Below are 72,089 nucleotides of genomic sequence, written 5' to 3'. Positions count from 1 at the left end.
TTCAGAATGAACCAGGAGACTGAAGCACATTTAAAATATCAAATGTTTGTTGCCAGTATTGGGGAGGGAGGGGAGAAGACTTGCATGAGAATGCACATTAATGCAAGAGATTTATCTGTGAATTTCAGGTTTTGAGAGCCACAGAAATGGTGTAATCTGAAAAGTGATGTATTCTGAAAGTAAACCAGTTAAGAGTTCTTCTAACACAGCTGGCCAAGAAGAAGGAAGCAAGGATTACACACCCTTCAGTAAGATGTCTTTAATGGTAGTACTAAGGGTCATAATGAGGGGACGCGGTGGCGCTGCGGGTTAAACCGCTGAGCTGCCGATCGGAAGGTCGGCGGTTCGAAACCGCACGGCGGGGTGAGCTCCTGTTGCTCGTCCCAGCTCCTGCACACCAAGCAGTTCGAAAACATGCAAATGTGAGTAGATTAATTGGTACCGCTTCGGCGGGAAGGTAACGGCGTTCCGTGAGTCATGCCGGCCACATGACCACGGACGGGTCCTTAGGGACAACGCCGGCTCCAAGGCTTAGAAACGGAGATGAGCACCGCCCCCTAGAGTCGGACACGACTGGACTTTACATCAAGGGAAACCTTTACCTTTACCTAAGGGTCATAATAGAGTCTTGGAAACAGAAAGAGGAATTTCCAACTGTTATTTAAAACATCTGCTTTGGGACCAAATCCTAACTTGTTAATGTGCCTATAAATGCACTAAAGTTCATCAGGTTTCAGTGTCTTTACTCTAGATGGTCTCTAGAATCCAAGTTGGTTCCAGAGTATGTGAAATGCTTGCTTTGTGGACCCATAATATGCAATCATAGAATAATAGAAGCATAGGGGCAGAAGGGACCTTGAAAGTCTTCCTGTTCAAATCCCTTCCCAGGGCAGGAATCCTCAAACCATCTCACACAAATGGCTATCTAACCTTTGTTTGAAAACCTTGTGTGACTCCAGGAGAAAGGCTGTTCCACTGCTTAATAGGTTTCATGACCAGGAAATTCCTCCTTACTTCAAGTTTGGAACTCTTCATAAGGTTTCCCCTGATTGGTATTTGTCCTACTCCCACACACTATGGAGAATGAATTTATACCCCCTTCCTTGTATCAGCACTTCAAATATTGGAAGATTTATATCATGTCTCCTTTTAGCCTTCTTTAGGCTAAACATATCTAGTTCTTTTAACTGTTCTTCATAGAATTTAGCTTCCAAGCCTTTCACCAGCCTTTCTTTGTTGCTCTTTTCTGCACCCTTTCCAGGTCCTCAGACCCCTTTTTGCATTGTGGTGATTAAACTGGACACAGTATTCCAGGTGCAGTCTGACCAGATTGCTGCCACCACAACACTCAGTGTGACTCAGCTTTATGGTAGCAGGGTCTGGGAGATGGCTGGGCTAAGTGTGACAGGCCTTAGGTCACTAGCACCATAATGTAAATGGCAGATCTTTCAAAGATAGGAAGTTGTAGTGAGGAGAGGGGTTATCTTTAGGGGATAATCTCTGCCAAGCATGATCCTTTTGGGAAATTCTAGATTTCTCTTCTTGATAACTTTCTCCTTCAGAGGATGAATTGAAATACAAGGTGATCAACTTTCCTTGATTTAATACTACTCAGTAGCAAAGGCTTAGTCAAGGAGGTAGAAGTAGCAGGAACATGCAGAAAATAATAATGTAATCTTGGAATTATTGATCTTAAGCAAAGCTAAAACTGAATGTAGCCAACCTTATATCTCAAATTTGGATTTTAATGAACCATAAATAGGAATGATAAATAGAATTCCATGGCAGGAAAATAAATGGAGGTGCATAAAGGCAAGAAGGAAAATCCAGTGATAAAAGACCAGCATGATATCAATAGGATGGGGGATATCTGGCTTGGTAATAGTACTTGTGAAGAAGATTTTGGAAAAGTAGTTGATTACAACTGACATAAGTTAGCACTGTAACATCAATGTCATTCTATGCTGTAGAAGAGACAGGAGACAGGCCTTCTCTGCAGTGGCACCCGCCCTTTGGAATATCTTGCCCCTGGAGTTGAGATGGGTTTCCTCACTCCCAGCCTTCCGGAAGAAATTGAAGACCTGGTTCTGCCGCCTTGCTTGGGATGGGGAGGGTAATAGCTCCACCTGGGGGTGGTTGGCACCATAGCACCCCTTATTAATTTTATCTCCTCTTGGATTTTATATTTATTACCTTATTTATGTTTTTAGACTGTAATTTAGGTTTTTATGTTTTTATTATTATTTTTATAGTAAACCGCCCAGAGTCCCCCATTTGGGGGAGATGGGCAGTGATACAAATTTAAAAAAATAAAAAAATAAAATAAAAGGATCAGCCAGCAAGTGACAAGAAAGACCTCTCAGTGAGGAGTGGAGAAGCATCACCAGTCAGAACAGATAATGCTAAGCAAGATGCAGAAATAGCTTGACTTACTAGAAGATCATTGTTTTTGGTATGAATACATCAATATGCATGTGCATTTGTGCATGTAGATTTGCTGTGTTCCTTTAAAATGAATGCTTAGTGCTTAAAATAGATTCCAGTTTGCAAGCAGATAGCTAACGCTAACCATTCCAAGAAACAGCTTTTTTATCAATTCATTGGTTTGCTTGTCTGAGTATACAGGACAAGTTAATGGATTGTCATAGGGAATTATTGTCCTCGATCAGCAATGTGCCTTTAGAATATCAAGGCAATTGCTTCAGGTTTCCAAACTATCTCTTGATAATGTATGCTCAATTACATGCATGCATACATATTAATTAATCCTGGACCAAATAAAGACTGCTACCTTGAGCAAGAGTACAGGAGTGTCCTTGTAACAGCTATGAGTTACAGGAGAAAGGCAGAGGTGGTGAATATTTGTCTTTAAAGAAAGAAGATTCAATTACAGCTTTGGGCCACCTTTTATGGAGGTAATCTCTATATTGTACAGAAATATATTAGAATCTCAACATCATTTTATTTTGTGAGGCAAAATTAACAAAAAAAAAGTGATAGCAAGCTGAGAAGTGTTGAAGCTGTAAACAAATAATCTTTTATCTTCCTGTTATTTTATTCATCCTACTTATTCCCAAATAATCTTTTGGATGAGAAAACTGCTGCATTATAAAGTCTAAAAGGATTTATATCAGACCTGTTTTCCCATCTAGGGCAATGAATAGACCACATATGAAGACGTGAAGAATGTAGAAATAACCATTTCACAAATGCACATGTATGGCTGAGTGTGCATAACAATGGTCCACTTGGCTTGGCTATTATATGGTCCTCAAGATTCCCATTCCTAAACTTTGACCAAGGCAGTAATTAAGCTAATGGATGCTTTCAGCCAAAAAGAAATCAAGTTCTCTCTTCAGCATAAAAAAATAACCCCATCTGCCACTTTTTATCCTTAGACAAATGTAATGCATAATTATTATTATACAGGTTTCCCCCCCCCCCCTAAAACAATGTACTTAAACCTTATTCCTCATTTTCAGTTATGTGCATAGAATAAACCATGCTTCAGAAGGAAAATGAATCATTTAGTCTGATATTTTAATGATGAAAGAATTCTCTTGTTTGGTCTTTTGCCCATGTGAACACTCATAATTACGTACAAAATTAGATTTTTTTTTCTTTTAAATCTTATACATTCCTTCCTTGCACTGAACATTTCAAATTTTTATTTTTAGAATGCATACAAATGCCTCCAGACAGTTCAGTTTAGGAAATCTGCTTCTTACGCAGAGCTGCTTAACATCTGAGCAACATAGTTTGCTATCTGGAAATTCAGAGAGCGAGCGAGCGAGAGAACATTTTTAACAATACAGAGGCCTAGCTAACAAGATACTAGATTTCCTTAGGTATTAATGGTTTTCTTACCTGTAATTTCATTGCTCAGGATCTATTTTTAAAAGCATGGTGTAGTAATAATACTGAAGACAATTTCCTTTTTTAGTAAAATGAAGAAATTACTTAGAATGCTGCTGCAGAACGACACCATGTGCTGCCCTGAGGGAATTACAGAGTGTGGAAACTATGATAGCATATTTAAGTGGAAGAGAACAAATTAGAAAATGTAACTCTAATTCTAAGGCATTCCAGCGAAGTGTTGGTGGTGCCTCAAATTGGGGCTACTAGCAGCCAGGCTGTTGTAACTTACCTCCTGCACCACTACCACAGTTTTTCTCACAAGACTTGCAGATTTTGCTGTGGCCAGTTCTGGATCTCTGCAGCTGAGCTGACCCAGAAAGGATTCATGTAAACCCATCTAGGATTCACAGATTCAGATAGATGATCTAAACATATTAGGGTCACATCATGTGATGGAATGCGAGGGTGGCCTTGGAAGACAGGGGGAACAGATGCTGCCTAGGAAACAACCAGATAAAAGAGACAGAAGTCTGCAATAAGTAAGGGACAAAGAAAGAAACTTAGAAAGGGCCCAGCACTCTTTGAAAGGCCAGTAAACCTGTGACCAAAATTAGTCCAGATGACAATTTGGTAGCATGAGGAAGGGCTGTCCAGAGCAGGGGAACTGGGAGTGATTCCTGCCTTTTCATCCCATGTCCCTTCTCCATGTCTGTGACCTGTCAGTTGGGCAACCAGGCATGGAGGAAAGTTGTGGGGCAAAGCAGAAGGAAGTCCTGGCAACGAGTGCCTGGATAAGTCACCATTAAAGTAAGTAATTGTGGGAGTAAACAAAATGGTGGCAAACTCTCCCCAAAGTGACAGAAGCAATCATTGTGGCCACTGGCAGAACCCTAGATCATTTCTGTTTTAAATTAATCTTCTGGGCAGAGCCTCCACACAGTGGTGACCCAAAAGAGAGTACTATTTCTGTTCTTAAACACAGGTCTATTGCTCTTGCAACACTGTGGTAAAGCATCATTGATCATGCCCACAGGAAAACCTGTGCTGAGAAAAGAAGGAAAAGAATATTTTGGAAGTGAAACAGCTAAAGGGCAATTTAAGTTGCCTCTGCAGTGGACTGGGGATCAGATGAAGGCACCATCACGTAGACAGAACTTTTAAAACAGTTAGTGGGGCACCTTCTGGTCATGGTAGTGAGATAGGATTAACTCTAAATCAAACCTGCTATATTCAGGATGACAATTAAGGATGAAAAACTCCTGTGGGATTCAAAACCTTGCTTTTCCAGGTTTGTAAATATTGCAGGAAAGCCAGTTTGGTGTAGTGGTTAAGGCACCAAACCGGGAGACCATGAGTTCTAGTCCCGCCCGCCTTAGGCACAGAGCCAGCTGGGTGACCTTGGGCCAGTCACTCTCTCTCAGCCTGAGGAAGGAGGCAATGGCACACCACTTCTGAAAAACCTGCCAAGAAAACTGCAGGGACTTGTCCAGGCAGTCTCTGAGAATCGGACACGAACAGATTAAAAAAAAAATTGTAGAACATGCTGCGCAGAAAGGCATACTTTATGGTGGCTACATGTATCCTAGAGCTTTCTGTAGTACTAGTAATATTATTGGATCTTCCGTTATTTCTCAGCTCTGCCTCTTGGACTTTACCAGATCTGCTATCCAGTCTCTCATTCACAGCTCAGACTGCAGCTTATCAGCTCTGATGTGGCAATGTTCAGGCTGCTTGGGGAGGGGAGTAGTAGGAAAAACATTAAGTGGAGGAAGCAGGAAACTTAAGAACTAAGCTGTATTTAAGATTCTCTGCATGCAGACTGGAGGATGAGTGTAGCAGCTACTCTACCTCCCCTCTCGCCCTCAATGTATAGTAAAAGGAAAAAGTGTGTGCGTGCACACACATGTGCCTCATGATTATTAGAAGAGATCACTTTATTTTTATTTCCTTTATTTTTTTGCTTATTCATTTGTATGCAAACCCAAGGGACTTCTACCTTGGCATTCATGTGCAGCAAGTAAAACTGCTTGGTCCTGAATGCAAAATCAGTGAAAATGCAGAAAATGTAGATGCTCCTGAATAACCACCATTGGGATTCTTAAGAAATCTTTCTCTTTCTCTTTCTCTTTGTGTGTGTGTGTGTGTGTGTCCTATTGCCGTTCTCCCTAAATGTCAGAGTCATGTCCCAAAGTCAGTTGTTCAGGACCGCAAACCCGTTCTAGGTGGAACAGGGCAGCAACAGTAGCAAAGTACGCACCTGAGGAAGTGAGGAGATCAACATAATATCCCTTGAAGTTTCACACAAATAGGACCTGTTGCTATAACAACGCAGGAAGGTTTAAGCTTTTCCATATTCTCCTTCAGAGCTCAGATAAGATAAATATATCTGGCTGCAATGTCATCAGCAGAGTTTCTCTGTTCTGCTCACTTTACTGGAAGCTTTTTGGAACAAGAGACATTTCAGCTCTTGCCATTTTGAGACAGGCTGATTCTGGCTAATCCAGCGCTGAAAACACTGCTGACTAAATTTATGCTGCTGTAAATCTATGCACTGCCTGGCTCAGCCATTTCAAAATGGAGGCTTTGCTAGCTCTTGAATTTACAACAAATTAGTAAAAATAAAGCAAGTGCCATGAAAGAAAAAAAAAGTGATCACCCTGTGGTATAAATCAAATGGGGAAAAAGAGATTTCATGGGTTTGATGACTGGAAGTACTTAATCAGAAAATGAGGGAGAAAAAAACTTCACTGCACAAAAGATAAGAGTATATGGATGCCTTTAGAAAAGATTTAGCATTACTGAGGAACATATTTAGTACTTGCAGTGCTTAAAGGTAGATCTTGACTTATGACCAAAGTTTTATGACCAACCTGTTCAAAGTTACAAGCGCTGAAAAAAGTTACTTATAACTGGGCCTCACACTTATGACTGTTGCCGTGTGCCTGTGGTCACATGATCAAAATTCAGGCGCTTGAAACCAGCATGTATTTATGATGGTTGCAGCATCCCAGAGTCACATGATCTTCATTTGTGACCTTTCAAGCCAGCTTCCAACAAGCAAAGTCAATGGGGGAAGCCAGATTTGCTTAATGACCATGTGATTCACTTAATACTGTGGCAAAAAGGTAGTAAAATCGGGTGTGACCCACTTAACAACCACCTTGCTTAGCAATGGAAGTTCTGGTCCCAACGGTGGTTGCAAGTCGAGGACTACTTGTATATTATATCATTACATAGATTTACAGGGATTTGTTTGGCATGGGCATGGCTTGGTTGTATGGACATTGTTCTCCAATCACTGCCAGAAAGCAACTGTCTTGGGAAGCCAGCAACTAACTCCTTCCTTGCTGTGTTGTTTATGTAACATTTGGTTTCAAGGGGTATGAAGGAACCTTTTGGCAATCTGTGCATCTCAAACATCATTATCTAATACACTGCTGTCAAAACTGTCTGTCTCATGGCAACTCTCATTAAATCCCTGCAAGACTTACTGTCTGTTCCTGGAACCAGTACTAGTTGCTAGTCCAGCTATGTGGTACTCACTTTTCTTTTTTCAGATCTTGCCTCAAAACTGTATTTTTCTTGGCTGGAGGTACACAAGACACTTAACCAGGTCAATGAATGACCTACCAGCTGTGTTCACACAGCAAACTAAGCCCACTATTTGGTTAGTTTATGATTTATTGTATTGTGCAAAACCAGAAAAAAGTTAATTTATTAATCAAGTTAAGCATGGTATGTGAACCTTGCCATGCCAATGTTTAACACAGTTCACTATTACTCTTGCAATTATCTAGTGACTAGGCCTAAATATATGCAATCTAAGTGGGTAAATACTGAAAGAACTTCCAGATCCTCTTTTTCGCCTAGTTAATAGGATTGTGCAGTGCTTCATCTTTTATTCAGAAATGCTTTGATATGGGCAGAAGCAAGGAGGTTTCTGTTGCTGCCATGCAATCATGGAAAGGGATGTTGCTGCTTTAACGAGTAGCAGACAAGTGCTGCTGCAATCATAATTCCTTGAGTATCAAAGTACTTCTTTCAAAGCAATTCTTAATTATTAACACTCCTTTAAGCAATACATAATGGGTGTTATATGAGAAAAATATACTGATTACCAAGCAGTGATCCTTGTTTCAAAATACAGATAGTCCTCGGCTTACGTCCATTTGTTCAGGGACTGTTCAAACTTGTGATGGCACTGAACAAGGAGGACTTATGACCCACAAAAACCAACTAAGCAATGTCATCTTGTAAGGAATTGTGCCTTCTATTGCAGAGCCTGTCCTGTGGAACATGCCTCCCCTCCCCAAAGATCCAGATGGCCTTGACACTGTTGGACTTTTACAAGGCATTAAATACCTGATTGTTTCCTTGGCATTTGAACTAGGATGCTAAGCAAGCCCTGCTGATTTGGTTTTTTACTGATTGTGAATATGGCATGTTCTTAGATCTTGGGCTGTTATATTGATAGTTTTTGGTTGTTTATTTCAGTCAACTGTACTATGCTGATTTTTGGTTTTTTATCTTCTCTTCACCACTTAAAATCATTGTTGTGAGATGGATGGCTGTATAAAGTGTTTAAATAAATAATACTCCACAAGATGAGACTTTAATGCTGATACAAATTGCTTTATGGAATGGTAATGCATCATTTGTGAAGATCTATTACAAAAGTCAGACCTGCATTAAGATCCATGACATTTCCATATTCAACATAGTATCTCTCAGAACGTGGTGGTGCTGCGGGTTAAACTGCTGAGCTGCTGAGCTTGCCGATCGGAAGGTCGGCGGTTCAAATCCGTGTGACGGGGTGAGCTCCTGTTGCTAGTCCCAGCTCCTGCCAACCTAGCAGTTCGAAAGCATGCAAATGTGAGTAGATTAATAGGTACCACTTCAGCGGGCAGGTAACGGTGTTCCGTGTAGTCATGCTGGCCACATGACCACGGAAGTGTCTATGGACAACGCCCGGCTCTTCGGCTTTGAAATGGAGATGAGCACCGCCCCTTAGAGTCGGACATATGCTATGAATAAACAAGGGATTATTCAGGGTTCCATCACAGTTTTTTTGGAAAGCTTTTATCCAAATCATTATGCAACATTCAATCCAAGATTGTGCAAGAAATTTCTGCTCAGATAATGAAAATTCCCATTCTTCTGCTGCTGCTTACAAGCCCTTGCACCCTTTTAGAATGTTTTGGTGAAGCTTGAGTTTGAAGGAGCGGAGGGTATTTTTTCTGCTGATGGACATAGTATAGGATATAGACTCTCTAGCTGGATGCAGTTGGAATAGAGTATTTAAGAACTGTGGGTATTAAAACAAGAAAAGATTGGGTCATAAGAATAAATTATGAATATGTGATGAATGAATAAAATAAATACAACAATGCATTGGGTTGATTTGGTCATAGAGATTGAATTAGAATGAAATTGCAAAAGAAATATATAAAGAAGAATGAATGGGTCAAGAAGGGAAAGACTGAGAAAGTTACATTGAACGAAGTTAACAAGACCCTGAAAATGGGAGCAATGAGAAGAGGCAATATATGTAGTAGTATCTGGACTTGATGGAAGAAGAGTTTGAAAAAATATTAAGTTACGAAGCAGTAGAATGAATGGTGCTGCTGTGAACTAGATTTAGTTAAATACATTCATTCTTTTCCCTTATCTGTCTTTCGCTATTTTTTAATCTCTTTCAATGCTTTGTATATTATTTACCTCACACAAAAGCGTGATGCATTTTTATGAGAAATCTGGCTTGCCCAAATCCCTCTCAATAGATCCCACACTGTGAATGATCCACCTTTGACTTGGGAATAAAATCAGTTAAATAAATTCTTCTCTGGATCTATAACAATATGAAAAATAGGATTTTTCTGTTCCTACAGGAGTTGCAGGATTAATGAGAAAAATCTTCCTTCAAAGACACTGAATTTATTCATTGCTAAGCCATAACGTGTTTTGGCTTACCGTGATATATGACTTAAGCCAACTGGGCTTAGACAACAATCTCTACCCTGAACTAAACCATCCTTCTGCCCAAAGATGTACGACGACAGGAAGTGCAGATTCTGCCTAGTCATAATATTGCTAACTTGAAAACTTTTTGCCATTTTGTTGCATGTTTCCTGAGTAGCTTTCACCTTTGGGTCTCCTCCCAGTCAGTTTGGGTTTGATAAAACACTATAGCAGGGGCACAAAAGTTGCTCATCCATGATACCCCTCCAAAGCTTTGAGTGTGGTCTTCAGAGCTCCTGAAAGTTGTCTCCGTATGGCAATTTGTAATGTGACAGAAGTAGAAAGACGCCAAATACATGAAGTATAATTATATTAGTTATTTTAACATAAACCCAGTTCAGTATCTGATACCTCACCCTCTGCTTTGGAATATGCTTTGGAGTTCTCTTGAGAACAAGCAATTCTTCATCTGATTATAACATTAAACATTTTATAAGAGTGAAGTATGCTTCCTGTTTTCTCTATAGGTAGAAATTACCTTTCTCACTCATTATTCCGGCTTCCAGTCAGGAGCTTGGTGTCACGTTCACCGTTTCGATGTGCTTGGTACATCGCAACGTTTCGCATGTCATTTGCCTGATACGTGTTTGATCTCGGGAGAGAGGAGGATTCCTCGTCAGGGAGTTATCTGTTGGCCGCTGGGTTGGAATGTGTTTGGGTTATCTCATGTGTTCAAGGTTGCTTTCCCAGGATGTGTGGAAAATGGTTACCAGCACCTGGGAGGGGGGTGGTGGCTATGGTTGGTAGGGGGGAGGGATTACGTTTGGAGCCGAGGGTTTTTAGTTTGTATTTGGCGCGCTTTTAGTCATTCTCAGCTTTCTCTGTATCCGCCATAATTTCCCTAATAAATCAGATTTCATTTAAGTAACCCCTTGTGAGTCTGAGCGTTTGGGATAGGCAACCATTGCATAAAGCTGAGAATTCAAAACTTCAAATCCCACTGGCCCCTATCCAGGAAAAGACAGGTTCTTCCGCTCCTGTGAGGGAGAGTGCTGGCGATGACCGATCCAAATGTGCTACTCGTGGAGAGTGATGGGTCGAGTGAGGGAGAGCCCGACTCTACCGTGATGCGCCCTGACAGAACCCCCCTGGGAGAACTCTCAGGATTCAGGAGGAGGCGAGTTCAGGGTCGGAAGGCGAAGCTACGGGCATGAAGACCGCGCCAGAGACCACGGTCACGACCCCGGGCGAACTGGTCACCTGGGACGACAGTCGGGGGGACTTCTCAGAGGCGAGGGGCTCGTCCTGGAGGCAGAGATACCCGCTGTCCCCAACGGTGGTACAGGTGCCGCCGAGGGGGGACTCCCCCACTCCAGACCGAATTCGGGTGCTAGAGTCGAAGATGGACTCTCTGGAGCTCATTCTGCAGAAAATGAGCATGGACCTGAGTTCACTGAAAGAGGTGCGGGAGGGGTCAAGCCAGCGGCATTCGACCCCTTCCTCCCAGGCACAGTCCCCGGAACAGAGAAGGGGAGCTCGCCCGAGAGAGGGGGACCGGGCTGCCAGGGTGGAACTAGCGTCGCCGCCCGTCCCTGAGAGGAGGCGGGCGGGAGCTGTCAAAGCAGCTGAACCACCAGTGGGGGGGCGCAGCCCGCCGGGCGGAGGACTGAGGGACTTCTCTGTCAAGTTCGACGGAGACCCGACAAAACACTCGTTCTTCCTGATGAATGCCAAGGCGTACATGGAAGAGTTGGGGTTGCTTTTTCGATCGGAAAAAGCGAAAATCATCACCATTGCCACCAAGCTTAAGGGGAGGGCAGCGGACTGGTATGTACAGATGTGCCAGTTGGAAGCCCCTGAACTGGAGAAATTTGACGAATTCCTCTGGGCCCTACAGCACCATTTCGAAGATCCACTAGCGAAGGAGCGGGCGAAGCGTGCCTTGAAAGAACTCAAGCAGGGATCGAGAACCGTGGCTGACTACGCGCTGGAGTTTAAAGCGCTAGCGGGGAAGGTGGAAGATTGGTCGCAGGCAACTGTCATAGAGTTGTTCAAGGATGGTTTAAACACCGAAGTGCTGTGCTGGTCGCTGGGGCGAGATGACCCTGACAGCTTGTACGGGTGGATCCAGCTTGCTGGAAAGGCTGAGCATGCCCATGAGGTGTTTGCACAGAGACGGGCGATGAAGTCGGGGCGGGATGGAAAACCCACCCGCCCTTCAGGCTCCTTTGGAAGATCTGGACAACTTTCGTGGGAAGAGGAGAAGGAGCGCTGTTACGCGAAGGGACAGTGCCTGCGCTGCGGCGAGGGGCACCGCGCGGCGGCATGCCCGAGGGCAAAGGGCGAGGACCGGCAGGGAAAGCCGACTGCAAAGTCCCCCTCTCTACCAAGGAAAATGAAAGCAGCAGTGGCTGACAGCGAGCTGGAAAGCATGCCGTTCTACGGGGACGAGGGTGAACTGGAATTGCTGCAGCCGACGGGAAAAGCCAGCCACCTGCTCTAAAGGGCGCCACAGGGCAGGTGGTAGAGGAGGGGCACGAGCCTGTGTCGGTGAGTGGCAACTATCGCATTCTCACTGTGAAAGTAAAATTGGGATCCTGTTCGAAGACAATAGAAGTGTGGGCGATAATCAATTCTGGGTGCTCACGGTACTTAATGCATCCCGACGTGGTAGCTGCCTTGGAGTTGCCCACCTTTCCGTTGCAACGACCCATAGCTTTCACCCAATTGGACGGATCCATGGCAGGGGGCAAACCGGTCATGCATTTCACCGGTTTGGTAGCCTTGCAAATGGGTAGCCACCGGGAAGGGTTGTCATTTGTAGTGGCTCCGGTGGGGGGTCCTTTGGTGGTTTTGGGTGTCCCATGGTTGGTCCAACAAAATCCTCAGATAAATTGGGTCTATCGAACTGTAACCTTTAGGGACGGATTTTATCAAGCACCAGAGGGAAACGAAGCCCCAGAGGAGGTGGTGGGGGTAGCGGCAGCTGCGACTCCGCAGTACTCCACCCCTCCTCTTGAGGGTCTACTGGAGGAATACCAGGCATTTGCTGATGTGTTTGGGGCGAAAGAAGCGGATCAACTTCCCCCCCATCGGAAAACTGGCTGTGCCATTGAGCTGGTGCCTAACACCCAATTGCCTAAGCCAAAGATTTACTCAATGACTCAGAAGGAAATAACTTTGTTACGGGAGTTTGTGGACAAAAACTTGGCAAGAGGGTTCATTGAACCAGCTAGCTCGCCAGTGGGGGCACCGGTTCTCTTCCGCCCGAAGAAAGATGGGACGTTAAGACTCTGTACCGATTTCCATGGGCTCAATGCAGTCTCAATATCAAATAAATATCCCCTGCCTTTGATAAAAGATGTATCACATCTGGCTAAGGGGAAAATCTTCTCAAAACTGGATTTAAGGGAAGCCTATTACCGTGTGAGGATCCGGGAGGGGGATGAATGGAAAACGGCATTCAATTGCCCGTTGGGAGCTTTTCAATATAAGGTTTTACCGTTTGGTTTGGCTGGGGCTCCTGGGGTGTTTATGCAATTGATCAATGAAGTACTACATGAACATCTGTTTAAAGGGGTATTGGTCTACTTGGATGATGTATTGATTTATACTGAAACTCTGGAAGAACATGTACAGTTGGTTAAGCAGGTGCTTCGCAAGCTAAGGAAAGCTGAGTTGTATGCCAAACTGTCAAAATGTGCATTCCATCAAACACAAATTGATGATCTGGGGTACAGGATCTCAGATAAAGGCATAGAGATGGATCCTGCTAAAATCCAGGCCATCTTAGAATGGGAGAGACCCCGCACCCACAGGCAACTTCAGAGTTTCCTGGGGTTCAGCAATTACTACAGGTTGTTCATAAAGGGGTTCGCAGAAATAACTTTGCCCCTGACAGATTTGCTTCGGACAAAGGGGGTGGGAGAAACCCGCCGGGTAAAAAACCCAGGCGCGCTGCTTAGATGGACTCCGGCTTGTCAGGCGGCGTTCGATAACCTGAAGGAGTCTTTTACACAGGAGCCTATTTTACAACATCCTGACCCCTCCAAGCCTTTTGTTGTTCAGGTGGACGCCTCTGATTATTCTATTGGAGCCCTGTTGTTGCAAGCAGATGGGGCGGGTTGCTTAAAGCCATGTGCCTACCTGTCCCGCAAATTCTCTGAGACGGAGAGACGTTGGCATGTGTGGGAAAAGGAGGCTTTTGCAGTCAAAGCGGCTTTGGACTCTTGGCGCCACTTGCTGCAAGGGGCTAATCATCCATTTGAGGTGTGGACTGACCATAAGAACTTGGAAGCCCTTAGTACCCCTCGCAAGCTGAGCCCTAAACAAGTTCGCTGGGCTCAGTTCTTTAACCAGTTCAACTTCAAACTGAAGTTTATCCCAGGGAAAAAGAACTTTTTAGCAGACGCGCTGTCCAGGCAACCCCAGGACTCCAGCTCAGTGCCAGAGGTGGTCAGCATGCTGTGGACACAGCCACGACTGGGAATGCCGGCTGTGACCCGCAGCCAAGCCCGTGCGCAGCAGCCTGCCGGCAGTGATTCTGCCCCGCAAAGCACCTTGTCCATTTCACCTCAATTGCAACAAAAGTTTCTAAAGGAGCAAAAAACTGACACTTGGTTGCTAGCCAATAGAGACAATGTTACTTTTGACCGGGGATTCGCTTGGAAATCCAACCGTCTCTATGTCCCTGACAGCTTGCGAAAGGAGGTTTTACTCCGTTCGCACGATGATAAGGTTGCTGGGCATTTTGGCTTTGTAAAAACTTTGCACCTGGTTCGCAGACAGTTTTGGTGGCCCACATTGCGCAAAGATGTGAAGGATTATGTGACGTCTTGTTCTGTGTGTGCTATGTCTAAACGTAAGGTGGGAAAGCCTCAAGGCTTGTTACAACCAGTGGCCAGTCCCGCTTGCCCCTGGGAGGAGGTTTCCATGGATTTCATAGTGGAGTTGCCCCCCAGCCAACGAAAAACTGTTATTTGGGTAGTGAAAGACTATTTCTCCAAGCAAGCTCATTTTATCCCATGCGTCTCCATTCCTTCAGCACAATTGGCCCGCCTATTCCTTGTACACGTGTACAGGTTACACGGATGTCCCTCCCGCTTAATTTCTGACAGGGGCACACAATTCACCTCTCAATTTTGGTGGGCATTTTTAAAACTTTTGGGCACTAAACAGGCATTGTCCACGGCGTGGCATCCTGAGACTGACGGGGCCACGGAGGCGCTAAATTCAACACTGGAACAATATTTGCGTGCTTTCGTGAATTATCAACAAGACGACTGGGTTGACCTCCTTCCCTTTGCTGAGGTTGCCTACAACAACGCCGTTCATCAAAGCACCGGTCAAACCCCATTCACGGCAGGGATTTTGTCCCAATCCCTGACTTGCCGCAGCCATCTATCCCGCCTGCTTCACCATCTGAATGAGCAACACAGCTGGCAGACTCTTGGCCGGTCATCCAGCAGGCACTAGCGGATGCACAGTCTGCTTACAAACAGCACGCTGATAAAAAGCATGCCCCTCACCCTTCGTTTCAAGTGGGTGACATGGTGTACCTGTCTACCAAATTCATCAAGTCCTCTCAACCATCGAAGAAATTGGCTCCTAAATTTGTGGGTCCATTTCCTATTGTGGCACAAATTAACCCAGTGACTTTTAAACTTGATTTGCCACATAATTTGAAACGCTTATACCCTGTCTTTCATTGCAGTTTGCTCAAACCCCTTACTCGCTCTGACCGCTGGCATGATCAACCTCCGCCGCCTCCTCCCATCATGATTGACGGGCAACAACACTTTGAAGTAAAAGAAATTCTTGACTCTCGCCGGCTTCGCAACACACTGCAGTACCTAGTTCGCTGGAAACATTTCCCCCACCCGGAATGGGTGGCTGCTCACGATGTGGCTTCCCCTATGCTTGTTCGTTTCCATAATGCTTACCGCTCCAAACTGGGTCCGTAAATTTATTTTGGGGGGGGGCAGTATGTCAGGTTCACCATTTCAATGTGCTTGGTACATCGTAACGTTTCGCATGTCATTTGCCTGATACGTGTTTGATCTCGGGAGAGAGGAGGATTCCTCGTCAGGGAGTTATCTGTTGGCCGCTGGGTTGGAATGTGTTTGGGTTATCTCATGTGTTCAAGGTTGCTTTCCCAGGATGTGTGGAAAATGGTTACCAGCACCTGAGAGGGGGGTGGTTGCTATGGTTGGTAGGGGGGAGGGATTACGTTTGGAGCCGAGGGTTTTTAGTTTGTATTTGGCGCACTTTTAGTCATTCTCAGCTTTCTCTGTATCCGCCATAATTTCCCTAATAAATCAGATTTCATTTAAGTAACCCCTTGTGAGTCTGAGTGTTTGGGATAGGCAACCATTACACTTGGCCATGTTTAAAATCTAGAGGGCTTTCACAGGATTCTGTGCTGGTTTGAAATCTGCTACGTAGCTCAGTGTTCCCATGTGAGCAGTGTTAGAGCGCTACATTGATTTGTTTTTGTCGACTGTAGTAATGTTGTTTTTGAGGTGCTGTGAGTCCATTTCCCCACTGGAGGAATCCTTGCTTATTCTTCCTCAGGGCTCCAACTCCTGAAGGAAGGAGCTCAGACAAAAGTAACTGGGGATGAAACTGACAAGAGTTTCTCTCTCTGCTACCCAGGCTGTGGCAGATTAGTTGGAGGTGGGGCAACACTTTTAATTCCCTATTCATTGCATTTCAAACTGGCAGAAGATCAGACAATCATTTGTCCATCATGTGCCACTTAAGGTTTGGGATGTGAAAGCAGATGCAGTGTAGAAGTGCCTCAAGCATCAATTTGCAGCAACATATCCCGGCCTTTTTCATGATTAAAAGAAAAGTATTAACATTTGCAAACATAACTTTAGTATGTTTTTTTTAAAACACAAGTATGTATTTAACAAAGGCATCTCCACCCTACCCAGTTAATAACAATAATTACATCAATAGTGAAGACTGTAAAGAAGGAGCATTGCAGTACCATTTGCTTAAATCAGTCATAAATATACAAGTTGTTTTGCAAAACCAAGTAGAAACAAAACATTTGAATTTTTTCTCCCCTGCTCAGAACCCCATCTAGCAAGAATATCTTACAAGAATAAAAGTTTCAGTAGACCAATTTATACGAGAAAAAATGTACAATTGATGGTGTTTCCAAAAGGACCAACTAGCATAAGAAAGTGTGTTTAAAACAAGAATGTATAAAGAATGAGTTCATCAAAAATTGAGTTTATCATAATCTTGTCAGTTAAGATTATGAAAATCTATTAATTATCCATTAATTATTGATAATTTAAATTATTTACCAATTACATTATTTACCAATAATTTACCAATTATCAATAAGTAAACTTCAGCTTTACTTGGTTCTGTAGCTCTTGGCCTCATACCTTTTTCCTAGTGTCATGCAGGCATACTATCTGTTTACCTGAGCTAAGAAGGTGTTTAGGATAGAACATAATTGTTGGCCTTTGTTATTTCCAGTTTTGACCTCAGTCTTTGAATCAGGCAGGTTTAAAACAAAGTGTCTAACTTGACGAGAACAGAATCCCCTGCACATTCAGGAACCCTACCATAGAATCCTTTACTCAGATAAAGCAAATGTTAGAAGCCCCTTCCAACTTAACCTGGGAAACCTGGAGCTTGTGTGTTAAATTTTATGTTAGCAAGCCAACTATATGGAGTAGAGCTTATTTGGGCTTAATTTTCGTTCCAGTTACACCCCTCTGCTTTCCTTATCCTGGATAATTTCTACACCTGTCTAAGCCCCATTTCTCACTAATCTCCAATTTCACCCACCATTTATTCACAGATATCCTCCTGCCTGCCTTATCCCCAGCTCAGTACTAAGGCTTGAATCCTTGGAAAATGTGAGGAGCCTCTGATTTGGTTCTGCTGTTGGGCTTAGACTTGACAGTGGCAGTGCAATGCTTTATGTCCTGATGGGCTTATTTGACAATGGCAGTGCAGTGCTCCAATTAGCTGAGACTTGGAGAAATCATTTTAATTAAATACAGTAACTTGGTGTAATGCTACAACCAAGTTCTTGTGAAAAATTTAAATGGCAGTTTCAGTACCCAGTCACTTGGTTCTTATTGGCATCCTTTAAAAACTATTAAAGGGGAAAATTTTAACATTGGCCCTACGAAGATGCCAGGCTTCTAGCAAAACCAGTGCCAGAGTTTTCATTTCACACCATACTACAGTATAGATTTTAGGATTCCTCTACATTGCTGAAAGACTGTTGGCTTAAAATACTTAAGGAAAGCAGGAAGGGTATGGTTTGCAAAACAGTGGCATGTTGTGCAAAGCTTAATAAACATGTGAATGATTTCCAGCAGATTGCAAAAGAACAGCAAGAGAGAATACACACAAAGTCTTGCAAAGTAGTTTTAGTATAAATAAATGATCTATCCACTACTACAGAACTACCCACATTATAAATTTACATCAAAATTGTTAACACAGAACTTGACAATTTTGTATACAAGATGCATTTTTATAAACAGCTTTGATTCTAAAGTTGTTGTCAAGTTCAATTAGAAAATGCAAAGCAGCAACCAGTTCGTTACATCACACACCACCTGTTCACAGCTATCGAAACAAATGGTTCTCATTTATATTAGTGAGGTTTCCAAAGTAATGTATGATTTGTTTCCTTCTTTTAAAAATGAATTCATATAGTTTTATAAAACAAATGAATTAAGCTTGCAGTTGTTACCAGGGGTGTTTGAAGAAGGCAGTGACCAAGCCTCAGCTGGCAAGGGCAAAACTACTTCCGTATTGTTGCCAAAAGATACAAAGATTTGCCCATGAAGCCACCTGGTGTCAAGCTCAACTCAAGGAAGAATGTACTTTTACTGACTGCAAGCACCATGTAGCACAGTCAAAGAGGACACCATGATTTTAAAATGCTTATGAAAAATGGATCTGTCCAGGTTGAAATTAGACTTGGTATTGTAGAGATCAGAACTAGAATTAATGCATGGAAAATGCAGGGTAGATTTGGGTTAAGCTTCTTCATTGCATAAACTAAATAGACTGCATTAAAAAATGATGGATTATTCCTTACTAGAGGTATTTAAGCAGAAGTTAGATGGCTATTTATTAGGGCACTGTAGTACCAAGATTCTTGCACTGAGCTAGGGATTGCAAAAGATGGCATCCTTTTCATCTCCACTGTTCTGTGAGAATTAGATACGATAGCAATCTCATCACTATGATTTTAATATTAAAAATTGTGTTCTTCTTGAGCAAGAGTTGACACAAGAGATGCAATCATGTCTGCAGTAACAATTCTGGTCTCCTCACAGCAAAGTAGGCTCTATAACTATTTCTTACATGCTGTTATCTTTCTATTCTGTATTCTAGAATTATTTATGGACAATTACAAATTTATTAAAAAATTGACTGGTGGTAATTACCAGGTCAGCTTGGATTTCTCAAGAAAAAGTCATCAAACTTTCATTTCTTTAATCAGGAAACTTCCTTGATAAATCTACTCCTCTGCCTCAGTTCATCCCACCCAGCAAGATCCCACAACTCTCAGAGGGTGATGCTTTTGAGGAACCTGGACAGTCAGTGTGGTCAGGAAGAGAAGGGGTAAGAAAATCAGTTTCTACTCTCTTCTGCAAAAATGTTCAGACGTTTTTGGAGGAGCAACTAAAAATCACAGAATAATGAAAACCAGCAATTCTACCAGAGCATATGGGAAAGCCCATTATTGGCTACTGAGATTTAGAAATCTGAAATCCAACAATTATTGCAACCAATTTTCATGAGACCATGTGGAGATGGAAACTTGTTTTCTGGAATAATTGCATATGTTGTGTAAGATTGCTTTTTGTTCTTTCTAAAATATTGCCAATTCTATGCCAATACTCCCATTAGTTCTATAGTCTTTTCTTTATCCACTGAGGGTATTTCAAACTTGGACAGATCCTTTGAGAGACAAAAACAAAATACTGCTGACTGCACTTGGATAAAAAAGCCCTACACATTAATCTGACTGAAACATTACACTGGCAAAGTCACAAAGATGGACCAGCTGGGAGGAAATAGACAGTAATTTGCTGTATTCCATGCGGAAATGGTTTGCTGCTTCACTGTACATGCAAAAGTAGGACCGCACTGCAAGATATGGCAGAACTATGGACATCTTACAGAGCTGCTGGAAAGACAACAAATATCTAATTAATCTAATTATGAAGTTGGAAATGTTCTTAAAAACATTTATGGAATGTTTTTCCATAAATAAATGAAATTAATTTCAATTACTTTTCATTCATGTTTTAAAGTGAGGACATCGGGGAAATTCATTTTGCATGCCAGTAGCCAGAACTTGTTAAAATCCCTGGAAAAAATGGAGACATTATGATGACCACATGTCCTACTTTTGGAGGACCATCTTCTCTTTGAAGGACCATCCAGTCCAATCTCAGTTAAAAAAATAAATCAGAAGAGAGAGCAGAGCTCATGAATTTTCTCACTGATGGTTATCGCCTAGTGCACAAAAAGAATGTGCATTGTGAAATGACGTGGAAAAAAATTTTGAAACATCTGGGCCAAGCCTTCCATAGCAGAAGACTGCCTCATCACTTCAAGGAGGTGGCGATGAGCTTCACAAAGCATCCTTTCAAATACTTTGCACAATCTTAACAGACAATGACTATTTCTCAATATTTACATGTGATGTGAAATATGGGACTATATGAAGGGAAAGGGGAAAACTTCTGTACCTCAAATGATATGGTGACAGCCAGTGCCATATGGTGGTTAATGTGTTGGACTAGGACCAGGGACACCCAGCTTCAAGTCCTTCTTCAAAAGCAACTTATTAGGTAACTTTAGGCCAGTTGCTCATTCTCAGTTAACTTATCTCACAGGGCTGCTGTTGTGGTAAAAAATTGGAGAAGGGGGAACCCTTAAATTCCTGGAGGAAAGACAGGTTATAAATGTATTAAATAAACAAAAAAGACCCATTGTGTTATAAAGGAAACTCAAAATAATGCATAAATACATTGATCTAAAAATAGTTCCTTAAAAAGAACAAAAAAAAATCCATATTAAAATGCATCTCTATAAAATTGGCAAAAGAAGATACATATTTTATAGCACAGTTATAAAATACTTCCAATATTGTTCTTAGTCATAAGAAGGATTGGTGCACGCCAGTTTGCACCATAGCCTCTATGTGTCCGCAGGGGAGATGGCTTTAGGGGTTGCAACTGGTGGTCCCTAAACTTCTTTTCTCAAGCCCCCCAAGAACACTTCAATTGTGATAGTCAAAATTCCGTAGTTTGGTTTCTTACCATTTTAAAGTGGGAAACAACCACACTATGTAGGCTTAACATGCTTAAAAATACGTAGAAAAACTCCAACACTCCCAAAAGGAAACATTCTAACTCTATCCATTTTGCAAAATTGCTCCGCCAAATGACTTCTGACTCCTATGGTTGTTTTCCAACTCAGACATGTGGATGTTTTTAGGAATCATCACTATTTTCTTCCTCCCACAGAGGAAGCTTTGAAAAATTAAACCAGGCCTTCAACAGGAATCAAACCATCTGTGAAATTTCTGTGAATAATGTACATTTCACTTGCAAAGCTCTGCACTACTTAGCAGTAAACATGCTGACAATTTCTCCCCAGCAGGCTTCAGAACAGAAGTGAAATCTCATTTACTCTGTTCCTTTAGAGAGCAAGAGAATTAGACTGCCACAGAACGTTAAGAAGTGGGGTGCTTACACTAAAAAAAGAAAAGAAGTGGCCAATATCTAATCCAAAGGTTGTTTAGGTAACCTACAGATTCACAATAGAGCCCTTGATGAATAAATCTGCTTTTCCTTTTATGTGCATTGACCTTTCATGTTAGATTCATATTTAATTGGTTATGCTGTAAATTATGTTTCATCCCCATACAATTTACAAAAGTCTTTTTTGTAAAGGGTTTTTTGGTGGTTTTGTTTGCCACCTGCTCTTAACTGGGACCTTAGACAAGAAATTACCTCTACCTACCAGTATTTATAAAGACTTACATTTTTATATAGGTATGTGCATATAATCTACATACATACACACACACTTGCTCTTAGGAACGACGGCAAAGCAACTCTGTATCCCAGGGCTGTCCTCTTTTCTTCTCAGAATGTAAAGGCATACACAACTCCAACAACTACAATGTTCCCAATTGTAGCTATAATCGCAATCCATAACAAAATGGCATCATTTGAAGAACGGGGTGTCTCTTCTGGCTGGTTTGGGACGGAGGCGGCAGTGTATACATTGGCAGATGAATTAAACAAAGAATATTCCGTGCTAAATTCCTCATTGGGTGAGTCCATAAACACTCCTCCCATAACTGGAAGCTGCAGAAGAGAAGTTTAGAACATAAAGTTAATGTCCAGATGGAAGATGGCCATATACTGTAAACATATATTACGTACAGGAAGGTAGTTAAACTCCACTGGTCAGCACAGCTACAAAAATATGCTTTAGACGAGGTTATGTTTAAAAAATTAAGCTTTGTCTAAGCAGATGTACTGCATGAAATAAACATGTTTTATATTCATGTTACAGCAACATTTCCTTTCAGAGGACATCAAAACTTCATGAGCTCTACTCTTCCATGAAAACCAATGAACAATCAAGAAAGCTTTCCAGAGTGGGTTATGAAACTCAAAATGTCCCGCTTCAAGGCCCGTAAAAGTAGAATATCACCATATGGCCCCAAAAATAAGACAGCATTAAGGTGCACTCTTGGTATGGAAGCTTCAGATCACACAATGTTTTCACTGGAGGTGACAGACTGTAGTTAGGCAACACATTTCAGTTCCTCCAAAAGTGAGAGAAGTAGGCTATGATTTAGACACTCATCTCCTCCCTCTAATGGATTCATTTCCCTTCCAGACTTGAATAAACAGAGTTTACAATATTATTTATATCAAAAAAATTATGTTTAATGCTAGTCAAGAATTTCTTCCAAGCCACGCCGGCTGGGGATTTCTGGGAGTTGAAGACCACACATTTAAAGTTGCCAAGTTTGAAAAACACTGATTTAAAGGAAAACTTGTACTTGGAGATGTTGATTAGAGGTGGGAAAGGGAGAGTATTGACCAACAAATAAAGCCCATTAATTCTAACCTTCAGATGAAAGTATGGTTCAGAATATGAACATGGCTTGAAACCCAGATGTAAAATTAGCATTTTATTTTTTTTAAAAAATGTATTAGAAATTTTCAATTTAATAAAACATACAAACTAACAAGAACAAAGATAGAAAATACTGTACATCCACAATTCACTGTCACAAATCAGGTATCTCCATGTTTCTCTTTCCAATAGCATGCAATTCTTCATTAAGCCAGCCCACATGCCTAAAAAGTTCACAACTGAAGTCTTTATAATTTCAAATACTAGGAATATAGCCAAGTAGAACATAATCATTTTTAACACAAACAATCTTTTAAACAACTTGACTTGACTTTGGCAGTAACAAAATAAGCCCAAACAATGTTATGCAAAATATTCCCAACTTGCATATCCAATAACGTGGTGATTACAGCTACCTCTTATTAAACATTTTCTGAGGAGTCTAATATATACAAGCATTTTGTTGTTGTTGTACTAACCTCATTTTAAGATCACAGGACGTCACAGCACTGCCTTTTAAAATTATCAGAGAGCTTCAACTTGTCCAGAATATTCTATGACTCCTTTTGACATTGGTGAATGGTTGTTTTTCTTGCACAATTCATTAAAATGCTAATCGTCATATAAAAATATGAGATAGGGGCCACATAAATGGCTGTTGGTCCCCAAGTATAATTGCAGAAATCCCTGGCTGACCAATACAGTATAGGAAAAAGGGTGTCGAAGTAGTTCTTAAACCCAGCCTGCCACAAGTATAGGAAAGCTGGCTGATTGCAAATTATAGTACAGCCTATAAATCTTGAATGAACATTCAGGTACCTCTCTTTAAGGTGTTCAGCCAAGTCTCATCAGAGAAAGAGACTATTCTGTGAGAAATTCAGACACCATCCAATATTTCAGCATTCTGAAATATTGTTTCAGCATTTGTGTGTTATGGGAGAGTGCTAAGCAGCAGCTATAGAGACAGTTCAGTATATACAGTAGACTCTCAGTTAACCAGCACTCTCAAGCAACGGGCACAAAAATCAAACCAGAAAAAAACAGGCACTCTCAAGCAACCGGAAAAAAAAATCTGTATCTCTCCGCTGCCATCTAGTGGGTATTAGGGTTTAATAGTAACTCTCAAGCAACCAGAAACTACGTTTATCTGGCATCTACCAATCCCCCTGGGTGCCAGTTAACTGAGAGTCTACTGTATTCACTAAGCAGAATGAATTGTAGCAAATAGCAGAAATAACTTTTATTTTCAGCACCTGTTAGGTGGATACCAAGGGATACATTCTGAAACATGCCTACTTAGAAACAGGTTGGTGTTTGCAATTTACCACAACTCCTATGGCAATATTAGAATATAAATCATTCACAATTGCAGGCCTTCCAAGAAAAATAATGAGAAAAAAAATCTGTGGCTTTTTTCGTCAAGAGAAAGAAACTAATTGAAAAAGTAATTCTGGCCTCTTCAGAATTGTTAAGACCACTTTAAAGTTGAGAACTTTTATTCTCAAGGAAAAACAAAGACCTTAATAATTTGTGGTATATCAAAACATTAATAAACAAACAAAAACACAATTCTGTATGTTTCTGTATAATTTCTGCTATGGTACAATTGTACAGGTGCTTGCTCAGAAATAAATCCAATTTATTTCAGTTGGACTTCTTCCCAGTTAACTGTGAAGAAGACTGCAATTTAACTAATCTGTTTATTCCAATTATCACTACAAGGGCACAAACAGAGGCACACTAGTCTTTGCCACAAACCTGGTTATATGCCTCTTACCATTTTTGATTGGTGAATTAAGATGGATGAATTGTACTTCAGGGAAGGAACTATTAAAATCTGTCCAGTTAACATGCACAAATTCAATCATCTAGTGCCAAATGTCCAGAGGAGTTTTTTTTCAACTTCGTCAACTATGTAATTGTGTAAATATATTTACAAGTTTGATGCATCAAACTTTGTCCTATTAAATTCTCTCTAGAAAAACCCTAATTATTTTATTAAAATAAGCAGTATTCAGAGGCAAGGAATAATTTCTTATTGAAGTTATGGATGCTTCCTTTTGTAGATCTAAAAAAAATTAGGAAAGCTGTCTTATCAAAAAGTTGTTGTTTTCCGCACATGTACAGGTAGTCCTCGCTTAATGACAATTGGGACTGGAATTTTGGTTGCTAAGCAAAGCAGTCAATAAGTGAATCTGACCCAATTTTATGACCTTTCTGTGGTGGTTGTTAAGCGAATCACTGCTGGCATTAAGCAAACCATGTGCTTGTTAAGCAAATCACGTCATTCCCCATTGATTTTGCTTGCCAGAAGCTGGTTGGGAAGGTTGAAAATGGCGATCATGTGGCCACAGGATGCTTCAATGGTCATAAATACAAACTGGTTGCCAAGCACCCAAACCATAATCAACGGTCATAAGTGTGAGGACCTGTTGTAAGTCAGTTTCTTCAGCACCGTTGTAAGTCCAAACTATCACTAAATGAATAGTAGTTAAGCTAGGACTACCTGTAATTCTCTTCTGAAGTTGATAAAAAACAAAATGTATAACAATAGATTTATATTACCATATTATTTTCCCCACTCCTGAAAGTACAGGCTAAAAGAAAGTTTAAATCCATGAGACCAGCCTTCCCCAACCTGGCAACCTCCAGTCATATGGGAGTAGAACTCCCAGAATTTTTCACCACCTGCTGGCAAGTAATTTTGGGAATTGCAGTCCCAGTATCTTTAAAGGTCACCAGGCTATTGTTAGACACAGGGTTACTTTGGGAAGAAGCTATGAGCCAGACACCAAAAGTTGACACTTAATATTAAAAAGATGGCAAAACAGCATTTAAATTGCCTCTTGGGTGGAAAAGACAACATGAGCTAAGAAGCCTTTCTAGAGGGCAAGTGTCACGTTTTTAATGAGTGTTAAATAAGATTAGTGAAGATTAAAATTAGGTATATATGGTAGAGAGCAGATGACTAATAAGGAATAAAAATGCAGGACAGAGACAACTGGAATGAGACATTCTTCTCAGTATTTATGTAGAACGGTTATAACGTCATCATTCTGACCACTGACGATGGGAATTATAGTATAACAAGTGTAGGTGGCACCATGGTGGAGAAGGCTAGCTTAGATAAGTTACTATACATTGTGATGATAACTAAAGGCTCACATGAGTTTAACGGATATTGTGGCAAACTAATGGAGGGAGAGTCTAAGGTATCTGCGGATGTAAAATCACAAAAATTATGTTGCCCTGGGTGTGGAAACAGAAACATGTGGTTAGCCACTGCAGGCAACAAGATGTAGAACTAAGTGGACCTTTGATATGATTTGGCAGGGTTCTTCTCATGCCAGCATTATACTGGTACTCTGAGTGGGGAATGACTTAATTCAAGTTATAGGCAGTTATAAGTAGATGCCAAAAGAAGAGGAAGAAAATGTTGCTTTTATGGTAACAGCAGCAAGACCCTTATATGGTCAAAGATGGAAGGATGCACAAATTCCCTCAGTGGAGGACTGGATGATTAAGTTAATGGAATTGGCGCAAATGGCTAAACTGACAGCATTGATAAGAAAAAACACTAACTGGATTTGCTTCTATCTGGAAACCGCTTTTGGACTATTTGCCTGCAACACAAAAGAATGATGTCTTGAGTTTCGGTTTTGATGATTGAATGGTTTGATTTCAGAGAAATAATGTTGCTAAATGTTTAATTAATAGTAAGAGATTAACTTTTAAGTCCTTTTATATCTGTGCTGGAGAAGGTCAGAAGCCACTTGTCTGATAGGCTTTTCTGTTTATTCCTGCACCGTTTTAGTTTTCCTTGTTTCTTTTTTAGACTTGTGTTCTGTCTGTCTTACATTCTGCATTATGTGTTTTAATTATATCTTGAAAAATTAAAAAAATAATAAAAAAATAGAAGAGGAAGAAAATGTAGGAAATATGTGAAGGGGATGGAAGGCAGTGAGCAGAGACAGAAGACTTGGGAAGGCAAGGCAGAGGTAAGCACAGCAAAAAGAAACAATCGGAGGGTAAAGCAGAGGATCTGGAGAGAGGCGGTGGGTAACACCGGGGGAAGAAAACACTTAATGTTGGGGGCAGAGCTAAGATGGCGACGGGGCAGCAGCTTCCTTGCTGAGCTCCTTATGATATTCTTTCTATCTCTTTTTATAAAGAGCCTAGCTGCATTTAACAGGCCACACGTTTTAAAAAGACATTTTGAGAGAAACATCTCTATATTTATAGGAATCTGCAAATAGTAGCATCTGAACACATTTTTATATTGTTACCTGGCAATATAAACACCCATATCTTCCTTCTTCCTATATACTGTTATCTGCCAGATTCCCCATTGGTTCATGGTTCATGGTTGGTCTACATAAGCTAGATCACAGTATTCCTAAGTTTTAATGCACCTCAAGGTAGAACAGTTAAATTGATGCACCTGCAATGATAGCATAGTTTTCCAGTCCTCATTTAAATAGTGAATCCTGAAGAAACTCACACATTTAAATTCTGTTCTACTGAACAGAAGAGAGGAAGAAAAGAACTACTTAAATTGCTGTTGCTTTCATGGTATCACATATTTGCACAGCCTGGTGTGCAAAAGGCTGAAAGTTTGAATAACGCTGTCTTAGGAGTCTGCAGTTTACCAACTGGCAATTAAAAGTTTTTATTTTTTATTCCCAAAAGGATTAGTAAATGTAATATCCTTACTTTGAAATTCCTTTTATTTTTATGTATCATTTTGACATTTTAATGGTGTTTAAAATGCACACATCTAGATTTATGGGTCCAAGTATGAGCAGCCATTTCCTATATTGTATAGATTTATAAACTATTTGTAAAAACCAGGTATCAGCCTAGATGGCTTCAATAGGTAATAGTTAAATTAATAGAGGATACAACTATTATTGGATATTATTCATAATCTATATCCTAGCCTTCATCATTCTGTTCTACAGAAGTAGTGGACATCAACTCATAATTTCCAGGTATGCTCCCTTGGAATCATGGGATATGAAGTCCAACATCTGGAGGGCCTCAGGTTGAAGCAGCAGCAATAGCAGAAAAAGGCTATTTTCTTGTTCAGGGCTATCCATGGGAATCTGGCTGGGACTGTAGCAAATAAGATGGTATATTAGGTGGACTTTTGCTCTGATCTTGCAGTTACATTATTTCTCAGAACAGCAGGTCATTTGAAAGATAATGCTACAAGATTTCATTGTAATTTGGACATGGCACCTATCCAAATTACAGGGCCTATTTGTTTAATTACAGTAAACAACAGGGCCTACTTGAATGCAAACATATCCATAAAATAGGACTAATATAATTAGTGTCAAGTCCTACTGTGCTGCCTCATTGTGGCGTAAGTGTGTATGTGTTGTGTGTTCCTGGGTGGGATGTGTAAAGAACACTGGGAGTGTATGTGAAGAGTATATAATCCCAGCAGGGTCACCCAAAGCATGAAGGTCAGGTCATGCCAGCTTCCCAGCTAAAGCAAACAGGCACCTGTATTAGGCAGCAACAATATAGGAAGATGCTGGAAGCAAATGATCAGTTTAGTGACAATGACAAAGGCATCATTTCATACTGTGTGGGAGAAAGCAACAGTAAAACACTCTGGTACTTTAACAAGAAAACCACATAGATATACAGTATAAAGTGATTGATAATATAGTACTGGATGACGGGCCCCTCAGGTCAAATGACACTCAACATGCTACTGAGGAAAAGCTGAGGATCTTTTGGAGTAGTAATTGTGTTTATGACATGGTTAAATTAAAGACTTTGGGATGTTTAGTTCCTAATACTGCCTTGCAGGAAATTAAGACCTGAAACTGCAAAGACAGAGAAACTTGAATATGGGAAAACTCAACACAGTGAAAGATGAAATGAATCAACTACATATTCACATCATAGGCACTAGCAAATTGAAATGAATAGGAACTGGACACCTTCAGTCAGAAGATCCTATTATTTACTACTTGAAAGGTAAAAGGTGAAAGGTCCCCTGTGCAAGCACCGAGTCATGTCTGACCTTTGGGGGGGACGCCGCTTTCGCAACATTTTCTTGGCAGACTATAGCAGGGTGGTTTGCCATTGCCTTCCCCAGTCATCACCTTCCCCAGCAAGCTGGGCACTCATTTTACCAACCCTGGAAGAATGGAACGCTGAGTCAACCTGAGCCGGCTACTCAAGAATCCAGCTTCCACTGGGATTGAACTCGGATTGTGGGGAGAGTTTTGGTTGCAATGCTGCTGCCTAACGCTCTTACTTTACTACTTAGAACATGAAAAACAATGAAGGAACAGTGTTGTTTTCATAGTAAGGAAGGATATAATAAGGATACTACTTGGTATTCAGTCAATGACTGAATAATATCAATTATATTTCAGGGCCAACCCTTTAATATGACAAGTATCCAATTTATACTCCAACCATTCATGCAGAAGAGGAAGTTTTAGGAGTTTTATGGTCAACATCAGTCTGAAATTGACAGAACATGCAAGCAAGTTGTGCTGTTTGTATTTGGAGGCTGGAATGTCAATGTTGGAAATGCTAAGGAGGAAAACATAGTTGGAAAATGAAATGAAGCAGAAAAACAGCACATCAATTTCTGCCAATCCAATGATTTCTTCATTGCTAACATCATCTTCAAAAACCAAAATTAAGCTTATATACTTGGACATCGCTATATTATTGGTATAAGCAAGTTGAAGAGCTCGGTTATAACAGCAAAGGTGTGGCCAGGGGCTGACTAGGGACAAATCACAAAGTGCTCACGTGCAAGTTCCAAATCAGGCTGAAGTGGAAGGAGAAAGCCAACCACTTACCACAATACAATTTTGGGGATTTACCAACCATTTTCAAGGAGAACATCAGGAATCACGTTGAAGTCCTGAACTTCATTGATAAGGAACCAGAGTAACTGTGGAATGAACTTGTTGTTTATTCGTTTAGTCACTTCCGACTCTTCGAGACTTCATGGACCAGCCCACGCCAGAGCTTCCTGTCGGTCATCAACACCCCCAGCTCCCCCAGGGACGCGTCCGTCACCTCTAGAGTATCACCCATCCACCTTGCCCTTGGTCGGCCCCTCTTCCTTTTGCCCTCCACTCTCCCTAGCATCAGCATCTTCTCCAGGGTGTCCTGTCTTCTCATTATGTGGCCAAAGTATTTCAGTTTTGCCTTGAATATCATTCCCTCAAGTGAGCAGTCTAGCTTTATTTCCTGGAGGATGGACTGGTTTGATCTTCTTGCAGTCCAAGGCACTCTCAGAATTTTCCTCCAACGCCACAGTTCAAAAGCATCGATCTTCCTTCTCTCAGCCTTCCTTATGGTCCAGCTCTCGTAGCCATATGTTACTATGGGGAACACCATTGCTTTAACTATGCGGACCTTTGTTGTCAGTGTGATGTCTCTGCTCTTAACTATTTTATCGAGATTGGTCATTGCTCTTCTCCCAAGGATTAAGCGTCTTCTGATTTCCTGACTGCAGTCAGCATCTGCAGTAATCTTCGCACCTAGAAATACAAAGTCTTTCACTGCTTCTACATTTTCTCCCTCTATTTGCCAGTTATCAATCAAGCTGGTTGCCATAATCTTGGTTTTTTTGAGGTTTAACAGCTTTTGCACTTTCTTCTTTCACCTTCATCATAAGGCTCCTCAGTTCCTCTTCTCTTTCAGCCATCAAAGTGGTATCATCTGCATATCTGAGATTGTTAATGTTTCTTTCAGCAATTTTAACTCCAGCCTTGGATTCCTCAAGCCCAGCACATTGCATGATGTGTTCTGCATACAAGTTGAATAGGTAGGGTGAGAGTATACAGCCCTGCTGTACTCCTTTCCCAATCTTAAACCAGTCCGTTGTTCCGTGCTCTGTTCTTACTGTTGCTATTTGGTCATTATACAGATTCTTCAGGAGGCAGACAAGGTGACTTGGTATCCCCATACCACTAAGAACTTGCCACCATTTTTTTGTGGTCCACACAGTCAAAGGCTTTAGAATAGTCAATAAAACAGAAACAGATGTTTTTCTGAAACTCTCTGGCTTTTTCCATTATCCAGCGGATATTGGCAATTTGGTCTCTAGTTCCTCTGCCTTTTCTAAACCCAGCTTGTACATCTGGCAATTCTCGCTCCATGAGTTGCTGAAGTCTCCCTTGCAGGATCTTGAGCATTACCTTACTGGCATGTGAAATGAGTGCCACTGTTTGATAGTTTGAACATTCTTTAGTGTTTCCCTTTTTTGGTATGGGGATATAAGTTGGTTTTTTCCAATCTGATAGCCATTCCTGTGTTTTCCAAATTTGCTGGCATATAGCATGCATTACCTTAACAGCATCATCTTGCAAGATTTTGAACAGTTCAGCTGGGATGCCGTCGTCTCCTGCTGCCTTGTTATCAGCAATGCTTCTTAAGGCCCACTCAACCTCACTCTTCAGGATGTCTGGCTCTAGCTCACTGACCACACCGTCAAAGCTATCCCCAATATTGTTATCCTTCCTATACAGGTCTTCTGTATATTCTTGCCACCTTTTCTTGATCTCTTCTTCTTCTGTTAGGTCCTTGCCATCTTTGTTTTTGATCATACCCATTTGTGCCTGGAATTTACCTCCAATGTTTCTAATTTTCTGGAAGAGGTCTCTTGTCCTTCCTATTCTATTGTCTTCTTCCACTTCCGCGCATTGCTTGTTTAAAAATAATTCCTTATCTCTTCTGGCTAACCCCTGGAATTTTGCATTTAATTGGGCATATCTTCCCCTATCACTGTTGCCTTTTGCTTTCCTTCTTTCTTGGGCTACTTCTAGTGTCTCAGCAGACAGCCCTTTTGCCTTCTTGGTTTTCTCTTTCTTTGGCATGTATTTTGTTGCCGCCTCCTGAACAATGTTGCGAACTTCTGTCCAGAGTTCTTCCGGGACCCTATCTACTAAGTCCAGTCCCTTAAATCGATTCTTCACCTCCACTGCATATTCCTTAGGAATATTAGTGAGCTCATATCTAGCTGATCTGTGGGTCTTCCCTAATCTCTTGAGTCTGATCCTAAATTGTGCAAGAAGAAGTTCGTGATCTGAACTACAGTCAGCTCCAGGTCTTGTTTTTACCAACTGTATAGATGTCTGCCACCTTTGGCTGCAAAGGATGTAGTCAATCTGATTTCGGTGTTGTCCATCTGGTGAAGTCCATGTATAAAGCCGTCTCTTAGCTTGTTGGAAGAGAGTGTTTGTTATGTAGAGTGAGTTGTCTTGGCAAAATTCTGTCAGCCTATGTCCTGCTTCGTTTTGTTCTCCCAAGCCATGCTTACCTGTAATTCCAGGTGTCATATGACTGCCCACCTTAGCATTCCAGTCTCCTGTGATGAAAATAATGTCTCTTTTAGGTGTGTTGTCCAGTAGGTGCTGCAGATCCTCATAGAACCGCTCTACTTCAGCTTCTTCAGCATCTGTGGTTGGGGCAGATATTTGGATCACTGTGATGCTAGATGGTTTGCCCTGAATTCGAATTGAGGTCATTCTGTCATTTTTTGGATTGTATCCAAGCACTGCTTTAGCCACTTGACTATTAATTATGAAGGGTACTCCATTTCTTCTGTGGTCCTCTTGTCCACAGTAGTAGATCTGGTGGTCATTTGATGTGAAGTGGCCCATTCCAGTCCATTTCAGTTCACTGACGCCCAAAATGTCTATCTTTAATCTTGACATCTCACCAATAACCACATCCAATTTGCCCTGGCTCATAGATCTGACATTCCAGGTTCCAATGGTGTGTTGATCCTTAGAACATCGGATACGCCGTTCACCACCAGCACCATCGGCCGCTAGCCGTCCTTTCGGCTTTGAGCTAGCTGCGTCATCATGTCTGGGGCTAGTTGAACTCATCCTCTGTTCCTCCCCAGTAGCATTTTGACCACCTTCCGACCTGGGGGTCTCATCTTCCGATGGTATACCAACATATCTCTGGTTGTACTGATCCACTGAGTTTTCACGGCAAGAATACTGGGGTGGGTTGCCATTACCTTCCCCAGGGATCACATTTAGTCTGACCTCTCTGTCATGACCTTCCCGTCTTGGGTGGCCCTTCACGGTTTAGCTCATGGCATCATTGAGGTGCTCAAGCTCCAGCACCATGACAAGGTAACGATCCTTTGCTGAAGAACTTAAAGAAACTGTTAAGGATGAATATGAAAAAAAGGCTGCTAAAAACAGAAAAAAGCAAACTGGATGTCAGAACAAAAGGAAATTGTTAAAAGGGGAAGAAAAGCCAAAGCCAAAGAAAGATAAAGATCTCAGGAAGGAATTTAACAAGGGCTGTTAGAAGAGACAAGCAGCAGTATTACAACATTTGAAAAGACATCAGCGCCTGCAGTAATCTTTGCACCTAGAAATACAAATCATTGCCTCTACGTTTTCTCTCTCTATTTGCCAGTTATCAATCAAACTGGTTTCCATAATCTTGGTTTTTTTGAGGTTTAACAGCTTTTGCACTTTCTTCTTTCACCTTCATCATAAGGCTCCTCAGTTCCTCCTCGCTTTCAGCAATCAAACTGGTATCATCTGCATATCTGAGATTGTTAATAATTCTTCCAGCAATTTTAACCCCAGCCTTGGATTTAACAAGCCCAGCATGTTGCATGATGTGTTCTGTGGTTGAATAGGTAGGGTTGGAGTATACAACCCTGCTGTACTCCTTTCCCAATCTTAAACCAGTCTGTTGTTCCATGGTCTGTTCTTATCATTGCTACCTGGTCATTATACAGATTCCTCAGGAGGAAGACAAGATGACTTGGTATCTCCATAACACCAAGAACTTGCCACAATTTGTTATGGTCCACACAGTCAAAGGCTTTAGAATAGTCAATAAAACAGAAATACATGTTTTTCTGAAACTCCCTGGCTTTTTCCATTATACAGCGGATATTGGCAATTTGGTCCCTAGTTCCTCTGCCTTTTCTAAACCCAGCTTGTACATCTGGCAATTCTCGCTCCATGAATTGCTGGAGTCTACCTTGCAGGATCTTGAGCATTACCTTACTGGCATGTGAAATGAGTGCCACTGTTCGATAGTTTGAACATTTAGTGTTTCCCCTTTTTTGGTATGGGGATATAAGTTGATTTTTTCCAGTCTGATGGCCATTCTTGAGTTTTCCAAATTTGCTGGCATATGCTATGCATCACCTTGACAGCATCATCTTGCAAGATTTTGAACAGTTCAGCTGGGATGCCGTCTCCTGCTGCCTTGTTATTATCAATGCTTCTTAAGGCTCATTCAACCTTACTCTTCAGGATGTCTGGCTCTAGCTCACTGACCACACCGTCAAAGCTATCCCCAATATTGTTATCCTTCCTATACAGGTCTTCCATATATTCTTGCCACCTTTTCTTGATCTCTTCTTCTTCTGTCAGGTCCTTGCATCTTTGTTTTTGATCATACCCATTTTGGCCTGGAATTTACCTCCGAAGTTTCTAATTTTCTGGAAGAGGTCTTGTCCTTCCTATTCTATTGTCTTCTTCCACTTCCACGCATTGCTTGTTTAAAAATAATTCCTTATCTCTTCTGGCTAACCTCTGGAATTTTGCATTTAATTGGGCATATCTCCCCCTATTGCTGTTGCCTTTTGCTTTCCTTCTTTCTTGGGCTACTTCTAGTGTCATCAGACAGCCATTTTGCTTTCTTTGCTTTCTTGGATTAAACAGGTACTCCAGACCCTGGGAACTACCCAGTCAAGGTCAGATCCTGCAGTCTCTGTATCACGGAAGCAGGGTCACGAGGCTTTAGGGCCAGACTTTGATAAAAACCTGAGGATTGCCTTTGGAGTTTGGAGCTTCTGCACAGACCTGAGCGCTGGGTGCTCTGGAAATTGAGCCATCCTGGGGTATCTCTGCTGTCCTTATTAAGCGGCTCCTGACAGCCTATGGAGATGGGGTATCATCTTGCTTGGTATGTTATGCTTTTTCTTTATGTTATGTGTTTTATGCTTCTGTTTAATCTGTCTAAACTGTGTTTCTGTTTAAATCTGTTTGCTTAAATTAATAATAAAGCTTAAAATCTCTTTATTCACTGGGGTGCTTATTGTCTCTGGATCTAAAAAAAACAATTGTCTGGGCACCTAATCACTGCCTGGACACTTGGCAGAACATACAGTCCTCTTCAAAATCTAAAAGAGATCTTTCCTGAGAACACTATTACTTGGACATAAATTAGATTCCACATTTAGAAAATTTAGAAGGCCCCAACAGTCTACCTATCACAAACATTTTCAAATCAAGCACTAGGTAGGTCAGGTGTATGCAAAATTTTGCCTAAGTAAAAAGAGCAACCAGGAAACCATCATATCTGCTCCTGCTCCCTCTGAAGAGATAATGACTACTTTGTCTTCAGTTCCCTTAAGTTTTGAGAAGGCGTGATCAGAGCTCCCCCTGCTGGTTTAGTATTCACATTATACATGTGCCACAGCAGAAAAAAAATGGGGGACACCTCCTCTCATCAAGCCTTAACAAGGAGAAAAATCAATTTTAAATATTACACAATGTTATATCAGCTACACTGATAAATATGATTAAAGTTTGAAAGTGACATTTCCCTCCAAACTAAGGGCAAATTATAGGTTCCCTAAGAATTATAAATGAGTAGAACTCGCATGATCACGTAGGAAAAGTACATATAGTGATTGACTGATTATGTGCCATCAAGTCAGTGTTGACTCTTAGCAACCACACTGACAGATCTCCTCCAGGATTATCAGTCCCCAGCCTGGGCCTTCAAGTCTTCCAGGGGTACAGCCATCCACTTTTTTGCTGGTTGTCCTTTTTTCTATTTCCTTCCACCTTTCCCAGCATTACAGACTTCTCAAGAGAGCTAAATCTCTACATAATATGACCAAAATATGATAATTTAAGCCTGGTCAAAGTTCTCAGGAACTTTGGATTGATTTGTTCAATGATCCATTTATTTGTTTTCTTGACTGTCCATGATATTCTCTGGATTATTCTCCAACACCAAATTATCCTGTGAGCATCAGCAATAATGCTGATGATCCTTGGTCTTTTCTAAAAACAGCTTGAATATCTGGCATATTCTTTTCTATGTTGGGCTCTAATCTGCACTGGATGATTCTAAGCGTTATTTTGCTACCATGTGAAATTAAGGATGTTGTATGATAATTTGCACACTCTGTTATATTTCCTTTGTTTACTACTGGAATATAGACTGACCTCTACATATCAAGGTATATCTATTTGATCGTTAAGAGTTGATACCATCTTGATGGCACATAATCAATCAATCAATCAATCAATTTTTGTTTATCATATTGTGGGATGCAAGTCATGTGAATCAAGCCATCGTGCTATATAAAGGAAGGAAGAGGGCCAGCTAATAATATCCTGATGATAAAACCTAACTGGTAATAACTTAAGTATATATAGTAAGTACTAAGTTGGGCATCTATACAGAGAAAAAGCACTATCCACTGATTGAATTACCACTGATTTAATTTATTAATCATACATTGATATTCAAAACACAGGTAATATAGTATTTTAGAAGAAGCTCCAGGGCTAAGCCCCAAAGGATATAAACCTGTCAACACTGACAACTGAGAAGCCCAGGCAGTTTCAGAAATCTTGAATTTCAAATAGAACTCTGCAGGGACAAAAGTGACAGTGCTTATAAATAAGAAATACAGGCTTAATTTTTAGTTCAGTTCCCATACAGGCTGAATTTGTGTTACATTTGCAAATAGAGGCAAAAATGCATGTTGTGTGCATTACTTTTTAATTACATTACTTTTTAAATTTAACTAATTACTTATAAGTGCAATAGGATGTGCAAAATGGCATACACCCCATTAATGATTCACTTCACATGGCAGAGATGACGTGCACCATTAGGTGAAGCATGAAGGAAGAATGGAACTACTTCGACCTGCAGTCTTGCCCTGAAGAAAGAAGCTTGTAAGCAGGCAATATATTTGTGCCAAAGCTCCTTTGGCTGGTTGAGTCAAAGCAACATGGCTGCTGTTCTCTGTTCCCTATACATTGGGGGATGCCTTGTGGTTTTGCTTTTTCAAATTGAAGCCAAGATTTGCTTTAATACTTTGTATACCTTAACTTGTGATTTCACAGCACTCCCAATTTTGTGCACAGTTCTTTGATGTACAAAAACACATTTTTGTGTGCGTATGCAGACACGCATGAAAATACATACACATTTTTAGAAAATATCATGCAAAAATAGGATAGGTTGAATAGTGAATGCTTGGTGAAGTGCCTGCCTGCTATGGTGCTACAGAATACATGTTTTCTCTATAAATAATGTTGGAGTACAGCCAGGAGTCATGATGCATATCAGCATGAATGAAGCAAACTATAACCATTTCTGGCTGGTCTTGAGTGTCAAATGTTAAGTTGAGAGACAGGACCTCCAAAATAGCCTTCTACAAAATGTTACCTGTTTCATGTCAAGACCAGATGAGAAATTTTGGTGTGTGGATAAAATTATGCTGTCGGAATGATAGGTTTAGATTTGTCAGGCATTAAAGGACCATTCTGAGACAAAGGAGCCTTGTACAAAAGGAATGGTTTCCAGATTATTGGCAGTTCATTTTCAAATGTAAAAGAGCCTAGGGGGATTTTTGGGGAAAGCTATCAGGTGCTCGGAAGCATCTGGCTCAGGAAAAATAATTACCCAAATGGGAATAGATATAAACATATGAACACATAATAACATTAATAGGAAGCCAATGAGGATAAATGGCCATATAGAAAAATATTACACAGTGAAGACAATGGGAGACAGAGAACATTTATAGGTGTTTTTAAACTACAAACATGGCCTTAAAGTAGAACATGAGCTTAGTAGAAATCTGGTGGAATGCAAAGAACCTGTTGGATGTGGTTTTCTATGGAAATAAATTCTATAGGAAATATAGAGGACATCACAATAAACAAGCCAGAAACATCTAAGGGTCTGACAGCACCAGAAATACATTTTGGCACTGCAAAAAATAACAGTCAAAAACAAGATCAGGACAATCTTAAAAAGAAGAATAAAATCAGGAAGATACAAAAAGAAGGCAGAAATTTAGTAGATTAGATTATTATTGATTAGCCATTAGGCCATATTAAAGTACAGAATATAAAACACAGAACATTAATAGACTGTATATAAAAATAGAATAAAAGAAACAAATTAAATAAGAAGAATTAAGAAATTTAGTAATAGGTAACTGTACAAAATGCATGTTCTCATAGCAAAAAGTGGCAATATTTATAGATACTCACAAGATACTCTCAAAGTTCCACATGTGCCCACCAGCCCCAAAAGACTAGAAACCCCTAAAGCATGCAGGTACCTATGTAAGTTTATGTTGCTTCTGCCATGAATAATCTCTACCAGAAATCCAATTTCATTTCATTTTATTTCTACCTTAGAAGCACCCACAATTCCCTCTTTTTGTGCAACTGATCGTTAATCAATATAAAAATTGACAGATGTTTTGACAGTTCTATGCAGTACCAAAGGTTAACCTTCCTTATTCTGGAAGGGATTTTATGCCATGAAGCATTTCCTTTGAAGACCAAACCTGTACTAACACATTTAACATTGCTGAATTTCTTGATGCAGTCATCCTAACTTTCCACGTCACTGCATTTCACTTTAAGTATCTAAATAAGAGTTTTTACATGACTCTGTATCTTGCCAGTATAGCAGTGATGAGTTAAAAAAGTATTCAACATTTCATCTGAATAGCTTCTAATGTTTTAATTTGGAGGATAGATATCTAAAAAGAATTGAAAGAGATGAATTACCAAGAATTAAGCCATCTGGAATTTAGATGCCAGGCCTCAGAGTATTAGTTGCAGTTGGCATGCTTGTTTCAGAAAAGGTAATATTCCCTTCAATTACATGTCTGTAACCGTTCAGAGTTGAGCTCCTTTATGAAAATCACACTGAGTTCTCTTTGTTTCATCCAATATAGATATAATTTTTGTTATATAAGAGAATCTTTATTAAGAATAAGAGCTTCCTTTAAACGGACAGCCAACCCTACTGGTGCTACTCTGATGCATATAATTTCAGTGCATCATGCCTTATTGGGACTATAGGTTGGGTAAAGTCTTAGTCATATTTAAGAGCAGCTCCACTAAAAATCATACCTAACTTATTTCACTACCTTAAGTTACACTTACACCAGTTAAGCATTCTTGGTATTGTTAGCCATGGAACCTCTTCTGAAGATTCATGACTGAAATACATAAACTACATTTGTACTGCATGCTTAACCTCAATTAACTCAACCATGGCTGATCAATTAACCCACTTTTCGGGGTTCGATACCCACAAACTGAACCACAAACAGGCTGAGTTTGTGCAACACTAGGCCAACACTAGGCTAAAATATGATTAATGGATTTATGATTCAGTGCATTGTAAAGACATAAAGTGATTGTAGTAGCTTTTGAATTTGATTACCAATAAATCCTCTGACTGAGACTAATGCTGTTGCGGTTTCTGGTTATATTGTTTGTTTGCATGATTGTTTTAATATATACACAATAGAGAGAAACCAAAAAGAAAAAAAAAGAGGGAATGTACATACAAACAGAGAAAAGAAAAAGAAAAAAGGAAATAAAAAGTTATTATGTTACATATAGGAAATCATTTAGCCTAGTTTTTAAATACTCATTAGATCTTGACTGTACAGAATAATGTTCAATATTCTACTGGGGAGGTTGGGCAAGAAGGGGAAATACTAGATTAGTTTCATAAGAGAGATTCCCTTTACTCAATAGGTGGTCATCCACTTGAAAATTAGGTAAGAGCAGTTGAACTTGAACCATGGTGAGGTCATCTCACTGGATTCCTTCAAATGAAAGATGGGCAACCATCTACCAGGAATGCTTCAATCTGGATTTTTTCCAAAAGTCAGTGGCAAAATTTCCTGTAGCGCTAAAGTGCAAAACATGATAAAGCTTATTGGAACCATCAGAATCATTAACTTATTAAAAAAATATTCCCCTGAAATACAAGATGCAGCCCCAGCCCCTCTGGATTAACCACTGTAGAGCTGTTAGTTCCTCCTAAACTACAATTAAATCAAAGGCACAAAAAATTACCTCAGAAAAGACTGCTTTAGTCCACTTTCTGAATATGCTCAGAGACATTCAGTGGGAAGTAATGCACTCTTACTAGATGCTTTCCACAATCTCTTCTCGTTGCACATGCAAACTTGAGATAATGAGAATTTTAGTCCAAGATATCTAGAGATGCTGCTCCTAAGCAATCAGCATATCTGAGAATATTCACAGGTTGGAAGTAGAGAGAAGCTTTCACATCAAAGAGGAATAATATTCCTTCTCCCTACTTCCTCCCAAATAACCAAAGCTATAAGAAACTCAGCAACACAGTCTCAACCTACAGGATAGGATTTACTGGTGACAAGGTAAGAGTATTGCTACAATCAACACAATTTATAATCCATTCCAATCCTGGTAGACTTATGGTGGTGAATAACAAAGAAAATGAAAATTACATAACAAAATATATAATACTAACAAAATCCTATGCTGGTTCCCACAATCATCGTGGAATAAACATACTAATTTAACTAGACTAATTTAACTTGCAAAATGCAAAGAGGATTTGGCTGTACAAACTGCTGGGGGAAGCAAGTTCCAAAGAGTTTACTTACTTACCAGATTTCCAGTATATCCCACTTCTCACTGAGAAGCTCAAAGTGGTATATTTAGAACTCTTCCCTTCCATTTTTCTCCACAACAAGTAGGTTGGGCTGAGAAAAAGTCACTGGACCGAAGTCCCTTATTGAGCTTTTGTGGCTAAGCATGGACTAAGACCTGGCTGTCCACAATCCTAGTCTAACACTTTAACTACTGCATCACACTGGCTCTCAGTTTACATTATTTATGTTCCTAAAACACTATAGCCAGAAACAAGACAGATTTATTAGCTGATTTGATAAAACCTCAAGGTTTGCAGGAGAACAAAGAAAATCTATAGGGAACCCTCCCACCAGAAACATAATGGGAATGAAGATTGCTCAGTGATTATGGAATCCTGAGTGGCCATTGCAGAGGGAGTGGAATGGAATTTTTAAAAAGGGGACACTGAATGGGAATAGCTTACTCTGTAATATTTTACTGCAGTGTAGTAAAATACCTGGACAGAAACAATATAAAACATGAGACCAAGCTATGCCAAATTGTCTACTCTTCTTTCAGTTCAATTCACCACCTCATATAATTATCAGCTGAAAGTGGAACAGCTCAAGTTTATATCAAATTATGAAATTCACCTCTTTCCAAAATAAAACAAAAGCATATCCTTTTTATACAAGAATGGCATTTTCATAAACATTACAAATATTAAAGCAAGAAGTCATATCAGATTTATTTTACATTTCAAGACTGCATAAAATATTTTAAGAGAATATCAGGAATTTATACTTATTTATTAACATTTAAAGTGATCCAGCTATAAATGTATACGAAAATGGAAATGCCAACCATTTGAGTATACAATAGAAAAGAAAATGCAATATTTAAATGTGTACACATCTGTGGTGGAAGGAAATGGTCTCACAACACAATACATATTCTGGATAAAACCCTTTCTGTTCTCATTGTTAGTCAAACACATAAAGTAAAAACTGTCTACATAAGTGGGTGGCATTTTCATTACTTTTAATAAAATCCTATTTGTTCAAGCATGATGCCTAATTGTTATCATTATCCCAAGGTAAGTATTTCATCCCTCTGTAATGTAATCTAATTTGAATTAGCATGATATCACCCGGTAGAAATTTGAAGCTTTGCAAAATAAAAATGATCCAACTAGCAGTATTTCTAGTCCTGTTGTTACTATGCTACTTTTAAAAACAAAGAAATGGTTAATTACATGACTTCTATTTGCTGCAACTCCCAATTAAGCTTTTGAACACATTTTCTGAAATAAATTCTAAAGGCTCATTTTACCTGAAAATAGGGAAGGGGGGAACAAAACCGAAAGAGCTTTGATTAGATCTGTTTTTATTGTTATTAAAGGTATTTTTTCTCTCTCCTCTAACAAAGAGCATGCTGGGAAATACACATAAGACCTGTTCAAGAGGGCACCTATGCTCTAGTGTTCATTTCTTTTGTCTTTTGAAGAATGTTAATTATGCCAACTTTTTTTTGTAAGAAACAAATATGAGCCGCCCAGAGTCGTGTTTGAGATGGGTGGTGGAAAAATGTGCCGAGCAAGCAAGCAAACAAACGAACAAATAAATAAAATGATGTCCGTTCCCAATCTGATGCCCTCCAGATAGGGTGGAACTATTACTCTCTTCACCTCCAACCATTCTAGCTGGGAAAATAAATGGAGTTGTAGTGCAACTGATTTTGAAGGCAGCAGGCTATGGTGGATGTTGATCGTAGGTAGGAAAGCAAGCACTTCATATCTGGAATGTACCATATTGGGGAGGCAAGAATTAGGAAATTATTCTTCAGTCAGAAGGCACCAGTACATGAGGTCAGCCAACAGACCAGATGGTGAAATGTATAATTAATCAACATATGGTTATTTTTCTCTTTCACATAAGAAAATTAAGTTTTAATCCTTTACTTAAGCTTTACTCCTTCTACCCTTTTGGGTAATACAGGAAAGCAATTACACTGAAGAACGTAGTAGTTTTACCTCTCAAGGATGGTCAGTGCTCTGAATTCAGAGTAGACCTGACAGGACAGCACAGCACCTTCAGGATATATTGATATATATTTACATATTTCTAGGAACAGAGGCATTTTGAAAGTTTGGGATATTTTTTCCTCCCTAAAGGTTGATGATGTCGTTGATTATGTTTGTTGTACACTCTTAGCGACCACATAGATTTTCTCCATGATGATCTCTCCCCCTAAAGGTTACTCAAGATACTCAACCCAAGATGCCCATGCTACCCAAGATAATCAAAGTATTCTACATTTATCAGGCTTTCGGAGGTACCAAACAATTGTGCAATGGTATAATTTACTTGCAGATCTCAATAACGCAGTCATTTATCTTCTTCAGGCAAAATATTTTAAAAGGGACTCTTTTATCAAAAACTTGCCGAAGGCTTTTTCTTCCCCCACTACCTCCCCATTTTCGGTGATCTGCTAAAGAGAAGCCTATTAACCGGGCGGGCGGCCTTCCCTGCTCCAAAAGCGACACGGTCGCTGCGCCTGAAACGCCCAGCCTGGAAGTGCCTGCTTCCCCACCCGAGGGCTTCCTGGCTGCGGCCAAGACAAAGCGCGGGGAGCGAGCGAACCCGCCCCTCGACCGCTGCTCCCTCCGCTCCCGCTGCTCGCGCCTGCCGACCTCCATGAAGAGCTGAACAGCCGCGGGAAGAACGACCACGGAGGATGGCGGAGATTCGAGCCTGGACCCAAGGAAGCACCCTTCAGCCGACAGAGGGAGGACACCCCTCCCCTCCCCACCCCTCCCCACCCGCCATCGCTGTCCATTACCTGTGCGGCCATGAAGGAGAGGTCCATGGTGCTGCTGGAGTCAGAGCTGCTGCTCGTCGAGAAGGTGGCGAAGCTGGTAGTCAGGGCACTATCGCCGCCGCCGTCCCCCGACGCGGGCGCGTCTCTGGGGAGCTGGGGAGAGGCCTCCCCCAGGAGCAGCTGGGGGCGCGTTGCCAATTCCAGCTCACTAGGATGGCGGCGCCGTCTCGGCTGCCCGGCTGCCTTCAGCTTTCTCGGAACGTGGTCGGCCGAAAGGCTTGCGAGGCGAGCCAAGCGACGGCACCAGTGCCCGCAAGATCGGCGCCTTGGCGCCAGTCTCGGCGAGGGAACAGCCGCGCGTGGAGTCGCCTGCGCGCCTCGAGTGGTCACGCCCTCCCGTCGGATGCTCAGTCCGGAAGAGCGGAGAAAAGCTTGCAACCGCCGCCTCCGTCGAGGGGGGTTTCGGGGAAAGGCGATGGGGTAGCCGCGGGGGGCTTCTGCCCGCCGCGTATTGATTGATTTGGTCGTGAGTCGCCCCCGCCCCCGCAAGCAGGCTTCCTGTTCTAGCAGCAGACGCTCGTCTGCGACGCACAATTCAGATTATCTATGGTCGTCTGATACCCGCGTATTTGGTTTGGATCTAACCGAGCTAACCAACTGAAAGACAGGCATATTTTCAACAGGTGTCAGCCGGCTCCTGTCTGCCAAGTGCATAGCCTCTTTCCTGAGAATAAAGTTCACCTTTTGGGAATTGCTGCACAGTCCTATATGGGAAGATTGCATTTTATTACGGTTGAACAAATCTGACAAATTTAATCCAAATTAAGAGGCCAAGCTCTTAATATACCGAACTTGCAGGAATGATTCAGGAAACTTGGGTGCCCAATGCTACTCTAGAAAGAAATAACTGTATTGCAGTCATTAACCAGCACAAGGGAATTGGTATTCAAATATCCAAAACTAAATTGACAATATCAGGATAATTAGGAAAGTTACATACAAACAATTTTGGCTAAAAGACCAGTAGTGTATTTGCCATATTCTAGTCTCCATTTTCACCATTCCAGCCTCCATGAGTAGTAAAGCATTGGGGACACAGTGAGGAACTTGGAAAATTGCTCTAAAATTTTTAGACTGAACAAATTCCAGTGGTGCAGGGTTGGGGGGGTGGTCCAAGTTGTGCGCCATATAGTAATTGAACTAGGGGTTTGGCCTCAAAAAGCTTAGTGGCTGCAGGTGTAAACTGATCTCCTCCAGAATGATGAAATCTTTAAAAAGCTGCTGCCCTCCCATGTGCATTTTGTGAAACATAGTTAGCAGGGACCCTTTTATTTCCATTAGCCTGGAAGATTACCCCAGGCATTAAAAACTTGTTCAGTAGCATGATTGCTAATAGTCCAGGAGCACTTTTTGGGCTGATTTGCAAATGCCATTATTTTAGTTTTAAAATAGTTGATTTCTAGCTGGCTCTCTTTGCAATGATGTGCAAAGGTGTTCAAAGCTCTCTTGAGACCAGTGGGTATCCTGGAGAGGATTACTACATCATCCGCATATAGCAGTATAGTAATATGTCTCTCTGCTAGTTTGGGTGGAAGGAAGTTCAGGTTATTCGACCTTTCTACCACATCATTTATATAAAATTAAACAAGAGAGCTGCCAGTATGCAGCCTTGTTTTATGCCCTTGGTAGTTGGAATGGATGCTGTCAGGTGTCCTTGAGAGGTGCATCTCACTCTAAGTGTTGTTTCTTTGTGTAATGCACAAATAAGAAACAACAGTTGGCAATTGGTGGTAATACACAGGTTGTTCCATAGCTTAATCCTAGATACAGAGTCAAATGCTGTCTTAAGATCAATAAAGACTGCATAAAATGAAGCAGTATTCCGAGAGATGTATTTCTTGATAAGGTGTTGAAGTATAAGACATTGGTCAATTGTTGAATGACCCTCCCTAAAACCAGCTTGTTCCTCTGCCAACAGTCCTTCCTGTTCCATCCAATCTCTGGGCTTCCACTGAAGATATCTTGCATAAAGTTTACTTATAATATTATGTGGCTTATAAGTAGTTAATTGGCAGGGTCAGTCTTATTACCTTTCTTGTATAGACACAATGATCACTAGACCCCAGTCCTTAGGTATACAGCCAGATTTATCAATTGCTGTGAAAAGTGATGCCAGGATGGGGGCCCACCATGCTGCATTATTTTTAATTAGCTCAGGTGTAATAGAATCTGCACCTGGTGCCTTCCCTGATTTAAGTTGGGCAATTAGAACCATAACCACCTTGGATTTTACTGGTTGCCAAAAAGGCAGCTCTTCCATAGGGGGATCTATTAGACACTGAACTGTCTTTGTAGAGTTCCCTGTAGCAGTTTCCCCATATTTCTGGCAATTAAGGTGATCCAGCGGACATAGGCCAGGGTGTCCTGCAGTGATATGCCAGAAAAGGGATGAGTTATTTGTTCTAACTGACTGAATAAGGCAAGTCCATAATGCTTTCATGTCCTCCGTTTTCTTTTGCCTAATTAATTGCTTGTGGCATCACTTCTGGTTAAGAAGATCCTGTACTGTAATTTTGCTATAATTTGCCTTATATGAATTATAGGTAGCTATTAATCTTTTCCTGGCTTCTGTACAGTCTGTGTCAAGCTATGGTTTTGATTGATGTGCAGGCTGCTTGTAGATTTTGTGTTGTTTCGAAGTAGATGTTTCTGAAGCTCCTGCACAAGGTTATTGTATAATTCTAGAAGGTCACAGATTGAGCCAGTTGCAGCAAATAGGAAGTGCATGTGTGAGAAGTGTATAGTAGCTAGTTCTGTAATTAAATTATCAAGTTGAATGGTCCATTTTACTGAACAAGATATAGTAGCTGGGAAAACATTACACTTGTGCATTAATTTGGTGGGGATACACTGAAGTAGGGGTTATAGGCATAGAGTGAGTAGGTAATGATCACTATCAACTTGGGAAACTTTAAAATAATCAAGGAACTGTAGATGTCCAGATACAATTTACATTGTAGATGTCCAGATACAATTCCAGATAATAAGCTTTGCAGGGTAGTCTGATTTAAGGGACCCATTCAGGATGTAAAGATTGAGCCTATTAGTTGTTTGGGCCAGGCATAAGCCTACAGAGTTTGCTTTCAGTTCCTTTGATTGTCTTGAACACGGAAGGAACTCAACTGAATTGGGTTGGTGGAGATGATATAGTGTATATAGAGTTTCATCGTCAGGACCAAGCCTGGAATTTAAGTCTCCCCCTATCAATATACTGTATATGCCAATGGGGATGCATTAAGTAAATTATTTAAGTAGTATTCCAGTTCCTTCCATAAGCTCCTGATCTCATATTTTCTTCTCAGTGGTGGAATGTAAAGGTTTCCCTTGACATTAAGCCAAGTCGTGTCCGACCCTAGGGGGCGGTGCTCATTTCCATTTCAAAGCCGAAGAGCTGGTGTTTGTCTGTAGACACTTCCATGGTCATGTGGCCGGCATGACTAACTATTATTAAGGTACAGGGTCCTGATTGAATCTTTACTGGCAAGGCATAGTATTTATGTGACAAGAGTTCATTAGTTGTTACATTCAAGCTGGTGGTTATTGATATACCTAAGGCAGGTACTTTAGGTCTATCTCTACCTTCCTGAGATACAGCATTTAGAGAGTAAGCTGTATATCTATTTAATGCCAAATCAGTTGGAAGCCAAGTTTCTTGCAGCAAGATGATATCAAATGTAGTTGTGAAACTTACAAAGTTATCTCTACATTTTGACAACCAACTGGTTGTCCAACCATGTTCCAACCAATTAGGGTAGCTTTGTTCTGGTGGGCCTCGTATCAGTCCTCTATATGGCTCTGAGGAGAACCCTGTATATAGGAAATGCAAGACGAAGATTCTGGCTCTCTTAGAGACCTCTCTGATATGGTGTACTCTGTTTGCAATGCACTAGCCTACTTCCATCTTTGTAACACAGCTCTTGAAGTTGAAGGTTCCCTCTCTTTTGGATCATCTATAAGCAGCTTCTGAGTGTTTGGTGACCTCTTCCTCATGATTTCATGATTAACAGCTTCATCCAGTTCTGAGGGTGACAATGGGCATGTAGGAGATTGATTAGGAAGAACTAAGTTGTTGTCAGCCATTATTATTATTACAATATATAGTAGACTTTACAATAAAATCTGAGAATTGAGTTAGCAGCTTTCCTCTAAATAAGTGGGGTGATAGTTCATTATTATGGGGAGTGCATGAATGCCACCCCTGAAAATGCCTTGGACTGAGCCAAATGGAGACAGATGCTGACAAGCGGACCCTGCCATAGCATGGGAAAAACGCTAAGAAGATAGTTCATTATTATCTAAGAAGTTAGTTTGTATATCAGAATCTAAATCAGAATCAATATCTCAGGTGAGAGAAAATCTTGCTTTTGAGGAATATACTATACTGCTTTAATTCTGTTGTAAGTCAAAGCCTACAAGAATAATTTCCCCTTCCTGCCACTGCATTGAACAGTTAAGTTGGGAAGTTACACTCTCCTCTAAGGTATTGTCAGTCAGGTCCAGCTGAGGGATAAGAGAGATCAACGGGGAGGCTTGTTGTTTTAAAATCTGGAGTCTGTTCTGAATATCTATTAACTGAGCTTAAAATGGTCATTTGGCGAGAGAGAAGGATAGTTGCATTCTCTCTGCCCCGAAGCACTGCTTTCTGAAGTAATTATCCTCCGCTCTGGACAGAAGGCTGTAGCCTTAAGCAAGTGAGGAGAGAGTACTTGAATCGGGCTGGGATGTCTTTGAGAAGGGAAAAGACTGCATTTTTGTCAGTTTCTGCCATCCTAAACATTTTCTGTACATTATACGGCTTATGAAAAACATTCTTTTAAACCCTAGAAAACTAGGCAGAAAGTGACATGTATCCAGATGTATGTGCTTGGGATGTCAGTTTAGGAGCTTGCTTAGCAGATTTATTACTGCTTTCCGATGTGTGAGATTCCTAGCAAACAGGCTATTAAAGGGATAGACAGCAGAGCCTGGTTCTTTTGAAGCCCTCTGGCTATACCCTCAGACTGATTTTTAGTAGAGGACCTTGCATGGTTAGATGTTGTGACATGGCAACTACTAGCACCAGGTGTTGTTAGAGCTTGAATGAGCTTATCAAGTTTAGATAGGATGTTGTTTAGGGAAACAAAAATAGCCACAACTGGGGAAGCTGTAAATAGACAAAGCTCTCCTAGTGCCTTTAGGATGGTCTATGAAGAGTAATTTTTGTGTGGCCTTTCCTTTCTATTCCCTCCAATATTTCGTGGCTGATGGCAACTAGGACTATAACATATCTTGTTGAGTGACATGGAGGTGGGCAAGTGTTGTCTTTCCTCAACCACCTTCGGAGAGGACATAGACCCTTCCTTTCTCAAGGTAGCAAGCTTGTTCTTAAGAAAAGGAGTACTTACAGCTCTGTGAGAATCATGGTGTGGTAGGAAAGAGACAATTTTTTGTTGTTTCCCTACCTTGTTTTGTTGTTTCCCCACCTTTTTTTTTTGCATTGTTGAATACTGTCTGGGCTATTTCTCAGTTGCTTCTTTCCTTTGGTGGTCATTTCCAAAGTAATCTATTTTAATTCTTAACCTGGCTTGGCTTTTTCTTCCTTCATAGTGATATTGCTACTACTTCCCAGGAAAGTTGGTATATCCATGTCCCTACACTGGCTTTAGAGGCCTCACTATATCACCCATAAATAGATTAAGGTTGCAGATGGCTTCCTGCAAAATGAGATTTTAAAACTTTGTATTCAAGATGGGATGCCAACAGAATCTGTATTAAAAATCAAAGAAGTATCTTGTCATGAGTAAGGATGGCAAGCAGGGGGCTCCCATCCAGGCTGTAAAGCGCATGCGTAGCACTGAGGAATTAGGTAGCCATTCCAAGAGACACAGATCGGGCCCGCCTTAACCTTTGGGGTTTATATGTCTGGGTTTTTCCCACGCTTCTTCAGTTCGTTAGGATTTCTGTTATGTAGCAGTAATAAAACACTAGAGACCTGTTCCTTGTCTCAGCATGGTTCCTGGCTGTTAGGACATATCTAGAAGAAACATTCTGAAACAAAAGTCATCTTGCTGTAAAATCCTGAACAGCCCCCATTGCCCTAATCTACCTGTTAGCTAACATAAAGCTGGGTCAGCCTATAAGTAGACCTGCTTACCCAAAAATCCCAGTCGCCAATCTCTCCACTAAATAGCATGGATAAAAACACTGCATTTGTTAATGGGTATGCTGGCCCATGCAAAAATGCTATCAGCCTGATCTACCACTAGGTTAACACAGGGCTAGGCTTCCCAGATATCTGAACAGGCAAAGGAGGACAGGGACAATTGGACAGGAGGGAGACACTTTTAATATTTGTATTTATATTTATTGAAGAGGAAGGGATTACAAGTAAGTAAACAGGCACACAATGGAATACACATTGAGAAGAATGTGCTAGCTCCAGTTTGCCTAGGGTGCAGGTGGGATAAAAATCAAATAAATAAACAAATAAACAAACTGATTATGTTTGTGTCAATCTCAGGCAGCAATGCAAGCCACTGGGAAGGTGCTATCAACTAATTAAGCTCACAGCCCAGAGCTTGTTAACTTGCAATTAGCATATAAGGGAAGGGCTGCCTTGTGGAGAAAAGCTGCTCAGGAAGAGAAAGGTACTCAAAAAGCCAGACAATATTTGATTTTAAGACTATGCCTACCAGACAGAGGACATGAGAACAAAAAGGGTGTGTCCTTCTTTTGTTGGACATATGGTAACCCTACATAGGGCTCTACTAGCCTTTGGGTAGACTTGTCCCCCAATCCCCCATGTTGTCTTGGGCCAAATTAGCAATCTTTTGGGCCAGAGTGATACATCAGGCTTCAGACCAGAACTTGGCAATAACTCTCAACTCTTCAGATACTTCACCCTTATTCAGGAATTGGCATACCCAGCAGAAGACTCTCAGACACAACTCAGCTAGATTAGATTCTTTATTGCAGACAAGAATGACACCATGTATAGATCATTTGCCTTCTAGGTAAAGGTAAAGGTTTCCCTTGACGTAAAGTCCAGTCGAGTCCGACTCTAGGGGGCGGTGCTCATCTCCGTTTCAAAGCCTTGGAGCCGGCGTTGTCCCTAGGGACACTTCCGGGTCATGTGGCCAGCATGACTCACGGAACGCCGTTACCTTCCCGCCGAAGCGGTACCAATTAATCTACTCACATTTGCATGTTTTCAAACTGCTTGGTGTGCAGGAGCTGGGACGAGCAACGGGAGCTCACCCCGCCGTGCGGTTTCGAACCGCCGACCTTCCGATCAACAGCTCAGCGGTTTAACCCGCAGCGCCACCGCGTCCCACATTTGCCTTCTACTCTGCATTTAAAGGTCTGTGCCCCTGAAGTTAAGCTCTAGGCTTCTTTTCATTCTACATTTATGAGTTAACAGGTATTTAGCCAGTCTCTTGATGGCTGTAGGAGATAGCAGGAAAAATATTACATAATAGTTCTGTCTAGCCTGGGAACCACTGGTTTCCAGCTTGCCACCTTCAGTCCTTACATACAGTCTCTTCACTTTTGTGCTTTCTTGTGCCCATCTGCTTCAGCCTGCCACTCTGCCTAAGGTGCCCCTACTTTTCTGGGGTCTAGTATAGTGTCCTCCATTGCAACCTCCTTAATTGAACCCTGTTAAAAGCCTATCTGGTCCAGCTTCTTTTCCCTTGAGTAGCCAAGTGAATGCCAGTACAAAAATACAAGCAGGAGATTTCCACAAGAGCCCCCAAGTTTGGGGGAACTGAATTTAATTGTTTCAAACAGGTAAGCAGGGAATGTGATTTATACAATTAATATATATACACTTGTTCATTTAATTAAAAAATATTGTATTATAGGGCAGGTATGAATAGGCCATTTACACAAATGAAACATTAATTTTAAACTTTCGATAAAATGAATTTATTAGACTGGGATATACTTTCAGTTTACCTCTTTCAGACCATCTTCCGCATTGGCAAGTTGTATGAAAGAAGAAAACACTAAGCAAAATTGCTGGACTACATGGGAAGAGGGGGAAATATAGGATTAGTAGTAAATTAATATATTTTACTAGAAAAAACTTAAGTGCTGGAAAGTAGTGAGCAAGTTTTTGCATTCTCTAAAACTCCTTTTCCAGCTGGATAGTTGGGCTAAAAAAAACAACTGGACAGGGAATGTGAGATACCAAGACATGATGGAAAAGCCCAGGTTGTAAGAGCAAAATATGCAAATTTGGTTCTGAACATATATTTAAAATACAGTGAAGTAATTAGAATAATAAACACATATGCAAAATTGCAATTTTGCAATACAGTACAAAATTACTTTCTATGTAGGATATCTTGGGTTCAATATGACTGCAGTAACTTTGTTAAAAGTCTTAGGTTGCAAGTGATGGGAAATACAGACTCTTGGACAGTAGGTAGATGAAGCAACAATCTGATTTAGGGGAAGGCCTGCAGAAACTTGGAAATCATCTTTATTTCTGTGTTTGGGGGCTAAAAAAAATCTACCCAGGTGCCAAATCAAGTAGTGGATGGGCAAGAGTGAGAGTAACATGCTAAGTTGCTTTAAAGAGTCCATTGGAGTAGGGTGGCTAATAAATTCAATCAAACAAACAAACAAATGCAGACTGGGCAAATTGAAACCCCCCCCCCTCAAATTATCTATCTCTTAAACCTCTTTTATCCTCAGAGCTGTCTCCAACATTCACTGAAGTGCTTGTCAAAAATTTAATAGGATGGTTTCCCATCATTTTGAAGTAGGAAAAACAAAAACAATCAAAACAAGTGAAAATGTACTGTTTAACTAAAATACTAGTTTTCTCTTTAAATCTTTTCCATGGAAAAGATGGAAAACCTTTCTTTGGCACATGCCAGTGATACTGCTAGAGACAGAAAAGTTTATTATGCCAGAATGTGGTTTTTTTTTTTAACACTGTGGTTTATCAACCATGATTTAAACTTTAGCTGGGCACTATAGGTGAATCCAGATATACTAAGTCTCTAAGGTTTATAATCTTTGTTTAATAAATGAAATTTCCTTCCTTCAAAAATATGGAAGCAAGCAAAATTCCAGCCTCATCCTCACGCCTATTTTACTTTATCCTCTTAGCACTGTGGCCCTCACCTTCCCTCAACATATTAAGTATAGTTCCCAACCATGAAAAGGTTTCCAACACCTATTTTAACATATATCTTTGGGTACATATGATCAATAATTTTTTTCAGGATTGTCTCAGTTTGAGCATCATGGACTACTTAATTAGAAGCATCTAAAGATCCATGCCTTACAAATATAAAATCACTGTTTAGTTAATGTCATTCATTGCTGATATTTAGTAATATAAGTTTAGTGGATTGATATAGCTGGTGTTTGGTTTGGGTTCAGCACATTTTTTTGTTAAATAAATTACATCTGTGATGTTTCCATGGGAGCTAAACAGTTGGCAAGTTGCATCTTCATACAGGATCATTCAGAGCAATATTATGTTTTAAATAAATTCAGATGGCATACTGTCCTCCTCATCTAAGTGTATTCAAATCCATGAAGCTACTTGTGAAGAGAAGGCTGCAGCTTGGGATAAACTGAAGACAGCAGGCTTCAGACTCCATAAGGTACAGTATTCGGGGGTAGTGGCTGTTTCCTTGGCAACCTGATTTGGAAGCAGTGGACTCAACAGTGTAAGAGCTGCAATGGATCATCTCAAAGGCTTATTTAATCCACCATGCTCTTCCTATAGTGGCCAATGGGAACCTCTGTTCTCCAGCGACTGTTTTTCAGTATTAGTCTAGTATTAGCCCAAGTTAGGGACCATCACTATATCATGTACTAGCAAACTCTATGTACCATATGAAAAATATTTTCTAACTGTCCTAAATATAATTGGATGATTCAGTATTTTAATGTAACAAAAAGGGGATAAACAAGTTTGAACAATTTGCAAACAAAAGTAAAACTTCCAGTCCAGGCCATATACAATATTTTGTTGGACCCATTGACAAAATAAGGAATGATCATTTGCAAAAATCAGTATTTGGAATAACCAGTAAAGGATGATACTGCAGGCCACAAGGTTAGTGTTCTCCAGAGTTCTGTAGCTTGTGAATGCATTGTAGTGGGGGGAAAAAAAGTTATTGATGGATGGGTAGAAAAGCTGACTGGTCACTCCCCTATCCTAGAATATCCTGACGTGCATATTAATTTATGACTTCGGCTTCCTTGTACATATCCTGTCCATATAGAGATAATGAAGAAGGGCCTTTATATGATCCTACACAGGAATCCTCAGGTATTTTTACATAACCTGCATAAGTTTCAAGATTGGAAATTTTAACATTGTCTTCATTTCCTACAAGCAAGTATATCCCAGTTACAAACATGAGTTGACATAGCTAGAATTTGGGAAAGTTACCCTACATTCTAACCATAATTTGACCAAAAAGTCTGTTTCTAAATGATGCATTAAAAATTACTCTATTTAAATTGTCGTTGGAGACACAAAGCATATCTGCCCTTGTGTGCCCTTGCTGTCTCACTTTTTCTGCTATATAAATGTGGGATTAAATGTACACATGAACCACATGAAAAACCAAAATACTGAAAAAATTGTGATGTCATTTTTCCAAAGCAATTCAGGGAGCAATGTTATTTCTATGATTGTGGCCAATGGACAAATACTGTTTTCCATGCTTATGAACAACTATGTACAACACCTATGCATAGTTGGTGTGAGGGCACTGTCAAGATGATGCAAAATCTGGTTGAGCTTGAGACAGAGTTTTATTTGTACTTGATGAAGTACGAAAGACAAACATCTGAATTGCTTTGATATGGTACCTTAGCTTATTATCCAGATTATCATGCATATATGGGGACATAAAATATGGGAAACACTCTGCCAGATTTCACTAAGGACCTATCTAATTTTTATTGAGTAACGTGCGCAAAAATAAAAGGAAAAGGGGGAAAAGAAAGGAAACCCTCTAAAAATCAGGCATCCCTTCAATTTTAACTCCTACTTTAATAAAAATTGGTCATCATACATATGTATTCATGGCATATGATTAAATTATAAACACCGTATTTTAAAAAGCGTATTTAACAGAAAAAATATGAAAACATTACATGTATTTCTAATTTCTAAACAATCTTAAGCTGGCATGCTCAGCAAAACATTGTTTGAATATAAAAGGGGAGCTCAGGTTCTTCAAACCACTGTGTAACTGATAAAAACTAAATGGTTTTCTCTCATTGTATCAGTTTTTTGCAATAACGGATAATTTTCATCAACATCTGGAGAGTTGCTGGTTCTGTACTGTAGACCCTCAAGGCCATTATAGATGAGAAAGGAGCTGAAATGGAAAGGAGGTCACAGGAAGACTTATTGCTTGACTACAAATCCACTTGCATATTTCTGAATCCAATCCATTTTTTTCACCTTCAGCAGTCTCTACTGGCTTTTTAATGGCCACTGAAATATCATTGACAATTGCCATTTGCCTTATAGTAGCTTTTGTATTTGTATGATATACAGAGTCTACCTTTTTGGGGGGAGATGGGCGGTGATAGAAATTTGAATAATAAATCTATCTTTGACACTTAAAGCAGGTTATATGTCATGTTTTAACACCATGAACAAATCTGAACAATAGTACTTGGAAAAGTAAGCGCAAGCTGTGGTCCTCTGCCTGCTTACCTGAGAGCAACTGTGTCTATAGGGTTGGGCCATCAATTACTTAGTTTTTGCATCACTCAGAAAATGGTTGCTTACTAGTAAAAGGCTAGAGATTTGTTACTGTTATTTTCATTGCAATGGAACGTAAGATATTTAATGAATATCTGGACTATCAGTTTTCTTATGGCACAGTAGGAAATCCTGTTGTGATACTGAATGTAAAGATAAACTCAGCTTTTGCTTAGCATATAAAGGCGATCTCTCAACATTTGACAATCAAGTCTAGCTTCTGAAAAGGATTTTCAAAAGGCTTTGCATACTATATATGTAGATTTGCATTGACTGAATGTCATGTTTTCCTCCCCAAGAATTTCCATTTCTTCATTTCATGAATTTCATTTAATAGAACACTGAAATTACTTATTTTGATTCGACTTTAAAAAAATGCATAAAAAAGAGAACAGCAGTGTGCCTAGCATTTGCATAAGGTATATACAGAATGTTTCACCAGGAAGGCTTTGATTAGTCAACTTCTCTATGTGGTCCATCTGCTATCCAGATATTAAGTAATGATGGGCAATCTCAAACCTCTGTTCTTTTAATTTTTCATTTAATTCTTTAAATCAGTTTTGGATTGCACAGTCTTTCAAATAAAGTATTATCCTTTATAAAGGAGGACACATCTCCACCCCAGCATTCAAAGTATCCTTTTTCTGGACATTTTTCATTTTTGGCTGGTACAACTTAATAACCTGTGATAGATTAATCCTCCATGGGCTTTGTCTAATGATCTCTAATGACCTATGTTTATAGCCACAGGGTGTCCTCAGCTCTTGTGCTCCATGTATGAAATGCTTTCCCTGGAGAACTTCACCTGGTGCCTGCTTTGATCTAATTTCAGCGTTCAGAGCACTTTTTCATTTTCCTTCTGTTGTTTGGACTCAAGCTCTTTTCATGGGCAATGAGTTTGTCCACTGCTCTTTTTCCTGTTCTCATTTACTTTTGATCTGAGACATTATTTCTCCTCGTTCGTTTTAATAATGAGCTTCTCTGGAAATGCCTCTGTATTAAAGGGCAGGCAGTTCAATGAACATATAAACAGAAGAATTTGTATCCTGAAGGAAAACCTCATCTTTGTATGCATTTATGAATACACAAATATAAAATACACAAATGCTCACCGTCCTATTTTTATTCTGCCGTCGTCCCTCCTGATAAAACCTTGCACTGGCAGTTTATTGCCCTTGGTAAACATCCAAGTGGATGTGCAGAATCCTGTTTGGAGATCAAATGCTTTATCTCACACACACACAAACCTGCTTTTCTTGCCCAACAGCATAAAGCAGGCAAAGGATGTTGAATTTTTTATAAAGAAAAGACTGGTTGGACTGCCAAATGACAGTGCACTTAGGAGACTGTTCATTCCTTCTTCAGTCGTCTGTCAGTGCTACTTACGAAATGGGAATAAACAGCCAATGCTTTGATAAAACCCCACCCATCCCTTATTTAATCTGAGAACGGTGTGCCTGAGTAAATATTTTAGGGAATTACTGGGGAAGCAGCACTGGATAATTTTTACACGCTCTGCCAGTGAAAATACTGAGAGAAGCTGGTGCCCTCCACATTTTGTCGACTCTACATAACCGTGGGGGTGGGGGGTGGGAGGAGCCCTCCATGGCTTAATGCACAAATGGACAAGCCATGTCCACAGGGTGCATTTACCTCTCAGTGTGTAGACCACAGAGTTCTCTGGAACTAACAATTTTACCTGCGTCTCCTACCATTACACACACACACACACACACTGTCCTGGGGTTGCTATTAAGGAGCACAGAGCAGGGATGTTGATAGAGATTCTTTACAGAAGTTTTAACTCATTCCAGCCCCATTCCAGTTCACATTAACCCTGTTTCCCAGCTGCTAGTAACATTGGGGAAACATATTTAGCATGACTGCTGCAGTTAGGGAGGTTTTAATATAATCCCTCAGCAGCTGAGATTGAGGCAACTGGAAAAATGGTGGTATTTATCAGAATCTCTGGTAGAGGGTGACTCCTGCCATGACCATTTTGGGTTCTTCCTCGGAGAAAAGGAAGAGTTGTCAGGGATGAAAATGAGTTAGTTGCCTGTTACGGCCAAGGACTCAGATGGAATGAAAGATGAAACAGTCCCTGCAACATCTTTGGATTTTGCCACTCCAATTTCTGACTTGTTGGCAAAGCAGAGAGATTTTGTTACAAAATTCAGGGCTTCTTTCAACACAGAAATTAAGAGAAGTAGTAGTTCAGAAAGCCAATACTCAACTTCAGATGACTTTTTGGTGGGTATGCTTATTCCTATCATATCAAGTTTCATGAACAATAAAGGTGGGCCATGAATTAAAAGATTAATGATCAGCTTAAGAGCCATTGTTTGCTCACTATTACATTCAAGGCATTTTCCAGCAGCAAGACATGGTTCATGTAACTATTATGACCACAAAGCAGATAAACTTTTATAAGTATATTTATGACATCAGTGAATTTTGTGTTTTCAAGCTAAACCCTGTGTTTCAATCAATGGGTAGTTTGTTTCATTTTAAGGATGATGCATCCAAATGTCTTTTTCTTGTTTAGTGATGATAGGTATTTCCCATTTTCCTGGACATGAAGGATTGCTTTTTTAAATCAGGAAAATCTTTAGCAAAATGAACATATTGATGCTGCTAGAAGTACATATTGATGTACTCATCTTCTCTATTATTTTATATATACTGTAGGCTATCTTTTGGAAGTAAAGCTTTTGTATTCCCACCTCCCCCCACCCCCAAACTGGTAGATTTCTTCTAATCTTGGGAGTGAATATTTCACTGCAATCTGGCTATTTACTGAATATTAAAGAAAAATGTTAATGTGCAGCTGGATCATATCACAACCAAAGATTTTGCAGTAAAGGTCAGCAGTATAATACTTGACAACTAGCATACTGTCCTGATTACCAGGAAACACACTGAGACAATGACTTGGTCTCTAATATTTATTAGTAGTACTTAACAAGAATCCTAACAAACTGAGGAAGCGTGGGAAAACCCAGCCATATAAACCCCAAAGGTTAAGGCGGTCCCGATCTGTGTCTCTTTGAATGGCTGAACAGTTCCTCAGTGCTACGCATGCGCTTGACAGTCTGGGTGGGAGCCCCCTGCTCGCCATCCTTACTCATGACACATACAGTAGTCATTCATAGTAAGGGAAAACAATCTGACAACAGTAGTTTGGCAATAGTTAACAATAACTTGCTCTAATAAACTTTTGCCTTTCCCAGAGCAACTTGGACAACAGCTGGTGGCTGGTATGCTATCAGTCAATACTTCATAGTATCTGGCATGCAGCAATAAATATCTCACTACATTGGACAGGACACCTTATATGTAATAAGAGTTACTGACAGTATTTGATAGTATGATTCACATACTATCAAACTTAGTCGATGTTTTAAGACATGTCTAATCAATTTAACTGAAACCTGAATTTTGACATCATTTTCAGATATTGAAGTCAAGGGCAGCAAATGATGAGCTGTTGCCAGTAGCATGATCCCAGCAGCCCACAAGTCCAATATGGGAAATCTTGGGAACTATGTCAGTTGAGTGTCCTGAGCATTCCCCATGGAAAGTGGGGTTGCCTTGAGAATAAAGGATATTAGAATGGAAACAGCATATAACATCCGTGCTGTTTGAATATTCTAATCAAAACATAGAAAACACTTTGATTTGCTCACTGCAGTTGCTGTGGTATTCTTTTTACCAGTCGGTACATTAAAGGAGGAAGTTCTCCCAAACCTTAACCATGCGTTAAATGAAGATGTATGAGGGGAGGGCAGGAAATGGCCCTCGGGATGGCGTGGACTCGCTCTGACCACTGCACCATCTCCTTCCTTCCTTTATGGGTGTCCAATGGAAGTTCATAAGGAGATTTTGGGGTAAGTGTCTCCACACAAAAGAAGGCAGAGTGTCTTCTTGAGTACAGGAGCTCTCTACACATAGTTTTATATCTGCAGGTCACTGATTTAATAAATGTCTTTTAGACATGCTTTAGAAGATTTTCAAACACATTTCAACAAAGTTTGGTTTTGGGTAATCATAGCTCTTTATGCACATTCTTTTAATGGGATTATGTTGGTGTGTGTGTGGGTTCTGGAGCATGTGCAGAGTGCTGGAAAGCATTTGGCACAAGAGATCAGTAATGACACCAGGCTATGAATGAACTTGATTTTACTGTCCTAGGCTAAATTATCACTAACTTCTATATTAACTGTTGACTAGCCGCTGCCTCTCCTCCATTGGTTCATAAGGACAAATGAAATGAAAAATTTTAATGATGACAGGGGCTTACAGATTTCAAGCAACAACTTCTTCAAAACATTTAAAATTAAAATAATGAAAACTCAAGAACATTATTCTGCACATTTAAGAACACAAGCTTTATTATTGCTGGAGGTGGAAGCATTTGTGGCTATGAGCGTTCCTGAAAGCAGGAATCTAACCTGATGAACAATTAGTGAGGCAGGTTTTATAACTATAACAAATGAGATTTATTTGAGGAAACATGTTACAGGGATAAAAAAAGGCTAGCACCTAGCAAACCACATACTACTAGGAAGAAAGTCTAAGAGCATACACTCTGTGCATGTGGACTTGGGAAGAAAGAAGAAAGTGACCTGAGATGAGCAACATCACACACACACAGACTAGACAGCATGCTAGATAGCATAGATAGAGTGACTGTCATGAGTACTGATGGCGAGGAGGAGGGGGCCCCTATCCAGGGGGGAAAACGCGTGCATAGTACTGAGGAGTTAAGCAGCCATTCAAAGAGAGACAGATCAGACCTGCCTTAACTTTTGGGGTTTATCTGTCTGGGTGTTTCCCACGCTTCTTCAGTTTGTTAGGATTTTCTGTCTTATGTAGCAGTAATAAACACTAGAGACCTATTCCTCGTCTCAGCGTGATTCCTGACTGTTAGGGCAGTGACATACAAAGAAGGAATACGAAGTAAATCCTTAACTCTCTATTTATAACCGATGGTTTCCTGTGGTCAGTAGGTCCTAAGATGCTGAAGGCTGCATGCTACTGAAATCGTATTTCCAGCAGTTATAACATGGCCAGATTGCAAAAGCCCTGGAGAAATCTCTTTACCTGTGGCTTTTCTGGTAGGAACGTGCTGATTAATAAGATAGGTCAGTCTCACAAATAGTATGTAGAGACCATATCAATTATTAAACAGATTAATTAATATCAATAACAGATTCATTATTAAACTAATTACAGTAGTTTTCCTTATTTTATTTTTGCAACTTTCTCTAATTTTCTAATTTTTGATTGCCTCCATCTGTGTACACAACTTAACCCTACTATGTGTTATTTTTATGTTACAAAATATATGTCTGCTGGGAGGAAGACTTTCCGGGAGAGGAGGAAAGGGAGGCTGTTCCATATTTATTTATGGAACAGTGTGTGCCTGCTAAAATTTGATCACTCCAATAATACCCTGGTATTATAATTATAGACAACCCAGATCAATGGCTAAAAAAACCCATGTAAAATCACAAAACTGAGCTTAATCGCAGGATTGACAGACAGTATATCACCCCAGGAAGGTTTGGCAAAAGAACAACACTTGAGCTGCCTTCTGGAAGATTAAAGGAGGTGGGGTGAGGGGAAGGTCAACCTGATCTTGGGGGACAGGCTGTTCCATAAGCTGGGGCATCCACAGTTGTAGTTAAGGGTGTGTTTTCCAGTGTCTGAATACCTTTGAAATTACAGGGGAAATACAGATACCTGTTTTTTATGGCACATACTGCAAACCTGTGTTCCACACATGGGTTTTCCTCCTTTCTTCATTTCTCTGTCAAAAGTTGGGGTTGAATCTACTTGCCATCCTCAGGTGCAAAGCAAATAATTGTCTCCAACTGGTACGTATCCTTTAAAACAGATTTTGCACACACACTTTAGGTATCTTTATCCCAATACAAATGATCTTGTGAACTGCCCCTCTTAATTACCTTGTAAGCAGGATCTCCTGATAACAATTTGCCCAGGGGATTTTATCAAAGAGTTTAGGAAGTATGAAATTGGTTGCAGCAGCAGCAGCAACAGCCATTGTTATACTGCTAAACACACTGCATTTCTCTTTTTGTACAAAAGATGGCCCTCAAGGTTTAAGAATTGGGAACATCCTCAGATTTAAAGTCTATCCTCTTTTGCTTGACTGTCTAACCAAGATATTCTCTTGGTTTTATTAATGTATTATAATTGGAAACAACATCATCTGCCTTTCCAGAGAGGAGCAGTTATGAGAAAAAATACCAACATAAACATTTATAAACATGCTCTTCGAATTGGTAAAGAAAGCTCAGAAGGGAATAGGCAGCTCTTTGGTGTAGCCACCTGAATAGTTAGGCAGTCATTTTAAAGACCGAATACATTTCCAGTAGGTTCTTCCAATCCTATATAGTTACTTGTAATGTGTTACATTTCTTTACATATGATTGCAGTAATAGTTTACAATGGAAGGATTGATTTATTGATTAAGCACCATCAAGTTGTTGTTGACTGTTAGCGACCACATAGATAGATTTTCTCCATGATGATCTGTCCCTAACCTGGCCTTTCAGGTCTTCCAATGATGCGCTCATCACTACTGCAACTGATTCTATCCACCTTGCTGCTGGTTGTCCTCCTCCTCTTCTCTTTCCTTCCACCTTTCCCAGCATTAAAGCCTTCTCCATTAGATCTTTGCATAATGTGTCTGAAGGAGGATAATTTGAGCTTGGTCATTTGTGCCTTAAGTGAGAACTCTGGATTGATTTGTTCAATTATCCATCGGTTTGTTTTCTTGGCTGTCCATGGTATTCTCAGGAGTCTTCTCTAACATTCTTGTACTCACTTGGCTCCATAATGCAAGAATTAATAAATTAATGAAGACAGGATGGAGAGATAGTATCCTGATTCTCATTCAACAGACTTTGATTGCACGTAAAATAATTTAGATCTCAAGTTTTTCCCATCCAAATTCAGCGGTAATCCAGGCCCACAAACTGTGTCTAATGACAACTTCTGTGAATGGTAATCCATTATTGCTTGAAAAACCATATTTTTTTTGCTACCCATGTCAGCTAAAAATTGAGTAAGGTAGGATACTATGAATTAGGGCTACCATACATTCACCACAGAAATCTGGATGACAACTGGATGGCAGGAAGAATTAGATGATCTGTATCTCTTTTTTGCCATCTACTGGTCTTTTGCTAGCCTGTTATAAATGCTTTGATGCTTCTAAGCTCCTTCAGAATCTTTTGGATGTGTTCACAAACTGACTTTTTCTCCCTTTAAGAAAATCTATAGGTGGAAGTTCTTAGTTCATTTGCTAATTCCCACTGAATTTTAGATACTGTTTATTGTCAGCTTGGCCAAATCTCAAAAAATCAGAAGATCCTTTCTTAAGCCTGTTCTAGTGACTGAGAGAAGAAAGAAGGCGTAGGGGGTAAAGGTAAGAGAAATGGGAGTGGCAGAAAAGAAAGGATGTCAGAAAGAGGTAAAATGGGGACCTACCAACAAAGCTGTTGTTCCAGCTTTGCCTTCCCTTAGCAAGCAACATGGCCTGCACATTATTATTTCTGTAGGAACATAGCCCTGGACCAAAGGAAATAACTTGTCAATCATGGCTGACTGTGGAATTCTGGGATAGCTGAACTAGCAAGCAATCACTGAAATTTCTTGATTCTTGCTCTTTGCTCTAGAAATCAGAGAAATGGACAGGCATCATTCTGCAAACAAATAAATGGCAGCAAAGTGTCTTTCTGTATTCAGGAGGTTAACCACAACCAATCTTTTGGGCTGATGGGGAAAGTTTAATTAGAATTTGAATATTCCTTGCTGTGACTATGAAGAGGTGAGTGGTTTCAAGAGCCACTGAAGATGTCAGCAGTTTAAGAAGGTTGACCTGTTAAGGCATAGTATCTGGAAAATAATGGATAAATCCATAGGGAGTTTCCGAGGGTTTATTTCCCAGCAATATGGTTAAAAGCAGGAAGGCAAAACCAGGATCCATCTGAGAAAGAAGGTAGCTCCTTGTGACTTTAGAACTATCATTGTTGAATTGACATCTCAGGATTCAAATGATCAACCTAGTTTGCATCTATTTGGCTTGTTAATGATGGAAGGAAGTAAGGTTTGGTTTTAAATAACCTTGTCTGCTGCAGCTACCAAATTCTAGCCAAACATTCTCAAGAACTTCTGATTCAGCCTTAACTTGAAAGCATGAAGTTAGGCAACTCCATGAGCCATCTGGAGCTTGTCTGCATAGACCTCTAAGCCCATCTTCAGGTTTCTCAGAAAAAGCAATCTATCTATGCAACAAATGAAATAACATGCCAAGGACAATCAATACCAGGAAAGTCTGAGTAAGAGTGAAACAAGACTATAATATATTGTCTGTCTTTCTTGGGGCTGTAAATTTATTTATTTGTTAGAGTTTTACCCAATGTTTCAGTCAGGGGCTTAAAGTAGTGTACATAGCACTCCTTCTCCCATTTTCCTCACAACACCACTATGAAGTAGGCTGGGCTGAGAGAGAGTAACTGGCCCAAAGTCATCTGCAGAACTATGGCAGAGAATGGACTTGGGTCTTCCTAGTACAAGTCCAACACCTTAACCAATACATCACACCATCTCTGTTAGGGTTAGATAAGGTAATAAGGACATTTTCATGAGCATGAGTATTGAAATACCAAGGAAGTATGCCAAATACATAAGAAATGTTTATTTTGCCAGACACATTACCTTGCTGGGACAATTAAGCTTGCAGAGATGGCTTGTCCATTAAGACTTGAAATCAATAATAAACATTGTATGCTTGAAATTCAAGGTTCTTATTAAAAGGTGAGAAATTGACAGAGGGACATAATTTGATTTGAAAATCGCTTGTTGGCTGGTACATATTTAACAAAGGAAGGTTTTAGAATACAGGGGTTGTGCTGGTTAATGACCGCAGTAAAGAGATCTTCTCAGAATACAGAGGAGGCAGCTGATGGAATCTGGAGCTTTTCACAAGCTTAACAGTATGTTAGAACAAAAATTATTCACTTTTGATCAAAGTCAAGAATTCTCAATGAGTCCACACATCTGAAAGTTGCTGAGATTAAGAAACACTGAGTAAAATGGTTAACATCCACCTCTCCAAATCGGGAACCAAAACTGGAAAGTCTTTTTCTGCATAACCACCCATTTCATCTTCACTGGGAGCTGGCAGGGCATGAAGGACAGCTTCCCTATTGAGGCACAAATATATGTATACAAGTATAGAGTATGGTGAAGATATTAGCCTAGAACTGGGAAGATGAGGTTTAAGCTTCACTTGACCATGGAATTTATTATAATTATTTGTTATCTCTCAACCTAACCATAGATTTGCTGTTATGGTGATAAAATGAGAGGAAACTCCATGTATGGTACCTTGCATCCCCAGAGGAAAGTTGGGATATAAATGTAATATTACATAATATGAAAATGAAAACAAAAATAATTGTAGAAATATGTGAGTCTATGAATGGCCAAATATTTTCCCTTTCCAACTATTCTGTAATTCCAGTGTGAGCTGCTATATTTTAAGAAAGCAGAAATCTCTTATTTCCTTTTCTTCAGATGCAGAAAGAAAATTGAACTGCCTTTTCCTTAAGATCAATAATCCAAACAATGACTGACATACACATGATAAACCAGGAATCCTTATTAACCCATAATGTGCTAATGTAAATCAACTATTTACTCCTGCTTTGCTTTTCATATGAGCAGGAAAGCAAAACTGGCATGGGGCTGCTCAGGCATCTGAATTTGGAATTATGGCTCATTGTTCTGAAACAGGGTTTCATAAACTCACAACAAACTTTGGTTTAAGCCATAATCTATGATCCCAGATTTGGATATGCCACTAAGTTATCTTAGTTTCTTTGTTACCAACTTGCATGAGTAATAAAGCAGAAGCAAACATGCTACATACGTTAGCTATGATTTAATAAATGTTCCACAGTTTATTGTCTTGGGTGAATACAGAGTGTATTTAGAAATGTCATAACCAGATATTTTGCGCAAGTTTGGTAAATTAGTTCTTTGAATACAGCCTTAATATTATAGAAATTAAATATTAACATAGAAACTCTTGCTGATGAAAGTGCATACCTCATTCAATTTGCTTAGTTTGTTCAAAGAACAAACAAGATTCTTTATTTTTGTTGCCACACATTAACAAATGTATTCTTTTATAATTTGATTTATAGCAGGCTGATATTTCCGTTGAATTAATTTTACTCTCCCTGCATTAATTTCATAGTATGCCCTTGTAGCTATTTAAACACTGCATGATAGCTGTGAAAGCCCTGGGTCAAAGGTAGCACAATTGTTAGCTATCCAGGCCTACATCGAGGATACACTTGGATTCTTTATTTTTTCCTCTATTTATATTATTTATTACTGTATCTTATTCTGTGTATTTATGGTTATGGTTTTTAATCGATTGTTGTAAACCGCCCAGAGTCCCCCGACGGGAGGAGATGGGCAGGGATAAATTAGACAAATAAATAAATAAAATTAGCATTGTTTTTAATACTGATACTGATTTCCTTGAGCACATAAGAAAAGAGCTGACAAGAAATGTCCCTACCCCAGACTTCCCTTCTGATGCCCTCCAGATGATAGACTACATACATGTATATATACTTAACACACTATTCCTTTTACTGTGCTTTGCGTAACCAACATTATGCAAAGCACAGAAAAGGAATAAGAAGTAGTAAGATGAAGAATTAAAGACAGGAGAAAAAGAAAATGAAATATAGCTAGTTCATGCTAACACTATTCTTTATGTTTCTCTATACCATTTTGTGGATAACGTTGTTCACATTTTTTCTGAGTTGGAAGCAAGATGGACAGAATCTACTGAGATGACACAGGTGATATCTTGTGCTGTTACTTGGAAGGGTTTCACTCTGGATCATCTGCAAGGTTAGCTTCGCCACTTGTGGATTGGACCCCTGCCCCACATAAAAGCAGATAGGAAGGAGACTGGGACTTGTATCTGGCCTGAAGTCAACACTTCCTTGAGGGAGGGGGAAGTTTCAGTGGCCTTTAAAAAGACACTAGTCTGCCCACTCCCTCAAAAGTCCAGGCCTGGATCCAACAAAATTGGACAATTGCTGTCCTATTCCTAACCTTCCCTTTGGGGACAAGATTATTGAGAAAGTGGTGGGGTTGCAGCTGCAGAGGGTTCTGAATATGGATTATCTAGATTCATGGCAGTCTCAGTTCAGACCTGGGTAGGACTGGAAACATATTGGTCATTCTCATGGATGACCTATGGTAGGACATGGATGAAGGAGGTATGGCCATTCTGTCCTCTTAGATCTTTCAGCAACTTTTGATACTGTTGCCCACAGTACCTGGACTATCTCTGAGGGTTGGGACTTCTGGGCATGGTGTTCTACTCCTACCTGAGTGGCCATGTCTAGGTGTGATGGTGAGGAAGGTCAGACCTCCAGGCACTTCATTACAGAGTGCCTTATGTAACAGAATCCCTATTCTGTTTATTATTTCTTTTTACATCTACATTTACAGTTATACATCTCAATTTCTGGCCTGATGGGAGATGTGGTGGAAGTCTTGACCCAATGGCTGGATGAGGAAAAAGAGGCTTAGATTCAACCTGAGCAAAATAGAGTGGCTGTTGATTTAGAAGATGACTGATCCAAGGACTGTATCATCTTTGACTCTTGATGAGATTGTGCCCCCCCAGAAAAAGTAGGATCACAATTTGGGACTCCTCTTGGATTCATGTCTCCTGCTTGAAGAGCAGGTAAGGCTCATAGCCTAGAAGGTTTCTGCACAGCTTTGGTTGGTGCACCAGCTGAAAACTTACTTGGAACAGAATGCACCCAAGATGATTGCTTGTACCCTTTTCATCTAAATTAGATTATTGTAATTCACTCTACAGTATATTGGGCTGCCTTTCAAGACCACTGGAAACTTCAACTGGTCCAGAACATAACAACATGTGAGCTTAGTGGTTAATCACAATAGTGCCACATTACACATCTGTTCTGGGAGCTGTACTGATTGCTGGTAGATTCCTGAGTGCAATTCAAGGTGCTGGTTGCTATCTATAATGCCCTATATAATAGTTTCTGCTTGCCGTATTGAGCAAGAAGGGAATTCCTGCTAAGAGTTTCACTTACCAGGAGGCATGACAGGAGGGAATCTGGTAGCGGGCATTGTCTGTAACAGCTCTGCTCGTTCGGAATAGCTTGTCCCCTATAGCAAGGATAGCTCCCATTCTGATGGCCTTCTGAAAGTAGGTGAAAACCTGGCTGTTCCAGAAAGACTCTGGGGGGTGGTTATAACCAGTAGTGACATACCAAACAAATCTTTAGCTTATTAGTTTTAGTGCCTAAATTGTGAGATTGGATTTTGGATGTTATTATCCTAATTAATTATAATATAATATACCATTCTCCCTCCCTCCCTCCCAAGGCATCCAATGTACCTGGTAAGGGCTAGAATTCTTCAGATAGTCATACACAACTAATGAAATAGATGCTGCTACTGGCCTATTTCAATGGCTATGCCATAAAGAAATTGTCAGGGGTAAAGAATGTTAATTAACCATGAAAAATATAGGTCAACTTCTTTTATTTTGTGATAGTATTCACAGTCACAAAAGGACTATTTTCCCAAAGAGTCAGTTCAATGCACTGCAGAAGGAATACACCATTTGCAAAATGTAATGTTTAGAAGGGGGAGAAGGAAACCCTGTTATTTAGTACGTGTGCTTGCAAAAGGCCCTCTTATGAAAGGAAGCCCCTTAATTTCTCACCGGTCTCATTCTGAACTTGCTCAGTGATGCCCAGAAGACAGAGAGGATATGCTTTATCCATTTCCACTTCTATGGGGGAGCCATCTTCTCTCTTCAGACTTAGCCTAGTTTTCTTTGTCTCTGCTTGTAAGGGACACAAAACAATATAATCACCAGAATCATCTGACAACAGTAAACAAGCACCAGCTTTCAACAAGTAAGGTCTAAGACAACTGGGTGACATCTTTAATTACTTAGCTTATTCAAAGCATTTTTACTTTGCCTTTCCTCAGGAGAGCTTAAGGTGACAAGAGCAAAAATAAACCAATGGATTTAAAATGTCCAACTCTTACAGTATAGCAGCACAATAAACAGCAGCAGAAAATATCAGCTGTAGAAAACAACCCAATTTTCATACAGCTATACATCTGGTTGGAATTCTTTCCACATTTCATCTATTTATTTGGAAGAGGAAAGGTGCCTTTCTTGGATGGAGATTCTAAACTTCATAGTTTTGCTTCATCTTAGAAATTATAACCTCTTTCTCTGGTGAATTCTCCATAGGTAAATGGCAAGATACCACTTAATTGTTTAAACCAGTGTTTTTCAAACTTGGCAACTTTAAGATGTGTGGACTTCAACTCCCAGAATTCCCCAGCCAGCATGGAATTCTGGGAATTGAAGTCCACACATCTTAAAGTTGCCAAGTTTGAAAAACACTGGTTTAAATGGATCAAGCAATAATGGAGTTTCCGGACCAAGGGTAGGACTATATTTCACTAGCAACAGGACATTTTTTAAAAAATTATATTTTCAACCATCAAGAGCCATAGTAATGTCACTGTTTTTTCTTGTTCTCAGTTTTTCTCTTTTAGTTTTCTCAGTGGGGAGGGGGTGGGGTGGATTCTAAATGTAATAGGAGAGATCAGTGGTGCCATCCAACTGGGGGGCTCCAGAAGTATATAAAAGAGGATCTTGGGCCACATATGGCTGGCAGGCTGCATTTCACTGCTCTCCGATTCTGACTGTATCCTATGGACAGAAAAAATCTGTCCAAATTCATTTAGTATCTCGTACTTTCTATTATTAAGTGCTGTTTATCCCATTAACACAACAATTTGTGAAATCTTCTTTAGAAAGAAAAAAACCAAAAAGAAAGTGCATGCATCTTTATATGTGTTTCTCCCAGCATGTGTGTATTTGTGCATACTTTTCCCTAATGCATAAATCCAGGAAAAGATAGATTTTATTATATGACCATGATCAATTTCATACATCTGGAAAATATGGTAGCTCTACCCCAAGGGGTACCTGGGGGTGGTGGTTAAAGAAGTCAAGCTGGTGGCTTCAGTCATGAGGTCATGGCTACCATCTGGAGTTTTTTTGACCAGCCTCCCTCTATCCCAGGGGCCCCCAAACTCTTCAGCTCATCAGTCTCTTCATGAAGTTTCAGATTGTTCATTGATCCCCAAACATCTATTATATGAAAATAATTTAAATTCTACTTTAACTAATAGTCCTACTATAATAATAATTTTTATTTTTAGATTTTTATCCCACTTTTTAAAATATATATTTTGATCAACTCAAGGCAATGAACATAGCAAATGTTCCTGCCTCTATTTTCCCCTCAACAACAACCTTGTGATGTCAGTTGGGCTGAGAGAGAGTGACTGACCCAAAGTCACCCAACCAGATTTCATGCCTAAGGAAGGCCTAGAACTCACAGTCTTCTGGTTTCTGGGTCAGCACCTGAACCACTACACCAAACTGGCTCTTAATAACAGCAAAAATAATGGATTGTCCCACTGACCCTTGGGGATCAGTGTTGACCACTTTGGAGAGCCCTGCTCTATCCTCTGTCCACTCCCTCTGTCACCACTATCCACTACAAGTTGTAGGGTAGATATCTGCCACATATATTCTGTTCTACTCAAGTGGTTTTTCTACCTGATTTTAGAACTATAAAAGCTCAGGTTCCAGCTTGGCTAGGTAGCTTATGTGAATTGAACAAACTCTCCACTGTTGACATTCATTTTCCAACTTCTGGAAGACGATGGCAACAAATGGGGCAGAGCTTCCCATATCTTCCTCCCCTGACTTGGGGACTACAAAGGAGGAAGAGTTTGCCAGAGACCATTTCTTTTTTTTTTTGCTGGCAGAAGCATGATCAGATTTATCTTCAGGGAATATCTCACTGGTAGAGATTGGATACATCCTATATTTATTAATCAGACTGCATCTCCCATTTGAAATATTCAGTGCTCTGATACCTAATTACAGTAAATTATTTAGCAAACAGTTAAAGGATGGGATGTAAACAAAGCCACCAATTTCCAGCAGTATCTTTAATCACACTGTACAGCTAGAGAACTCTGAGCAAATATTAACACAATTAATCAATGTCAACATGTCAGTCACATAAAAAGCATCTTCATTTAATTATGCAGACATTTCTTTTCTCCTCCAGAATGTGGGAGCTCAGCTGAATGGTGTTTGTGTGAAGGTCACCCTTTGATATCAAGACGATTTCCCTTTAGTGCAGGAGTTCAAACCTACTTTGATTACTCCTGTAGGAGTTCTTCTCTCCATTTCAGTCACCACTGTCGGTGAATAAAATGCTATCTTACTATCTCTGTAGAGCAGTTTAAATGCAACCTTTGAATAACCTCCAGTAATTGGATTATAATTGACTTTCATGCACATGCTTATAGATAGTGATAGAATTACTTTGACAATGTGCTGGATTTTCATTGGGAGCCATTCTTTGTTGATAAAGGTTTTGTGGATTTTTTATTTCTGTCAAGGGTTACATCCTGCGTTATTGATGAATCCTCAAGAAGACTAAAACAGCGCATATATAACCAAAAACAAAATGAAAAACTAACTAGGCAACTAGAATATTAAAAACAAATTAACCAGGAGACAGATCACAAAATAAAAGCAGCCAAAGTACTAACTCATGGAGAAATAAGCCATAAATCTATGTATGTATCTCTGTATATATACACACACACACATACATGCCAAGGCTCAGAGAGAGAAGGAATGGCCATTTTGTGGTCATTGAGAGTTCACATACATACTACTGTTCTTTCATTCTTCTGTGTACATTCACATCCAATGACAACCAATATTTTTTTATCCACTGTTGTACACTGGCAACCATGAGATGACTTCTTCAGTACATGATCCCAGCTAATCATGGATAAAATGTTTCCCTCCCCACTCCCTCCCTCTCTTTCCAATCAGGTTTGTCTCTTATAAAACCATCACTCAACACAAACAATCCCCTCATTGCTCTTACTGACTAGGAGGCAAGAAAATGTCACCTTCCTTATGCAACCAGGCTGACTGCATCTGTCTTTTCAAGCTGTGAGCAAGTTGTGCATCCTGATCTAATGTTAGATGTATATATCTGTAGAAAGCTACAGGAGGAATAGGAGGATTCTGTAGGAATCTATAGGAGAGGACATACAGGTGTGTGTGTGTGTGTGTGTGTATTACATTAACAGTAATGCAGTGCAGATGAAAGCATATATATATGCAAACTGCATCACTTTCAGAAAAACTTCACATATAAATATGCCTCTCCATCTGTACTTTTCTACAATTAGCCAGGAAGACTGGACGGGGAAAGAGAATAGCAGCAGCCCCATCAATGGCATCCTCTAAAAGGAGCATTACAACAAAAACCCATCAGAGATGCTCTGTATCCTGGATGTGCAAGAATTTTGCCCTTGAGGATGGAAATCCCAAAATGAGACTCAGTAAAATGAAGCTTGCATTTGCACTTCAAAGTGTGGTAAGTATAGCAATGGGAAACAGACCTGAAGTATAGGTGCAACCTATAGCCAAGGCAACTGGGATTTATAAAAATAAGTCAGAAAAGACATGCACAGACTATAGTACTGAGCATGGATGGCATAAATCATCATCCTTTTATGTCAATGGTGGCAAAGATTGATTGATTGATTGATTGATTCATCAAATTTGTCACCACCCATCTCCTCCCACCAGAGGGAGA

General features: G+C 40.2%; 1 protein-coding gene across 1 annotated transcript; it reads right to left on the bottom strand.

Moving 5' to 3' along the window:
• Positions 1-21,550: 21,550 nt before the first annotated feature.
• Positions 21,551-49,149, bottom strand: C1H14orf132 (chromosome 1 C14orf132 homolog). Its single transcript, XM_063288996.1, has 3 exons — positions 49,083-49,149; positions 43,485-44,044; positions 21,551-22,196 (listed from the first exon to the last, which is right to left on the bottom strand). The coding sequence occupies exons 1-3, from the start codon at positions 49,147-49,149 to the stop codon at positions 21,972-21,974; spliced, it is 852 nt and encodes a 283-aa protein (XP_063145066.1). The 3' UTR covers positions 21,551-21,971.
• Positions 49,150-72,089: the final 22,940 nt, after the last annotated feature.

Source organism: Candoia aspera, chromosome 1 (assembly GCF_035149785.1).
Source record: "Candoia aspera isolate rCanAsp1 chromosome 1, rCanAsp1.hap2, whole genome shotgun sequence".
NCBI classification, from domain to species: Eukaryota; Metazoa; Chordata; class Lepidosauria; order Squamata; family Boidae; genus Candoia; species Candoia aspera.
This window is presented reverse-complemented; position numbering and strand designations above follow the sequence as displayed.

What these genes read in the sequence shown, in the direction of transcription:
- C1H14orf132 (XM_063288996.1), bottom strand. Translation starts at nt 49,149, where the DNA reads ATGGATATACCAACTTTCCTGGGAAGTAGTAGCAATATCACTATGAAG. An exon ending in GGAAGAAAAAGCCAAGCCAG is followed by an intron (nt 44,045 to 49,082) that starts GTTAAGAATTAA and finishes TGTGCGTCGCAG; the next exon opens with ACGAGCGTCTGCTGCTAGAA. An exon ending in TCTCCTTCATGGCCGCACAG is followed by an intron (nt 22,197 to 43,484) that starts GTAATGGACAGC and finishes TCTCTTCTGCAG; the next exon opens with CTTCCAGTTATGGGAGGAGT.